The sequence below is a fragment of the Colobus angolensis genome, unplaced genomic scaffold (assembly GCF_000951035.1).
Source record: "Colobus angolensis palliatus isolate OR3802 unplaced genomic scaffold, Cang.pa_1.0 Scaffold153, whole genome shotgun sequence".
Taxonomy (NCBI): Eukaryota; Metazoa; Chordata; class Mammalia; order Primates; family Cercopithecidae; genus Colobus; species Colobus angolensis.
The window spans coordinates 3,042,875-3,094,519 of NW_012114633.1; the positions used below are offsets into that span (position 1 = coordinate 3,042,875).

A 51,645-nucleotide genomic window follows, 5' to 3' on the forward strand; every position below is an offset into this window, starting at 1 on the left:
AATAAAATAAAATAAAATAAAATAAAATAAAGTAAAATAAAATAAAATAAAATAAAAATAAAAGTATACATATTTGAATTTCACAGCTGAGAGTGGAGGCTCATGCCTGTAATCCCAGCACTTTGGGAGGCCAAGGCAGGCAGATTGCTTGAGCCAAGGAGTTCAAGACCAGCTTGGCCAACATGGTGAAACCTCATCTCTACAAAAAATATTTAAAAATTAGTCAGGTGTGGTGGCATGCACCTGTAGTCCCAGTAATTGGGATGCTGAGGTGGGAGGATTGCTTGAGGCTGCAATGATTATGTCACTGTTCTCCAGCCTGGGTGACAGAGCAAGACACTGTCTCAAAATAATTTTATACTTAAAAAATTCAATATAGGGTATCTGATTCATCATGAAAACTAGATGTCATGGCTGGAATCCCAGAGAAAAAAGGTCATCTAGATTTTACTTAAATGTATCTAATGTTTAGGATTAAGAGTAGTTAGAATGTGGCTCATCGTGTGGCTGGACAGCTCAAATCCTTCAAAAGCTTCTTGAAGTTCAAACTTCTGTTGAGTTCTATGGACTTCACTAATTACGTACAATTGGCCAACTAATCTCATCAGCATGTAATTAGTTCTAAAGAAAGCAACAGAGTATTAAAACAACCTGATCTACCTTTTTTACATATTAGATTTTAAAAGACTGATACCATCTAGTGTTGGCAAGGATATGAGCAATGAGCATTCTCGTCCTCTGTTGATGAGACGTTGCTTTGTTTTGCTGCTGTGTTGTCCACGCTGGTAACTCCTGGGTTCAAGTGATCCTCCTGACTCAGCCTCTCAAAGTGCTGAGATTACAAGTATGAGTCACCACACCCCACTGATGAAGGATTAATTGGTGTACCTTTTCTAGAGGACCCTTTGTCAATAGGTACCCACATTTAAAATGTACATTTTTGATCTAGCAATTTTACCTCTAAACATTTATCTTGGCCAGGCGCAGCGGTTCACACCTGTAATCCCAGCACTTTGGGAGGCCAAAACGGGCAGATCACCTGAGGTCAAGCGTTTGAGACCAGACTAGCCAACATAGTGAAACCCCACTTCTACTAAAAATACAAAAATTAGCCGGGTGTGGTGGCAGTCATCTGTAATCGTAGCTGCTCGGGAGGCTGAGGTAGGAGAATTGCTTGAACCCTGGAGGTGGAGCTTGCGGTGAGCCAAGATTACGCCACTGCACTCCAGCCTGCGCAACAGAGCAAGACGCCGTCTCAAAAAACAAAAATAAAAACATTTATCTTAATGAAATAGAGAATTGTTCAAATACGCACATTATCAAGCATATTCATTGGCTCTTTATTTCTTGTAAACTTTTGAATTGATTTAATTATTCTTCTAGACACAAGTCCTTCGTCAGATATGTATTACAAATATCTTCTGCTACTCTGTGGTTTGAATCTTTATTCTTTTATTCATAGAAAAACAATTCTAGGAAAATTGACTAAAATGTTAACAGTAGTTATGTTTGAACGTTGGATTTTTCTCCTTCTTTTTACTTCTCCATATTTTTCCAGTTTTTTAAGGATTATTTAGTGACAATTTAAAACACAATAAAAGGAATGAGTTATTTAAGGAAGATAGTTTATTTAAAACAATGCAAGCTGGGCGCCGTGGCTGGTCAACATGGTGAAACCCCATCTCTACTAAAAATACAAAAATTAACCGGGTGTGATGGTGGATGCTTGTAATTCCAGCTACTTGGGAGGCTGAAGCAGGAGAGTCTCTTGAACCTGGGAGGCGGAGGTTGCAGTGAGCCAAGAGAGATCACACCACTGCACTCTAGCCTGGGCAACACAGCGAGACTTTGTCTTAAAAAAAAAAAAAAAAGGGCCAGACGTGGTGGCTCACACCTGTAATCCCAGCATTTTGAGAGGCCAAGGCAGGCAGATCATGAGGTCAAGAGATCGAGACCATCCTGGCCAACATGGTGAAACCCTGTCTCTACTAAAAATACAAAAAAAATTAGCCGGGCGTGGTGGCACGTCCATGTAGTCCCAGTTACTTGGGAGACTAAGGCAGAGAATCACTCGAACCTGGGAGGCAGAGGTTGCAGTGAGCTGAGATTGTGCCACTGCACTCCAGCCTGGGTGACAGAGTGGGACTTTGTCTCAAAAAAAAAAAAAAAAAAAAAAAAAAAAAAAAGAAGAAAGAAAAAAAAAGAAGAAGAAGGAAAAAAAAGCCGGGCGCGGTCTCACGCCTGTAATCCTTGCACTTTGGGAGGCCTGGGTGGGTGGACTGCTGAACTTAGGAGTTTGGGACCAGCCTGGTCAACGTGGTGAGACCCAATCCCTACTAAAAATACAAAAAATTAGCAGGGCGTGGTAGCGCTTGGCTGTAGTCCCAGCTACTTCGGAGGCTGAGGCAAAGGAAAATCACTTGAACCCAGGAGGCAGAGGTTGCAGTGAGCGGGGATCCTACCACTGCATTCCAGCCTGGGCGACAAAGCCAGACTGTCTCAAAAACAAAAGCAAACATGATGCAGTTAAAAAGTGACCCATTGAAGAAGTTAGCCAAGACAAGATGTTTGCCACAATATTACATCTGCACTTGCACGAATCTGCTAGAGACACCTGGTGGAGAGTGTTGATAGGTTTACATCAAGTGTTAGAACGTGCTGAATGTGCTTGCTTACTTGCAATGTGAGAAATGTACTAATGCACACCCTGGTTCCCTTATTAACTCAACTTTCAAATAACTGGAAAGAGCCTTCAGATGGGGCAAGCCTAGCTTGCCAGTGGGCTGTGTTTGGGCCTCACTAGCAAATATGACAAAATTTTAGATAGAACAAAAGACAGTAAATTTAGAAGTAGAAATGGGACTGATTCGGGGCTGGCTATGTAGTTTGTGAGACCTAGTGTAAAATGAAAATGTGAGGCTCCTTGTTCAAAAAGTAGGGAGAAAAGTGTCCTTAAAGGCACATAAAGGAAAAAGAGTTTTACTGTCTTCTATGGTCTCTCTCAGCTTGACATGGTTTTTGGGTTTTAGGAGTTTTGTTGTTTTGTGTTTGTTTGTTTGTTGCTATTTGATATCATTATAGATAAAGAAAAATAAAAATTTTAATGATTAATCTGAACTTTAATATTCATCTTTATCTCATACAATGCCAGTTCCTCTTTTTTTCTCTCTCTCTTCTTGCTCTGTCGCCCAGGCTGGAGTGCAGTGGTGCCATGTTGACTCACTGCAACCTCTGCCCCCCAGGCTCAAGTAATCCTCCCACTTCAAACTCCTGAATAGCTGGGACTACAGGCATGTACCATCACAACCAGATAATTTTGCATTTTTAGTAAAGATGAGTTTTGCCATGTTGACCAGGCTGGTCTCCAACTCCTGACCACAAGTGATCCACCCGCCTCGCCCTCCCAAAGTGCTGGGGTTATAGGTATGGGACACTGTGCCCAGCCCAATGCCAGTTTTAAATGCAGATCTGAGAGTATTTAACTCATACGTGGTATCACCAAAATTACATAAATCATTTTTCACAGTTCACACATGAGTATATATTTTGTTCTTACCATAACAGTGAAAACATTGCAGGAAACTAACTCAACTCTTTTTATTTCACTTCTTGATATCCCAGCATTCTACCAGCCCTCTCTACCTTCAGCTTACTGGCAAGGAAGAACTGAAAAGAAAAGGAACTATGGGTGGCCCTGTCTTTCCCTTTCCTTTTGTGCCATCATTTCAGCCTATATGATTAGCTAATATAGGAAAATAGCACAAATAAGAAAGGACATGGGAGGTTTCCTTAGTCTTTCATGTTTCTTAGAATGCCATTGCCTTGTTTTTGCATTGGAAGCAGGTTCTGGTTCTGGGAACTGTCAGCGCCCCCACTTGCTCAGTCATCAGCAATGTAATGCACTTACCATGCACTTGCTTTGAGTCTCATTGAACCCCCATATACCACAGGTCCACAGGAATTCTGTGCTCACAGGCACTGTGAACACTATGTGACTGGAACTGCAAGGGGATAAAGCACATGCATGTTGTACATTTCTCCTCCTATTTGGTATGGCTATAATAAGGAGATGATCAAAGTATGATTTCAGGAATCACATGGTTTATTGTCATACAAAGAGATTCTTTTTATTAATGCTCAAAGAGGAGGAAAATAACAAGAACAAATCTCACAGAGATTAAACTCCGCAGATGAGGTACATTAACCACATAATTAGTTCTAAGTTCATCTCAAGTCCAGTGATTACAGTTTAGTTGCTTAGAATGGAAGTAGTCCTCTGTGGATGTGAGGGAGATCTGAGACAACTTGCAAGATCCCTGGACACTAGCAAGTGGTGCTGGTGCCGTGTGGACTGGCGAGGCTTTGAAAGCTAGCTCGAAAGCTGACAGAGATTAGCCCTGTTGCAGCCTGAGCTCTCAATCTGTCTGCCAAAGTTTTGGTTTATATGTGTTTTGGAGTCTAGTCGTTGAGGCCAATGACTCACATATGCGGTCTGATAAAGTGTGATGTAACATTCTAACAGGGAAGGGGACTATGCTCCGTGTTCTTATCACAGCAAAACATCTGTCACTTAACGCAGAAAGTGTTTGGAATCTTTTCAGAGCTACGTAACACCTCCATTCATGCACATGCTCCATTGCCCCTCCATTAACTTAGGAATTTTTAAGAACTTCAATATGGCAATAGCAGAACCAAGCATGGCACCTTTTTGAGGGTGGAGCTTTGTGAGCCAGCATAGGTCATAAGCCCATGAAGCCAGCCCCAGCACTGGTTTGCTTTTTGCAAGTGGGTAAAGGGAGAAAGCTCTTAATCCTGCATGTTCAAAACTCCTTTAAGGTGAGGAACTTTGAAAATACAGGCTAGAAAAGAAAATTTATATTTAGGATTACAGGCATTTTGTTAGAGCCATAACTTGGGCTAACCTTGAGTATCAGATAGAAATAAAAAATACATAAAACTTTTTTTGGCTGGGCGCGTTGGCTCATGCCTGTAATCCCAACACTTTGGGAAGCCGATGGGGGTGGATCACCTGCGGTCAGAAGTTCGAGACCAGCAAACTTCTTGGTACAGTAGGGGTGTTTAAAGGCTGATGAAAATAACAACATACTCCAGGCTGTGAGTACGGGGCCAGGAGTCATGCCCAGCTTCTGTGGCCTGGGCTGAGTGAACAGACTCGGTAAACGGAATGGCTCAGCAGAGTGTACACACTAGAGACGTGACACAAGCTCATCTGCATTCTGAGCACTCAACACACAGAGGCAGAAGGTGTGGTTGGAGAGGAGGAGTCAGCAGGCCTCCAGGCGAGTTGCCAGGGTCAAGATTCTCAGCAATTTCTCATAGGTCTCAGGAGAGGAATAAATGTACTTGCATTTCTCTTTTATTTCCATATGCTTTTGTTGCTAGGAAGTTCCTTTTCCTTATCATCTTGATGAATGCACGTATTTAGGGCACTTTTAATTCTTTGAGGGATGAAGTGGATAAATGCATCATAAGTAGATAAGTAAGTGTGAGTAAGAGTTGAAATTATCTGGCTATGAATGTCATGAGGCCTCAGTGATAAGGCCAAGGGATGTAATCAGAGGATAAAAGCTGGGACAGCTCAGTTGCAGTGAGTTATAGAGATTGCTAGTTGTCCTCAAATGCCTGTTGCCTGGGTGCTAAAACTCTTAGTTTTTGGCTGCATACATGGCTTCTCAGAATGGAAGCTTCCCTTGTAGCCACGTGTACTCATGTGACAAGGTTCTCGCCAATGGAATGAAAAATCATCCACCCTTTTCTTGTTCTTTGTCTTTCCCTCTATCTTGTTGCCCAAAATGTAGATCCTGTTGTCACAGTCTGGAGATGGGAGAGCAGTGAGATAGATGGAAGGAGCGTGAGTTCCTGAGGACTTTAGGGTAGAGCTGCCTTTCAGCTCTGGACACACTTACCACTCCATTTCCCTTAAGCGAGGGGGAAATCACTTCAATCTTACTTAAGCCATTGTTATTTTTCTGCCTCTCCTAGATAAGCCTATTCGTTACTGAAACAGAGTATTACTGCACACTTATTCTTGCTGGACTTTCTCCAGACACAGGGCTCTCTTAGGGACCTTACACTGAGATTCAATAGTATGTTTTTTATACTCCCAATCATTATAACACAGCAGAAGGCCCTTTACCAAATATTCGTGCCTTGGCACTTCACAATCTCATGCAGGGAGCCTGTTACAAAGGGGTCAGAAGCCAGAGCAAAAGATTGGCAGTGCAATGATCTTCAGACTCTACTGAGTGTAGGACCCAGTCCTTAGGAACAGTTGGATTGAGTCAGAGATGATGCTCAGTAGAAGCAGATGGCTGGTGGAGTAACAGGCGAACGGAAGTTGAGAAAATGTATTACATGTATTAAAGCCCGGGTGCGTTGGCTCACGCCTGTAATCCCAACACTTTGGGAGGCCGAGGCCGGCGGATCGCAAGGTCAGGAGATCGAGACCATCCTGGCTAACAGGTGAAACCCTATCTCTACTAAAAATACAAAAAAATTAGCTGGGGGCGGTGGTGGGTGCCTGTAGTCCCAGCTACTGCAGAGGCTGAGACAGGAGAATGGCGTTAACCCAGGAGGCGGAGCTTGCAGTGAGCCGAGATTGCGCCACTGCATTCCAGCCTGGGTGACAGAGGGACATCTCATCTCAAAAAAAAAAAAAAAAACCTACACATGTATGATTCCATTTATCTGAGGTACCTAGAGTAGTCAAATTCATAGAGACAGCAAGTAGAATGGTGGTTGCCAGTGCCTGGTGGGGGGATGGGGAAAATGGGGAGTTATGTAATCAGTATGGAGTTAGCAGATGAAGAAGTTCTGGAGACGAATGATGTCACTGGTTGTGCAAGAATGTGAATGCACTTAAGTCTTCTAAACTGTACACTTAGAAAGGGTTAAAATGGTACCTTTTAGGTTATGTATATGTCACCACAATTTTTTTTAAGTGAAAAAACTGGCTGGCTGGGAGTGGTAGTTTATGCCTGTAATCCCAGCATTTTGGGAGGCCAAGATGGGAGAATCACTCCAGCCCGAGAATTCCAGAACAACCTGGGCTGCATAGTAAGACCCTGTCTCTACAAAATATGTTTTTAAGTTAAAAAAAAATTTATCAAAGATGGTTAGAGATGAGCAAATCTGAATGTTTTGGGTTTTATACTTTTCTTCAGCTGGGTGGTTTATTGAAAGAACCAAAAAAAAAAGTAAAATGGACATGAGTCAGGCACTAACAGACAAAAATTGAGGGTTCAAATCAATGCTGTATAGAAATATAATTCAAGCCACACATGCAGTTTTAAATTTTCTTGTAGCTATGTTCACAAAAGCACAAAGAAACAAGTAGAACTAATTGTGGTAATATATTTGATTTAACCCTACATACCCAAATACCATGTCACATTAGAACCAATATAAAGAATTATGATGCTCTAATTTTTAAATAAAATTTAAACATTATTTTTAAATAAAATCCAATGTGCATGTTCACAGCACATCTCAATTCAGACTAACCACATTTCAAGTGCACAATAACCACCTGAGGCTGGCGGCTACCATTTGGGTAGTGTTAAGTCTAGATTACCTCTAGATTAGATCATGATTCTCAGGATAATCTGCATAATCAGATCATAATCATTAGAATTTAAAGAGCCATAGAACTAAACTGCCACATGCATGGCCTACCTCATGGTATATTAGTATGATAAATTGATTTTTAAAAATCTGTCCTGGTGGAAAAAGAAAAAGCTACAAATTTCCCAGTTTAATGACACTCCTGCCTATATCCTAAGGGAAATAATATATTAACTGTCTTTCCCTTATTTTGCCTACCTTGATATGGCTATTTAACCACATGATGAGTTTGTCCCAACACCTGTCCTACTAATTTACATCACTATGGTCATAGTTTAAGCTTGTTTGAAAGATTGAGAATGATAAGCCATCTTGACACAGAGCTTCCTGCTTTTAGAAATACTTGACCCAAGGTGGGTGAATTTAAACATTGCATCTCTGGCAACCCATTCTCAAATCCAGCTGGAAGGGCTGAGCTTTTGCTCTAGGGAAAAATGGCCAGTTTCCTTGTATTCTAGCTATTGTAAGCTCTCATTCTTGCTCTGTTCCATGAGAGTGGAAAAAGTGACTTAACCATTACTTTCCCCTCTTAACTCTTTATAGGGCTGATAGCCAGGACTTGAATATTAGCTTTGGTAATATGCCAATGCTTGTTCTGTCACAAAAGTCCACAGCTTACTTTTAACATTAAAGTGGTTGTTTGACATTGAGAATTTAACTGACCAACTGTGGGACTAATCTTCAGCATGATAGCAAAGGTTTCTGAAGTGTTTTGGAAATAATGGGTAGAAGTAAAGATGTAGTTGATACTGCATATTACTTCTTGTTCAGCTTCTGAGCCTAATTCCTTCCATCCTCACTTATTTAACACTGACAATGTGCCTAGGCAATGGAGATACATGATATATGAAAATCCCTGCCTTTGTGAAGCCAACATTCTAGAGGGGGAGACTGACAAAACAAATTGTAATTTCTATGAGGAGGCTATGGGTACTATGGAGGGCAAAACATGGAAGGAGATAGGATGTGCAGAATGGGGTGGGGAAATGTGGGTTGCAATAAGTTAAGATTATACTGATACAGTGACATTTGAGCAAAGTTTTGATGGAGATGAGGGAGGGAACTGTGTTGACATCTGGAGAAAGCTTTCCAGCTAGAACAGCAAGTGCAAAGGTCCTGAGGCAGAGGGAGCATGCTTGGCAAGTTCAGGGCACAGCAAGAAAGGCAGTGTGACTGGAACAATGTGATCAATCTTACCCTATTGGGTTGCTGTAACAAAATGTCATGAACTGAGTGGCTTTTAAACAACCGAAATTTATTTCTCACAGTTCTGAAGGGTGGGAAGTCCCAGATCTAAGCAGATTCAGTGTCTGGTAAGGGCCTGCTTTCTGGATTACAGACTGCACCTTCTTGCTGGCCCTGACATGGTGAAAGGGTCAAGGGGTCTCTCCCAGGCCCCTTTTATAAGGGTGCTAATCCCAGTCATGAAGGTTTCCACCTTCATGACTGGATCACCTCCCAAAGGCCCTGTCTCCTAATACCATCAACCTAGGGGTTAGGATTTCAACATATGAATTTGGTAAGGAAGGGATACAAATATTTAGACCACAGCAGAGAGTAAGAGCAGATGAGAAGAGAAAGAAGGGTGGAAGGTGGGCCTTATAGGCTGTATGAGAACTTTGGCTTTTTCCCTACGACAGTTGAGGAAACATTTGGAAGCATTTTTTGCCTTTCCTTTTAAAATTTATTTCTTTTTTATTTTTATAGGTTTAGAGGCATAAGTGCAGTTGTGTTATTTAGATACATTGTGCAATGAAGTCTGGGCTTTTAATGTACCCATTACCCAAACAGTTTACATTGTACTCCATCGGTAGCATCTCATCCCTTACCTCCTTCCACACTCCTGTCTTTTGAAGTCTCCAAGGTTGATTATTCCACTGTGTGTCCATGCGTAACCATTATTTAGCTCCCACCTGTATGTGAGAACCTGCAGTTCTGACTTTCTGTTTCTAAGTCATTTCATTTAGGATAATGGCCTCCAGGTCTATCCATGTTGCTATAAGAAACATGATTTCACTTTTTTATGGCTGAGTAGTATTCTATATATACCGCATTTTAAAGAAATCTTTTCATCCATCAATGGACATTTATGTTGATTCTTATTATGAATAATGCTGTGATAAACATGCGTGCAAATGTCTTTTTGAAGTGATTATTTCTTTTCCTTTGGGTAACCTAATAGTGGGATTGCTGGATCAAATGGTAGTTCTACTTTTAGTTTTTTGAGAAATCTCCATACTCTTTCCCATGGAGGTTGTACTAATTACCATTCCCACCATCAGTGTATAGGCATCCCTTTTTCTCCACATCCTCACCAACATCAGTTTTTGTTTTTTTGCTTTTCAATAATGGCCATTCTGACTGGCATAAGATGGTATTTTATTGTGCTTTAGAGAATTTTGAACAGAAGAGGGATGTGGTCTGATCTGTGTTTGAAAAAGAAAACTCTGGCTTCTGTCCTGAGAATGAACAGTATGGAGGCAAGTTAGAAGTTTATTGCAATAATCTAGGTGAGGCATTAAGAGGCCCTGGAACAGGGTGGTGTATAGGAGAGTGATGGGGAATGGCTGAATTCTGGATATATTTTTGAAAGTGGAGACCAGAGAGTTTCCTGAGTGATTGCATATAGGTTGTGAGAGCAAGAAAGGAAGGGATGTTGACTTGGATTCCCAAAGACTGCTCTTCTTGATGTGTAGTTGAGGCTCTCTTTGTACTACTCTGTGTTTAAGTGACCTGGGAGACTAATCTCTCTATCCCTTCTCCTGTAAAACACAGACTGATGCAAAAGACACTTGACTTTCATGGCCAAGAGGCTCCTCTGTAGAACACCCCTCTATCACTACCTCCAACTCCTGTTCCCATCAAATAAGTACAATTCATGTACCAAAAATTGTTGACTGGGTACAGTGGCAGCACTTTGGGAGGCCAAGGCGGGCAAATCATGAGGTCAGGAGTTCGAGACCAGCCTGGCCAACATGATGAAACCCCGTCTCTACTAAAAATACAAAAAATTAGCTGGGCATAGTGGCAGGCGCCTATAATCCCCGCTACTCGGGAGGCTGAGGCAGGAGATTTGCTTGAACCTGGGAGGTGCAGGTTGCAGTGAGCCAAAATCGCATCACTGCACTCCAGCCCGGGCGACAGAGTGAGACTCTGTCTCAAAAAAAAAAAAAAAAAAAAAAAAAATTGTTTACTTCTTTCCACAACTCTATATTCCAATTTTATTTCTAATAATTAAATTAATATAATGTAAAGTAATTTTTTATAATGTAAAGTAATATAATGTAAAGTAAATTATTTGGTAAGTGTGGGTGAAGGTGAACCAAAAAATTAGTTGATAAGAAAACTGTGGCCGGGTGCGGTGGCTCATGCCTGTAATCCCAGCAATTTGAGAGGCCAAGGTGGATGGATCACCTGAGGTCAGGAGTTCAAGACCAGACTGGCCAACATGGCGAAACCCTGTCACTACAAAAAATACAAAAATTAGCCGGGCATGATGGTAGCTGCCTGTAATCTCAGCTACTCAGGAGGCTGAGGCAGGAGAATCACTTGAACCTGGGAGGTGGAGGTGGCAGTGAGCCAAGATCATGCCATTGCATTCAAGCCTGGGTGACACAGCAAGACTCCATCTCAAAAACAAACACACACCACTGTGATATTTTTAAGTTCTTCCTCTACAGAAATTAAAACTAGAAATTATACTTACCTGGTTGTGGCTTCCACAAGACAAACAATGCAGACCCATCAGAGGCACATGCTTAAAGTAAGGGTTTTGGCTTTTCTGCAAAGATTGACAGTGAATATACATTATAGATGTTCACGGAATATAATGATTCCCTCTTCCATCCAGCTTTTTCCCCCTCCAATTGAGAAATTTGAGCCCCAGGAGTTTGAGACCAGCCTGGGAAGTATGGCAAAACCCCATCTCTACTAAAATACAAAAATTAATCAGGCATGGTGGCATGCACCTATAGTCCCAGCTACTTGGGAGGCTGAGGTGGGAGGATTGCTTGAGCCCAGGAGGTTGCAGCTGCAGTGAGCCATGATCATTCCACTGCACTCCAGCCTGGGTGACAGTGTGAGACCCTATCTCAAAAAAAAAAAGAAAAAAAAAGGGAAAAGAAATCAGTACATTAAAGAGATACCTCCTCTCCCATGTTCATTTTGACATTATTGACAATAGCCAAGATATGAAAGCAACCAAGATATGAATGAATGAAGAAAATGTGGTATTAATGTGTACACACAATGGATACTATTCTGCCATAAAAAAGGAAATCCTGTCATTTGGATGATGCTGAAGGACATTGATAAGTAAAATAAGCCAGGAACAGAAAGACAAATACCACTTACACATGCCTCACTTACACATGGAAACTGAAAAAGTCAAACTCACAGAAGCAGGGAGTAGAATGGTGGTTATCAGGGGCTGGAGTGTTTGGGAGATGTTGGTCAAAGGGTAGAAAATTTCAGTTACACAGGAAGAATAAGTTCAAACGATCTATCCTATAACGTGGTGACTATAGTTAATAACAACGTATTGTTTAACCGAAAATTGCTAACAGATTTTAAGTGTTCTCACTACACACATACACACACAAATGTGAGGTAATGTTAGTTTGATTTAGCCATTCTGCAATGTATGCATATTTCAAAGCATCATATCATATGACATAGACATAATTTGTCAAAAAATTTTAAGTGTAAGGACATTAGAAAAAAAGATTGTTATTTTCATGCATTTGTAAATAGAGGCTCTGTAGAAACATCCTTTGGCCCTCAGGGGGCGCAGGGCAGAATGAAGTCAGAGCTGAGGATTTGATCCCTGAAGTTGGCACTCTCTGGTTACCAGGGCTGCCACAGAGAATACAGAAAAAGTAGTTTATGTCCACTTCAGAGAACATTCACTGTGGGATGCTGTTAGACAAGGGTTGTATATATCTAAAGTCCACTTCTGGTTTTTGGTAAAGTGTCGTAAATATGCAAAAATTGCAGAAACCTCTACTCATCGTACCCTTCTGCTTGTGTGTGTGTCTATGTGTCTCTCTGTTTATCTTTCAGAGTGTGTGTGTGTGTGTGTGTGTGTGTCCCTGTCTCTCCCTCCCTGTCTCTGCAAAGGGGGAGCCCACAGTGTTCCAGGCTTTACTTCCTATAAGAAACACAAGAATACTGTTGAAAGTATATAAACTTGGCTAACTTATGCAAATTCACAGTTCTAAATGTTCTGCCAACAGGCTAAAATTGCAGATTTTTCCCTTCTAGTGGAAACAAAACTCAGGCAAACCCCTCCTGTATTCTCCTTTATATTTCAGAGAAATTTCTATTGCTTAGATGCTTAGCATAGTTTTACTAATTGAACAGGATTTTTTTCCTCGGGTTTTTTTTTTTTTTTTTTTTTTTTTTTGAGACAGTCTTGCTTTGTCACCAGGCTGGAGTGCAGTGGCACAATCTCGGCTCACTGCAACCTCTGCCTCCCGGGTTCAAGTGATTCTTCTGCCTCAGCCTCCCGAGTACCTGGGACTACAGGCACATGCCACCAAGCCCAGCTAATTTTTGTATTTTTAGTAGAGATGGGGTTTCACCATGTTGGCCAGGATGGTCTTGATTTCTTGACCTCGTGATCCACCCGCCTTGGCCTCCCCAAGTCCTGGGTTTACAAATGTGAGCCACTGTGCCTGGCCAATATTTTACTGAAGTGTTTCAAGCAGCACTAACAGCACAATATTCACTGTAAGAATTTCATACACCAATATAATTGATGCATGAATGTCATTTATTGAAATTAACATTATTATGAATACATAATGGAAAAATGCTCCTCAAAAGAGGAAAGTGAATGTTAACCAGCAACAGGACAAAGCCATCTTCAAAAGACAGAGATAATCGGAAACAGTTTCACAGTTCAGTTTATATATGTACACCGGGGTTAGAGTTCCTCTATGTCTGCGTCTCTGCAGATTCCAGGTTTTGGACCAGGAGGCTCAGGAATGTCTCCAGCTGCTTCCTGGATCTGTATGCAATGAGTCCTCCCTTGTTGGCCCACCGATCCACCCCAGCAGCACCCTCATTTTCCACGTGGTACACCAACTGTGGCAAATCAAGCCCTGTTCCTGGATTTCTTTCTAAGCATTCTTTCAAGTCTACTATTCCCCCACCCATGGCCCGCAGTATGGCATGAGCAGCACAAGAGTCCCACTTGAACGTGGTATCTTCTGAAAAGATGTAAATGTCAACGAGGCCTTGGACAACACAAAGGCTCTTATAACCAGCCCCAGCTGCCCCGAATATGCGATCTCCACATACACGTGACAATGCAGCTTTGATAGTCTCCTTTTCACTTGTACTAATGACAGCTGAAAAACTAGGGGAGAATGCTGCCTCGGAGCCTGTGTTTCCAGTGTGTGTTTCACTGCCGCTCCTTCTAGAGATGGTGAGCTGAAGTGAATGCATGTTCGTCCCCATGTAAGAAAGGCCCCAATAGCACTGTCCTTTCCACCTGTGGAAGAAAAATTTCAATTGGTGATGATTATCACATTTGTTTTTCATTACTAATGTCACCTGCAAACTTAATGATATGAAGAAATACACAATTCATCATAACATGGTGAACCTTAACACCTTTAAGCCTAGGAATAGAGATCAGGTAGCTAGTTTATTTCCGAAAGGTTACTTATATGCGTGCAGCTGCCTGAGTTGTTGCAATTAGAAATGCTTTCAATTTTATGGCATTATCAGATCAATCTAGGACAACACTAAACATTTATGGGGTTTCCAGCTTCCAGAACCATTGCAAAATTTCATTACAACTTTTAGTATTTAAAGTTTAATAGGGAAAAAGGAATAGATAAGTGATATCTCTTTTCGATCGGCAAACATTGTACGATCCTTATAACAAGGTTTTCTTTGTTTGGTAACTCCTTTTCATTCTCTTATTCACTAGTTTCACTTTGGCTTCCAACACAAAGAAAGATGGACTCAATGTTATTAGTTTTTACAACCACAATAATTATAGCACCTTCCCTTTATCAATGCTTAACTTACTGTCTATGTTGTTACATATTTACAGATAAGGAAACAGGCTTAGAGAAAGTAAGTAACTTGCTGAGGCCCACTCAGCTAGAACGTGGTAGAATCTGCATTCAAACCCACAAAGTCTCACTCTGAATCTGTGCCATAAACTATTTTGTTGACCACCTCCATTACTAGGCCATGATTATGTCTGCATATTATTCCAATTCTTTTCAATTTCTTATTAACCTTTTAAAGATAGCAGAAACCCATTTTTAGTTTGGAAGATGGCGGGGGCAGGGGGAAAATATTAAAACTTAAGAGGTATAAACTTATGACTATTAAAGAGCAAATGAGTGTTACTTGAAGCAACTCAAGGTTCAATAAAAACATGTAATCCTATATAAGTGAAAAAATATGACCTATTTCAATAAAAATCTGAAGCTGCTTGTTCCACCTAGACTTTGCCATGCCCTGGAGTCAACCCCAAAGCACAGGCCATGGATCAGAGGCAGCTGGGTCCTGGCTGCTTTCTACACTCTGTTTAAGAGTACATGGAAGGGTGGGAGGAGGCAGAAAGGGAGTGTGAGTTAGGTTCTGATCCTGGCCATGCCTACTGATCTTTTCACAGGATAATTTTCACATTTTGTTTTGAACTTCTAAAATTATACCAAAGTTCAACTGGCTATACAGAGATGGCAGTTATCTTATTCCCAATGTATTGGAAGGCAGTGTTACCACCACTTTACTAATCTGATTTTGAGTGGATTCTAGAAACAGGGAACAGGATTACTATATTCCAAATGTAAAACTATGATTTCTCCAAGATAGTATTAATTTTAAAATTTCTACCAGCATGTACTTGGCCTCAAAGAAAATTATGCAAATCTAAGATTGAAAATAGAACTTTAATTCAAATATGCAGACTTTCAATGTGAACACTCCTATGTGTTAAGTCATGGGAATGTCATATAGTGATAATCCTAACAATAAGCAAAGCTGAGGTCATAAGTTCTAACAACCATAATATACCAAAAATATTTGCCTTTTACCTGAGGGTGTTTGGGTCTCGTGACACAAAAGGTTGATTGATGACTCCCATCAGGGGAACCCCTGTCTGTATGTCATAGACACCAATTAAAATGGTAACACACTGAAGTCCACAGGGGAAGATTCCCTGGTTGGATTTAATGTCAGCAGAACCTTTTATATACTGATAAGTTGAATCTGAAAAAGGAAGCAAATGTGTTTGGATTCAGGTAAAGATTATTTAGAAGACTCTGTTCCATATCATTTCTCTCTTCTACTGATTTGGTAAGCAATAATTTTTTACCTTTGGATGTCACTGTATTGAATTTTTATTTGGCCTCTTGTACTTTACTTCTAAATTGCTTGTGTTTCATTTTTCCTATGTGAGAACTCTTGAAGGGAGAGGATGTGTCTATAGTTCCTGTGGCACAGCGACTTGCATATAACAGGCATTCAAATATTTGTTACTTATCAAAAGCATTTAAAAAGTAATAACCAGAATAACTGGTGGGATTATTTTAGAAATACTACTAATCAGAGGACTAGTACAATGTGAGATGGAAAAGCCTCCTTCCAATGGGTGAAAAAAAGAAGACCTACTATTTGATAGCACAATAGAGTAACTATAATCAATAAGAACTTAATTGTACGTTTTAAAATAAAGAGGGTAACTAGATTGTTTATTACTCAAAGGATAAATGCTCAAAGGGATGGATACCCTATTCTCTGCGATGTGCTTATCTCACACTGCGCGTCTGTGTCAAAACATCTCGTGTACCCCAGAAATACATACACTATTATGTACCCACAAAAATGTTATAAAGAAAAAGAGAAAAAGAAAAGCCCCCTTCCTGTAATCGGTTACAGGTAAAATTATCTTTTACTATTATTATTTGGTCCCTCAAGTTAGAAGGAAGAAAAAGACAATGGTGGTGGCACCAAAAAAAGAAATTAATGGTGCTCCTATGAAACAGAGGCAGAGAAACTAGGTTTCCTCTTAAGAGATGTGCATGCCAGCAGCTGACTGCCGATGTCTAGGGAGTTAACACACGGCTAAGGATGTGCCTGGCAAAAGATTCCAAGAGCTTGAAAACAGCATCAATTCAGGGCAGAACCAACAAACAGGAGATCTCTGTCCCTCAGAAACTATAACTGATGCCAATTTACCCTTAAATGATCAAAGACTTGGGGAAAGGTTTTTAGTTTCCATATATCATCCACTGGCTGAATGTGATATAATTATCTGAAGATTAAACCTATTTCAATATCATCCTGTGAATAAACTTGTAGGATAGGAAAGGCCCAGGGAGGAGTTTGCCTGCTCCTCGAATGGTCCTATTGTGTTGGGTGGGGAAGAAAAAAAAGGAAGGGGGAGCTTATTAAAATTATTACCTAGAACTTTGTATTAATAGCATCATTGAAAATAAAGGCTGGCTGGGCGTGGTGAGTCATGGCTGTAATCCTAGCACTTTAGGAGGCCAAGGCGGGCAGATCGCTTGAACCCAGGAGTTTGAGACCAGCCTGGGCAACATGGTAAAAACCCCTTCTCTAAAAACAATATAAAAAATTAGCCTAGTGAGGTGGCATGCACCTGTGCTGCCTACTTGGGTCCCAGCTGGAGGATCGCTTGAGCTCAGGAGGACAAGGCTGCAATGAGTTCTGACTGTGCCACTGCACTCCAGCCTGTGTGCAACATGAGACTCTGTCTCAAAAAAAAAAAAAAAAGAAGGGTTACACTTTGGAAACAATGGATTATATATTATGGTTCTATCACAATCATGATCAAAAAAATGTAGAGCTTATACAGGGCTCACAAACTGCTCATGCGTCACATTAAGCTTTTTGCTTGACCTGTACAGTGCTTTTTTGATTGTTTGCTTGTTTAACTGAATTAGTAGCTAATGGTTAGAAATTGGGATGTATCACTGAAAACTTTGGATTTTGGTTTCTCTTTAAAAATCTGAAGAGCTGGCCTGGACTCCCATATGGCAACAATCTGCTAAAGCTAAGTGCTCTTTAAATGGCATGCGTGCTCAATTGGTCATAACTGCTCTCACTTCATCTTCTCATGTACTTACCAGTCTTTTGAAGATAAGTTAGTTCATCTTTGCATGTGTGCCTGTATGTGTGTACCTGTTATAGATATGTGTATATATACACACAGCTATAACATATATGTATTTATACAGAACACATAATGCATACACCTCAACTCTCATTGTTTTAAAACTTTAAAATTTTAAAAACTTCTAGGAGAGTTAAACTACACTCAATAATTTTTATTTTTCCAACTGCCCCCCCTGCCACCACCAAAAAAGATTATAAATAACAAACATACTCTCCTATACTTACCTATGGGGTCTACCCAAATTCCCAAAATGTCCTGTGGAACATTGATCTCCGTGGAATCCAGAGTTGGGTCAGTAAAGGCAACATCCTGATGAACAACCCTGGCTAATGCTTCAGATGCCACCTTGTTACCACTGAGGACTTTGCTAAGAAGCTCTGCTGTTTCTTCCTCTGTTGAACACAACCTCAAGGTAATCTTTTCCCCTAAGGTAAAGCCACACGATAAACCATTACATTTCAAGAGTTTCAGTGCAGAAAGAACAGAGAGAGAAAGAGCGAAAGAGTGAGAGAGACAGAGCGAAAGAGACACAGAGAGTGAGAGACAGAGCGAGAGAGTGAGACAGTGAAAGAGCGAGAGACAGAGACAGCAAGAGAGACAGAGCGAGACAGAAAGCAAAAGAGACAGAGAGCAAGAGAGACAGCAAGAGAGACAGACAGCAAGAGAGACAGAGCGAGAGAGACAGAGAGAGCGAAAGAGACAGCGAGCAAGAGAGAGACAGAACAAGAGAGAGCGAGAGTGAAACAGACACAGAGAGAGTGAGAGACAGAGAGAGAGAGCAAGAGAGAACGAGACAGAAAGCAAGAGAGACAGAGAGCAAGGGAGACAGACAGCAAGAGAGACAGAGCAAGAGAGTGAGAGACACACAGAGAGAGAAAAAGAGACAGAGAGATAGTGAGAGACACACAGAGAAAAAGACAGAGAGCGGGAGAGACAGTGAAAGAGTGAGAGAGAGCGAGACAGGGAGAGTGAGAAAGTAAGCAAGAGAGACAGAGTGAGCCAGCGAGAGAGTGAATCAAAAGCTGTACACTTAGATTAAGTGAGGGCAATATATCCATCCCAGCAGTTCCTAAGCCTGGCTGACTGCCAGAATCACCTGGCGGGGCTTCATCAAGGCAGATGCCCAGTGGCTACCCACACACTTAACCTGAATAGTAAGGGATGGGTTTCAGGAAATCAAAAGACCTCCCTAAAAAATGCCCATGTGGGCACAATTTTGTATCCCAGTTAAGGGACACATTGTCAGTTAATAATTCCTGAATTCCTGATCAGTAATCTTTTTAAAATTTCTTTTGATTTTTTATATACTTAAGTCACCCTATGTCTGAATATGTTATTGAAATATTTCAGCACACCGAAGTGCTTCTACCTCTTTATAGATACTGCTTTTAACTTAAAATTGTTTAAGCTAAGTAACACAAAAATGGTATATACTAATCTTTAAATGTAGTAAAACTTTATGCCTCTAAATGGTATACATATAAATAGCTCTCCTCTGTGGAGCCCATCGAGAACCAGAACATAAGCAAAGCTGCTTCTTCCAATGAAACGATAAGTTACCGAGGACAGGTGTTTTACCATCGCTTTAAACATGCTTCTTAGACCCTTGATTAATCTAGTTTCAGCCCTTGACAGAAGTGAGGGAAGAGGCTGGTAAAAAAAATAGGCAAGTTAATAGCAACAAGAGGTGACAGCAGTGGAGGAAAAAAAAATCTTAAAAACTAAGAAAACATGGCACTTTGGAACATTTTAGATACTCCTGCTATCTAGTAGCTATCTAGGTAGCTACTTCTACCCTTCTTATTCCAAGGGCCAGCAGTGTTTATATCAGCTGGGAGCTTATTAGAAAGTCAGAACTTGAGGTTGAGTGTGGTGGTTCATGCCTATAATCCCAGCACTTTAGGAGGCCGAGGTAAGCAGATCACTTGAGGTCAGGAATTCCAGACCACCCTGGTCAACATAGTGAAACCCCTGTCTCCAATAAAAGTTTTAAAAAATTAGCTAGGCATGGTGGCACACGTCTGTAATCCCAGCTACTTGGGAGGCTGAGGCAGGAGAATCGCTTGAATTTGGGAGGCGGAGGTTGCAGTGAGCGGAGCCACTGCGCTCCAGCCTGGGTAACAGAGGGAGATTCCATCTACAAAAAAAAAAAAAAAAAAAAATCAGAACCTCAGACGCCACCCCAGACCTATTGATTTTTTTTTTGAGACGGAGTCTCGCTCTGTCGCCCAGGCTGGAGTGCAGTGGCTGGCTGGATCTCAGCTCACTGCAAGCTCCGCCTCCCGGGTTTACGCCATTCTCCTGCCTCAGCCTCCCGAGTAGCTGGGACTACAGGCGCCAGCCACCTCGCCCGGCTAGCTTTTTGTATTTTTTTGGAGAGACGGGGTTTCACCGTGTTAGCCAGGATGGTCTCGAACTCCTGACCTCGTGATCCGCCCGTCTCGGCCTCCCAAAGTGCTGGGATTACAGGCTTGAGCCACCGCGCCCAGCGAAATCTCATCTCTAACTAAAAATACAAAAATTAGCCGGGTGTGGTGGCACACACCTGTAATCCCAGTCACTCGGGAGGACGAGGCAGGAGAATCACTTGAACCCGGGAAGTGGAGGTTGCAGTGAGCTGAGATTGTGTCACTGCACTCCAGCCTGGGCAACAGAGCAACTCTGTCTCAAAAACAAACAAAAAAACTTACTACTAAAAGGAAGCTTTTAGTTAGTCCACGTACTTCACAGAGGTTCTGAGACAGAAATGATGAGATGACTTGCTCAAGATCACACAGTATTTCAGAGCCATGGCCTCCTCTGAACTTTTAGCCGAGGTCCATGGACTTCCCCAAGAGTGCACAGATGGGTTTAAACCTAGGATCTGAAATTGTCTGCACAATTGTGTAGATGGGCATGTTTGGGGCTTTGATAACTTACATTAGATTCCCAAAGGGCCATGCAATTTTCCCAAAGCTTGAATTATAACTTACTTAAATGCCACAGATTTATATCTAAAATGATACATGGACTTGCTACATTATTCTAAGATACCATAGCTCTCTACTTAAGTTAAATGGCATGACATTCTGAGGTAGAAATTTAATGAACCTTAACATTTAAATATATTATGTTGTTTACAGTAAGTTGCTTCCAAACATTTAGTTCATGGTATAAATTAGAGATTAGAATACCATGTGATAATTAAATTACAAAGACACATTAAGATTCTTATACTTACCCAAGTCATTAGTAAACTCATTGGATTCTTCTCCAAAAATATTTTTTTCCAAGCCTGGAAACTGAATGATTCAGAATGTGATGAAAAATAAAACAAAAACCCATACACATGTTCAATTCTGAACAGATTTCAATGTTATATTTCAAATTAAATAGCACAATAAGAACTGAAATTCCAAAATTTCCAATTCTAGAAACCAATCCAAGTATAAAAAAACGAAGTCAGCTTGGCTCAGTGCTTAATTTTCTAATATTTTTCTGCCCTTTTGCCCCTCTAGAAAGTCAAAATCATGGTAGATGCCTGGTTCCCTTATGTCCTGTTTAGTTTGCAAAAGTACTTCTAGAAACTTCATCCTTCTACTTAAGGGCCATAGAATTCGAATATTTACAAAGGACGTTTTAACTATTGCTCTTAAACAGCATCCTAGTAGCTTATACAAGGTAATTTTGTTGATCAAGTATCTAAAAGCATGACTTGAGACTGGATAGAAGGAGTTAGAGGATAATATTCAATTTTGTTTTCATTTCCAGGCGTTTGTTTCCCTACTCTCAGATGTATCATCATTCAGGCTAGGAAGGGGATATGAAAAAAAAGAAAGATTTTGTTGACCAATAATTTAAGCATCAACATATAGAGTGAATAAATGGAGTCAAGTAAGGATCTTTCGTCATCTCTGTACGATCACGAAGCTTTCTGATACATTTTGCTTCTGATCCTTTCTGTAGTAAAGATAATTTTTCTCAAAATATGTGCTAAACTTTGATACACATGATGTTCTCAGGGAACAAAAGCAAGGACATGCTTCAAATATTTGAACTCGGTCATTTGTAGATGACAAATAGCTTTAATAATGCCCACAACCACTTAGTATTCATATTACTTTGTGGAACAGTACAAATCAACAAGGGCTGGCAACCAGCCCATTCATCAAGGGCTGACACTCAGTCTCCCAAGCCTGCTTAAAGACCGGTTCTGAGACTACAAGACAAAAGGCTCATGAAATAAAGATATTTTATACAGCTAAAATGGAATATCATTTATTTTAGCTCATGAATAAACAACTGCCTGAACTTTTTATAATGCTTTGAGGCAAATATTAGCCCATAAAAATTAATGTTGATACATTTTTAATCCAGTTGCTCAACCATCCCTTGCACCCAACTCTATTGATAAGTAAAAAACAAAAATAAATTTGCTTCATTTAGTTTATTGGAGTCAGATTTCATATGACATGAAAAAGTATAGTTTGTAGAGATTTCATGATGGCATTTAGTCTCTTCACTTGTGGTCAAGATTTCACTTAAATGATTCTAAATGGTTCTCAATATTTTGAAAATTTCATAGAAATTATTCCAATATTTTATAATGCTTTCTGCCATAAAGTTCTATTCTCCCAAATGTAATAGTTAGATTATCATATAAAAGGCAATATAATATTGCAAAGAACGCAGACTCTGGAGTCAGTCTTCCTGTGTTCAAAAACTGGCCCTATCATTTACTTGCTGTGTAACCTTAGGCAAGTTACTTAACCTCTGTGCCTCCCTTCTTTCACCCATTACATTGTAACAGTAGTTCTTACTTCATTAAATTGTTATAAGAGCTAAATAAGTTAATATATTTAAAGACTTTAGAATAGTGGCTGGCACATAGCATTTATAGGTGCTGCTAGTATTATTTCTATTTATTAACACAGTTTCTTTCTCTAGTCAGCTCCAGAAAGTTAGAATTGCAATCATTGTTATATTAACGTATTAACATGTTTATATGTTTATAACAAAGAACAATATTTTTCTACTAGAATAAAGGAGAGTTTAAGTCTCCAGGTACAATCTCATAACTGAAGCAACCATTATATAAATGATGAGATCCACAAGGTAGAACTTAATATATCAAGTTAAAAAAAAACAAAAAAAAAAAAAACAGGTTACAAAGCAGTGCACTCTCATTTCTGTTGCAATACATCGTATGGGTCATGTACACACATACACACAGAAGGAAAATGTTATAATATTTAGCAAAGCATAGCTGTGGTTTTCGCCAGTGGTGGGACTAAGAGGGTTCTTATTTTTGTTTATTTTCCAGAAAATATGTATTATTTATTAAAAAGAAATTCATTAGTAAATGAAAGGTTCTATACTGAAGTGTATATTTCTAGGTATTAGAATTGTGAGTGATTTTTATTTTCTTATTTGATTTTCTGTATTTTAAAGATTTCCTGCAATGAACATTTTATCAATATTGTAATCATGACAAGGAGGGAAAAAATCCAAGATGTTTACCTGAATTCAAGGTGCTAGTACAATGATAGAGGTGAGGCGTAAAAGGCATGCTCTTCTATGACCGGGAAAGCCACAGATGCAACTATTTTGCAATTATCTTGGCTGTGACCTTTCTTACCTTGTTCTCCATATTCTGTTTTATAACTTCCTGTACTAGTACATCAGCCAGCGTCTTGAAGTCAACTGCAAACTTCTTGTTCTTTTCTTCCTCTTTCTTTTCTTCGATCAACAGCTGGAAGAGGGCTTCCTGCTGCCTGCATGCCCGGGCAATGTTAGCAGCCTTCTCAGAGACACAGAGCAGTTCCCGGAGGATATCTGACATTTCTGAACCTTGCTTTTCAGTTGCAGCTGCTGGTGGAATTGGCACCCACCCTCTGGGCCGTCAGCTGGAAAAATACAAGAATGTGAAAGAGAAGACAGTTCAGAGAGTGATGTCAGGGTGCCTCTGGCACTACCAACAACCCATCTGGCAGTCAACCTGGTCAGCCTGGTGAACAGCTAGTCTATATCATCTTCACATCCTCAGTGTGGAAGACTCTAGATATAATCTAAAATTTGAAGCTTATTGTTTTTAATCTTGAAAAGAAATTTACACTCTCAAAAATATACCAAAAATTAAATTCTCAGTGACAGAAAAATCTTTGAATGAAAATCTAAATTCCTAGAGAGACAGGCAGATGGACACACAAGCCCAATGCTAAAGGCAAGCCAAATTCTTGTAATGACCTTAGAATGATCACATAGGCTTAGCAGCAGTGTTGAAGTAGTGCTTTCTTTCACCCTGTGGGAAGAAGGGAGAAGAAATGGATGAGGACTTAACGCTGTCAGTTCCAGGGCAACTTTCTTTCTTTCTTTTCTTTTTTTTTTTTCTGAGATGGAGTCTTGCTCTGTCGCCCAGGCTGGAGTGCAGTGGCGCGACCTCGGCTCACTTCAAGCTCCACCTCCGGGGTGCACACCATTCTCCTGCCTCAGCCTCCCCAGCAGCTGAGACCACAGGTGCCTGCCACCACACCAGGCTAATTCTTTGTATTTTTAGTAGAGATGGGGTTTCACCTTGTTATCCAGGGCAACTTTCTTTTTCTTTTCTTTTTTTTTTTTTGAGATGGAGTCTGGCTCTGTCGCCCAGGCTGGAGTGCAGCGGTGCGATCTCGGCTCAGTCCAAGCTCCACCTCTCGGGTTCACACCATTCTCATCCTCAGCCTCCCGAGTAGCTGAGAATACAGGTGCTCACCACCACACCCAGCTAATTTTTTGTATTTTTAGTAGAGATGGGGTTTCACCGTGTTAGTCAGGATGCTCTCGATCTCCTGACCTCATGATCCGCCTGCCTCAGCTTCCCAAAGTGCTGGGATTACAGGCATAAGCCACCATGCCTGGCCTGTCCAGGGCAACTTTCTAAAGTAGTAAGTACCAGACCAGCTAGCACCTTTTTTGTTGTTTTTGAGACAGGGTCTCACTCTGTCACCCAGGCTGGAGTGCAATGGTGTGAACACAGCTCATTGCAGCCTTGACCTCCCGGGCTCAAGTCATTTTCCCACCTCAGCCTCCTGAGTAGCTAGGACTACAGGTACATACCACCACGCCAGGCTAATTTTTGTATTTTTTGTGGAGATGGAGTTTTACCATGCTGGCCAGGCTAATCTCAAACTCTTGGGCTCAGGTGATCCTCCTACCTCAGCCTCCCAAAGTGCCGGGACTACAGGTATAAGCCACTGTGCCCAGCCTCAGATCAGCAAGCACTGTGTGTCCTGCAAGACCCTGAGGTCATTCTTCGGCTAGTAGCACAAGCCATCTCATTGCCAACTCCCTTACATCTCGTTAAAAAAAAGGCCCACTATCTATGCTGCTCCTTTACCCAGTAAAAGGTTGAATAATGAGGTGAAACATGCAACTTGTTGACACTTGAAAAGTTCTGGCTTCTAGGAGTGTTGTGCTATCAGACCTTGATTATATCTGTTAGGGATTTCTTGCAATTAGGAGAGAAACAGTTCTCATTTTTAATAGCAGCTACCTCTTACTGAAAAAGCTTGAAAAATTCCTATCTCATGAGAATTACCGTATTATCAACGCTGTTTTACAGTTAAACTGAAGCATAGCAAGGTTAAGTAACTTCAGGGTTACGGAACGCTAAACTGCAAGGCTTGGCATTGCTCCTACACACAAGCCCAGGCTCTTTATTATCATGATACAGTTTCCTTCATTAAAAGAAATTCCCTTAATAGGCCAGGTATGGTGGCTTACGCCTGTAATCCCAGCATTTTGGAAGGCCGAGGCAGGTGGATCACTTGAGGTCAGGAGTTCAAGACCAGCCTGGCTAACATGGTGAAACCCCGTCTCTACTAAAAATATAAAAATTAGCCGGGACTGGGCACAGTGGCTCACGCCTATAATCCCAGCACTTTGGGAGGCTGAGGCGGGTGGATCACCTGAGGTCAGGAATTCAAAACCAGCCTGGCCAACATGGTGAATCTCTACTAAAAAAAATACAAAAATTAGCCAGACGTGGTGGCCCACACCACGTCTCAGCTACTCGGGAGGCTGAGGAAGAGAATCACTTGAACCTGGGAGGCGGAGGTTGCATTGAGCCGAGGTTGCACCACTGCACTCCAGCCTGGGTGACTGAGCAAGACTCTGTCTCAAAAGAAAAAAATTCCCTTAATGGACTCTGGGAGGCTGAGAATTAGTACAACTCTGAAGATGTGGATGCAGTGGGAGTAAGATGTAATTTGTAATAGTCTTAAACAATTTTGCTAAAAAATATGTTCTCTCCTTAAGATTATAGGTCAACCACTATGAGAAAATATGTCCAGTCTCAGTAGTAATAAAAATAAAAGGGCACAAAAGCAATGAGATATCCTCTTTCACTATTGCATATGTTTTAAAGTTCACATTCCCTCTTGGAGATGTGGTGAAACAGGTGCTGATGCTCTGCTAACAGGCATGCAAACAAGTTAGGTTTCCAGAGGGCAATCTGACAAAAATGTGTCAAGATCCCTATAGATGTCACTGCCTTTAGTCAGTAGCTCCAGTTTTTCCTCAATTTGTGTTAAGGCAATCAGGGTTGAGTTAAAATATTTCTGCACAAGGAGGATTAATATTACAACAAAGTTGAAAATAATCTTAAATATTGGTAAAACAAAATAATATACAGTCGGTAAAATCATGTTTTTGAAGAATATTTAATAATGTGGAAATATGCCAATGCACTAATGTTAAGTGGAAAAACTACCTATGACCATATATAATTTGAGAGTATGTTATCCATTTGTATTTATACACATACACAGAGAGAAGGAGCTTGATAGAAAGATTAGTAGGTGATGTTTTAATGGTAGTTATAACTGAGTAATGGAATTATGGATGATTTTTAAATTATGCTTTTCTATAATTTTCAAATACTCGACAGTAAATACACAGTGCTTTTAAAACAATAATTACATTTTTTAAGTGTTTTGGGGCAATTAAGTATGAAGGTATAAGAATGTCTCAGCTCCTCGAGGCAAATGTCTAAATAAAACGAGACTGTGGTAATAATGCAAAAAGCTTTCAGGTGATAGAAAGGATCTAGTGAAAACTCAAACAAAAGCACCTGCCCACTTAAATGCCTTTTATTTCAGGAAGGAATGCTTTGTAGGAAGATTTACTTTAGTTGACTTGAATCTAAACATTAGGAAAAACAGCTGCATTAATAAAGCTGAGGCACGTTGCCTTAGAAATAATTGATGGTATATATGACATATATATGCCACAAATTATAAGTTACATATAATATACAATCACAAATATACATACATATCTCAGTATAATACATGGCCACAAAAGCATACATTCAGTAACCTTAATTTTTATTTCTTAGTAAATGTTCTGTGGTTACAAGGCAGAAGAATCAATGAATCAACAGTATCAATACAGCTTTTTATCAGCAGCATGAAGATCTCAAGGAGTCCAATTTGAAAGCTTTCAAGATATACAATATCAGCAGTGTTTATTTTATTCAAGTGTTAAAATCAATTTTTTTTCTTAAAAGAAACTGTATTAACTACACTGTTGAATAACCAAGAAACACTCCTTATAACATCCTAAGAACACTCAGGCAAGCTACTCACCCTGACTACAAGCTCCAGAAATCACCACCACTCCCTTCTCTCACGCAGAAAGCTTGTCAATTTAACCCTGGTGAGTTTCAGCACAAGTGCTGCAGTAATCTGGAGTTTGCCCTCTTTGGGCCCAACCTTTATTTCCTCAATAATGACCACTCTCACCTGACCTGAGCAGCTGCTGCTTAGCCAGCACAGCAACTTGACTAATGGGAAAGAACTACTGGCTATTCACTGCAGCCCTGTAATGAACAGGTCTACAGATTTTAGGAATTCCTTATAACACAATAATCAGGTTTTTCAGTTCCAAGGTTATCCCAGAGTTCACTCTTCATTTTGGCCCTAGGCAACACTGTCATATTTTGTCAAGTTCCAGGTTGAACTGCCCAGTTTCAGATTGAAACCACTTTCTCCAGCTAAGCTAATGAACCCAGCATTTGTTCAGGGCCTTTCTCCAAGGCCCTGGCTCTCCATATATCCTCAACTCAGTTCACATAGGCAGGCCACAAGCCTGAGGGGAGCATTGCACAATTCATCCTCACCTTGAATGGCTCAACTTGAAATAGTTTGTCTATGGAGAAACTGAAGGCTACATCTAATGCAGAATTTCTTCTTCCATTTTATCAATACATTTTATTAAAACTCGTGGAAATTATCTTTCAGATGATTTTTTAAATTTTTTATTTATTTTTTCAACTTTTATTCTAAGTTCAGGGGTACATGTGCAGGTCTGTCATATAGCTAAACCCATGTCACGGGGTTTGTTGTACAGATTATTTCATCACTAATGGGTACTAGGCTTGATACCTGAGTGATGAAGTAGATGATTTTTTTAAAAGTAAGTTTACATACTCATTATTCACCTAAGACCGTTTTATTTCAACATTATACTTTAAATAAAAATTATTGTAGACATGATTAGTAAGTTATGGCATTTACCATAATTTAATAGCCTTGACTATAGAAGAATTCCTCTTGATTAGTATTTCTCAATGGATGTTCTGATAATTACTTGTATCAGAAATACCCAAGGCGGCCTTCTAAAAAAACAGATTGCTGGACTCTACCCCAGCTTAGTGAATCAGAATCTCTGGAGACAAGGCCTAGGAATCTGTATTTTTGTCAGCATCCTGTATAACTCTAAACACTGAGATTTAATAGCTCCAGTTCTCCAGGTTGCTTATTTTTCTTTACCTCTACACTGGCAATTTTGGTGGCAGCTGGCACCTGCTGGCAGGTATCTTGGTGAAACAGTATAGGTACAGTGGTTTTGCTATTTGTTATTCTTGTGCAAAGATAGGTTAAAATTGAAATAGCTAACATTTACTAGGTGCTTACTATATGCCAGGCATCCTTCTAGGCACCTTACATGTATTAACTCATTTAATTCTTATATAACCTTAGGAAGTAGGTACTATTATCGCCATTTTACAGATGAAGAAACTGAGGCACAAGGAGATTGTTTCCTGAAAATCACAGAGCTAGGAAATTGTGGGACAAGATTCAAACCTAGGCAAGCTGGCAAAAGCCCACACTGTTGACCAGTATCTAGCCAATGAAATCTTTTCATCAATTGTTAGCTATTAAAATAAGGGAAAATCAGTAATTGTTGGATAATAATCATAAATACATTAGTATTATAAGGTACATTATATAACAACAACAACAAAAAATACACACACACACACCCCTAGTTGATATCTGTCACTAGGTTTGATCATTATATGTCACTATTTGACTTCCCTTTTACTCCCAGAAAAACCTTTTCTCCAGCTGATCTTCAGCCTCTGTTAAGGACCCTTCTGGGTAGTAAAAGCTCATCTATTACATTCCACTGATGTCTCCCTTAACTGTCATGGCATTGATGGCAGGGGAGATGCCCAATATCTAATTCTTCTGGTGTTAGTTTGTTAAGACTGGGTAGCTTAACAATAAAATCATACTTTTTCACAGTTCTAGGGGCTGGAAGTCCAAGAGCAAGGTGTCAGCAGGAATGGTTTCTCCTGAGGCTTTGCTCCTTGGCTCGCAGATGGCCCCTCTCACTGTGGCCTCACCTGGCCTTTCCACTATAGGTGTTAATCTCTGGCATGTCTCCCTTTTCTTACAAAGACGCCAGTCAGACTGGATTAGGGTCCGCCTGTATGACCTCACATAAACTTTAAAAGTCCTATCTGCAAGTACAGTCCCATTCTGAGGTACTAGGGGTTAGAGCTTCAACACGTGAATTTTGAAGGAACATAATTTAGCCCCTAACACCTCTCCTGAAAGAGAGGCCTTGGTTACCTTAGCAACCCAATCTATTAGCTGACACAATCTATTCCTTTGTCTTTTGTTTTCTGGCCAAAAGTGAAAATGGGATAGTGTTTTCTTCCCCATTTATGTGGTCAATAAGAAACATCTGTGAGGCAGTCGTTCCCACTAAGAGCTACTCACTTTAACAGCCAAGTAATTAATATTGCAGTGAGCACTGAATCTCTCATAAGCCTTGTTTTGTAACAATCCATTTCAAGTCACATTTCAGCAAAATAGGCTTAAAGAAGTTTCATTACTCCCATCTCAAACCAAATGTTTATATCTATATGTTTAACATAAAATTGTGTCACAATGTCAGAGAGAATTAGGGTCTCTTTTGCTTTTGTAGGATTGTCTAGTCCAGTTGGAGAACTACTGAAGGAATTGAAGTATGTCAGAAGGAAAAAAGGTTGTTAAGACTTTTCTTGGAAACCCAAACCTCTCTACAAAGATAAATCTCGAATTTCTAGCCATTATCAGAACATCAGAGGTTTAAAAATCCTATCTGAATAATTTAGACATATTTCAGATGGGATAAACTATATAGTGGAAAACACACAGGCTTTGGAATCAGAAACACCTGGGTTCAAAACCTAACTCTGCCACTAACTAGCTGTGTGGCATCAGGTATTTTCTTACCCTCTCTGAGACACTCTCTTCATCTTTAATATAAAGATTAATAGTTACCGTGCAGTGATGTTGTGAAGATCAAATGAGATATTTCTGGAAGAATATCACAGAGCACAGAGCTTTACACATGGCAGATAATAAATGATAGCTATGACTATGAAATACAACCTCACAGAAACCACAATCACATGTCTTAACTTGAGAAAGTAAGAGGTTGGCAAGTTTATGTGGGTCACTGAAACCTTTTCTTGAAACTTACTACTCCATTAAATCCAAAGCCTGGGAACTACTTGTAATTCTCTGAGTAACCCAAATAAAGTTCCTTTATGTCGGTCAGATCTGATTGCTTCAGTTTCTGGGCATCTGGGTGGAAACTCAGGCTCCTAGAGGCTGAGACTACTCTGGCTTTATGGTAGACAATCTGTGACTGGCTTGGGAGAGCCGTTTTTCTGTCAAGGGAGATATTTTGTGAGGATTGTGGGGCCCAGAGTGCTCCTTCTCATGTGAAGAGCCTGGTTGTAGCAGAAGCTGGCTATGCCCTTTTGTTGTCCACAGTGACAGAAGAGTGACGACATAGATAAGGGCCTGCCACAAAACAGAACTGCTCTCTAATCAATAGGCAAGGGAGTCAAAGCACTTCTGTTGACATTTCCCTCTTCCAGCAGATAATTCAACACTTTACAGAGTCCACGTTTTTGCCCATTGCATATTGACTCCACCCCACCCCCACGGTTCACATCCTGAATTCTGCCTCTCACTCATCTTCTGAGGAATGGCAATTTGAAGCTATTGTGTGGTGGCCCTGCCTGACAGCTATTGCTGCTAGGGGAAAGGGCCAAGCTTCCATGGGTGTTTTACAAGAAGGTGTTTCTCATGACCTTTTCCAAGGGGGTACAGCTTTCCAGAAGTCTGTGTAGGTGGCCACATGATGGCAATGGCCAAGGCTCTATACAGATCACACTGCTGTTGTAGGGGAAACATAGACTTCATCCCACCTCTCCTTTGCTCCATACTTAAGGGCTGCCTTGGGGAGTAGATTTAAGGATTGGAGGCTGTTTGTGCAGAAGGGACAGGGGAATGGAAGTGGGCCCACACTAAATATGGAGTGGGGCTCGCTGTGTTGTGCCACTTGCTAATGGTAGCCTCCCCTGAGATTCCTGTGAGGCCAGAGGGAAACTGTACTACAAACTACAAGCCTTACTAGAGATTTGCAATACTGCCTTTTAGCTCATTGGAAACTAAATTGTTTTCCCAGTGTATAAGCCTTGTTCAACTTTCAGATATTTGACTGTCAAACATTTCTCAGGAATATTACAGTTTGGGACTACCTGTACTTTCTGGGTCTTATTTCATGTTGATCTGGGTGATGTTGCTATCATTACCTCATGGGCTCTGATTAAGTTTAGCCTTTTAGTAGCTGATTTTGCACTATCCATTTGCTCTCCTGCTCTGGGAAGATTGTAAATTTGCACATACTGCTCCCTCTGGTTGACTTGCTCTTCTTCCTGCTTTCTCTACCTAATGCTCACTCACCTTCTCAAAATCAGTTCAAGGGCAAGAGGTTTGAATAGGCACTTCATAAAAGAGGATATCCAAATGGCCAATAAACATACAGAAACACAGTCTACCATATTAGTCATCAGGAAGATGCAACTTAAAATCTCAACAGGGTGCCACTATGTATCCAATGGAATAGCTAAAATAAAAAAGACTGAAAATTTCAAGTTTTGCTAAGGGTATGGAGCAACAGAAACTCTTATGAACTGCGGGCATGAATGAAATTGGTATAATCATTTTGGAAAACTATTTGTAATTTGTTATATAATGTATGATCCAGCAATTTAATTTCCCTTGTAGATATTTACCCAACAAAATTCATGCAGGTATGGATTAAAAGACACGTACTTATGAGCAGCATTATTTGTAATAATCTAACATCGGTAATAACCCAAAGAACCATCAATAGTAAAATGGAATAAACTGCAGCATATTCATGTAGTGAAATGCTATACAGCAGTGAAAATGAATGAACTGTGACAATAGGCAACATGGACGCATCTCACAAAAACATGCTGTCAAGTGAAAGAAGTCAGGCACAAAAGATATATGGTTGTGCCATTTAATTTATTTAAAGTTCAAAAACAGGCAAAATGAACCTATAGTGTTGGAAGTCACAATGGTGGTGATCTTGGAGAAGAAGGCGGGGTTACTGATGGCGGCACTGGTAATGTTCTGGATATGAGTGATGGTTACATGGGTGGGTTGACTTGTGTTAATTCATTAGGCTATCTGCTGAGATTCCTAATGTTTATGTGTATATTTCTAATTCAATAAAAAGGTTTGTTTTTAAAAAATGTATGTGTAAAAGGAGGAGAATCATTTCAACTGTTGGCTCCTTCAGGAGACATTCTGACTCCTCTTCCATCTTAGGCACCTAGGCCATGGGGCAGTGGAGATGGGCCAAATCTATATCCCATCTTTCTAGCACTCAATTCATTGGTTTACTTGTCTATGCTCTGTCTGACAAGAGATTTAAATGCATGTGGTGTCTTGGGACTCGTAGTGCATAACTGAGAGGTGTTCAATAAATGTTGGCTGATGAATTTTCCCTTAACCTTGTAAATACAGAATTCATCCTTGTCACACTGTTTATTGTACTTGTATTTTATCAGCATTAGGCACACAGGCCCATATTTGTATAAAAGTCTACATATATTCCATATTCATTTACAAGAACAAACCAAGGCTGTATTTGAGTAACTAGCAACTGAACTGCATTTTTGGAGCACCAAATCAGAATCTAAAATTACGCCCTTTCATCTAGAGGTGACCTATCTTTAACAAGATTAATTTAATTAAATCACTCAAAATAGTAAGTTTAATTTGCTTTTGTAAGAAAAGATATTAAATATGGAATATGTGAATCTTTTATTTAACCCTAACATTTCTCTCTCTTTCCTCCCTAACCTTCAAACTTCAATTCCACCTCAAATGATGATGACATACACATCACTCCAAGCTGGTCAGTCTACGCTTGCTCTATTGTGAAGCTACCAATGGACCACATTAGCCTACATTTTTGCTCACTGAAGCTGCTTAAAGCAATAGACTACAAAGATGTCCCTTGTTCTCAAATGTTGTTCTAATAGCTTGTATATGGAAGCCTGTGCTAAAGCCGTGTTTTCCAAATCAGTTAAGATTAAGAATTAATTAAGACACATTAAAAATAAAGACTTTTAGAAAGGGGAATGTCAGCTGATTTTTATCCAACAATTTAAGGAAAGAGCAGGTGCAACAGTCAGCTCTACCCTCACTGGTTACTTAAGAACAGAACAGGGAGCCTTGTTCCACTAAGAGTCAACTTATATTGCCTTTTGGTAAAGTAAATTAAATGCTCGGAAAAAAATAGTTGATTTACATAATAAGTATTCTATAGTAACCTAACAGTTGTATAAAAGATGAATTTCGGATACTTCTCAGAACTCATCTGAAAATTGTGAAAAAGTATTCCATTTAGAAATACTTTAAAATTTGTTCGGGCATGGTGGCTCATGCCTGTAATCCCAGCACTTTGGGAGGCTGAGGCGAGTGGATCACCTGAGGTCAGGAGTTCAAGGCTAGCCTGGACAACATGGCAAAATCCCATCTCTGCTAAAAGTAGAAAAACTAGCCAGGCATGGTGGTGCATGCCTATAATCCCAACTACTCAGGAGGCTAAGGCAGGAGAATCGTGTGAGCCTGGGAGGCGAAGGTTGCAGTGAACCAAGATCACACCACTGCACTCCAGCCTGGGTGACAAAGTGAACTCTGTCTCAAAAAAAGAAAAAGTTTGATAGTCACCTTATTTTTTAGACTCCCTTTTCCATAGTTGGAAGTATTTTCACCAAGGAGAAATTTTGTTCAGTTAGATATTTTTCTATCTGCTGTGTTCCAACTACAGTACATGCTTAAGCTTTTGTACGCTAAGAGATGTTTCTAGAACCTTGGTGTCACAAATGAAACCTGAAATCAGATAGTATATAAATAGAAGCAGATTCAGTGTAACTATCTTAACTATCAGAAATAATAATTTTTTTTTTTTGAGACGGGGTCTTGCTCTGTCCCCAGGCTGGAGTGCTGTGGCACAATCTTGGCTCATTGCAAGCTCTGGTTCCTGGGTTCACACCATTCTCCTGCCTCAGCCTCCCAAGAAGCTGGGACTACAGGCACCTGCCACCATGCCCGGCTAATTTTTTGTATTTTTTAGTGAGACGGGGTTTCACCATGTTAGCCAGGATGGTCTCGATCTCCTAACCTCGTGATCCACCTGCCTCGGCCTCCCAAAGTGCTGGGATTACAGGCGTGAGCCACCGTGCCTGGCCTGAAAGAATACATTTTTTAAAAATACAAATTTGATGCATTAATTCAAGGCAGAAAAAAAGATCAGATGTATGGTTTGTAGCGAGAATATTTTCCAATGGAATATTATTTATAGTTTTGATCATTGCTAATCAGAATCTAGAATCTTATTAATTTATTTTTATTTTTCAGACAAGGTTTCACTTCCATCACCCAGGCTAGAGTGCAATGGTACAATCTCGGCTCACTGCAACCTCTGCCTCCCAAGCTCAAGTGATTCTCCTGCCTCAACCTCCCAAGTAGCTGGGACTGCAGGTGCATGCCACCACACCTGGCTAATTTTTGTATTTGTAGTAGAGATGGGTTTCACCATGTTAGCAAGGCTGGTCTCGAACTCCTGACCTCAGGTGATTTGCCCACCTTGGCCTCCCAAGGTGCTGGGATTATAGGCGTGAACCACCACAGCTAGCCTTAATCTTCAATCTATTTTGAATGTAACATTTTTCATTAATTAAAGAAGATTCCCAGTTCAATTTATCTTTCCTTTAGAACTCATGCCATACTAATTGGAGGCACCAGCTCCTTTAACACTTACTATTTATTGTCTGGATGGGCCTGGATGGGCCTGCAGGGTATGCGGTAGAAAGAGCCTTGCTTAGGACACAGGAGAGCTGGTTCTTAGGCTCTGTTTTGCCAATCAGGTATATAAACTCAGCCACATGAAATAAGCTCTGAAGGACTTGTTTTTCCCATTTTGTAAACATAAAAAAGGAAAAGAAAAGCGGGGGCAGAGAGGTTGGATTGGATGATTTCTATGGTCTGTTCCTGTTCAAAACTTCTCTGTTTTTTATATCTACTTTCCATATAAACAAGATTGGGGAATATTATTCAGCCATAAAAAGAAAGGAAATTCTGATACATGCTACAACATGGATGAACCTTGAAGACATTATGGTACGTGAATAAGCCAGACTGAAAAGGACAAATACTCTATGATTCCACTTATATGAAGTACTCAGAATGTCAAATTCGTAGAGACAGAAAGTAGGATGGTGGTTACCAGGGCTGGGAAGAGAGGGTAGAGTCATTGTTTAATGGGTATAGAGTTTTTGTTTGGGATGATGAAAAAGTTCTGGATGTGAACAGTGCTGATAGTTGCATAACAATGTGAATGTACTTAATGCCACTGAGTTGTAATTTGAAAATGGTTAAAATGGTAAATTTGATATTAGATATCTTTTACCACAATTTTTTTAAAGAAAAATTATAAGTTCAAAGAAATGCACATTTCAAAAGCTTTTAATGTTTATCATCTACACAATAAGGGCATAATAAATATTCGTTGACATATTTTTAAAAAACAAGTTGGGGTAGTGGTAGGAAAATTAGGTTTAAAGAAGGGCACTAGGCTATGTGTCTTTGATTTTATACAGCAACCACACCAGCGTTTTGTTTTGTTTTGTTTTTGAGATGGAGTCTTACTCTGTTGCCCAGGCTGGAGTGCAGTGGCATGATCTTGACTCACTGCAACCTGCGCCTCCCAGGTTCAGTGATTCTCCTGCCTTAGCCCCCCTACTAGCTGGGATTACAGGCACGCGCTACCATGCCTGGCTAATTTTTGTATTTTTAGTAGAGACCAGGATTCACCATGTTGGCCAGGCTGGTCTTGTACTCCTGACCTCAGGTGATCCACCTGCCTCGGCCTCCCAAAAGTGCTGGGATTACAGGCATGAGCCACTGCGCCTGGCCTCCATCCTCATTTTAAAAGTTGCTGATAATGAAAAATGATGGCATCAACTTATTATGCTTTCCTTAAGCAATATTAAAAGAACAATTTTCTTTGGTCACTTGAATTTAATCCCTTTGATATGAATTAACACTTTCATTTGCATTGAGCAAAGCCTACCATTGTCATTTTAGAGGAAAAGGGCAAGCTGAAACATCTATTGGTAAAGTTGGCAAATACTTAAATTAATTTAAACATGGATAATTAATTTAGTATATTTTAAATATTTAGTTGGTTAAAAGTAAAAACAAATGAGCAAATAACACACACTCTCCATCCCCCCCAAAAAAAGGAGAAAAAAAAAGTAATGTAAAAAGGAAGAAAGAAAAGGAAAATAAATTCTGACATTTTGCACTGTGGTAACTCATCTTGTCAAATTATTTTATAGGTATTTAATATTCCATTTCGTTAATTTTTTATATATAATTGACCAAGTTTTATGGCCAAGTAAATTTTTTTTCTTTTTTGAATGGGGTTGGGAGTCATTTTTTAAAAAGCTACAAATAAGGAGCCAGGTGTGGTGGCTCACGCCTGTAATCCCAGCACTTTGGGAGGCCAAGGTGGGTGGATCAAGAGGTCAGGAGACCGAGACCATCCTGGCTAACACGGAGAAACCCCATCTCTACTAAAAATACAAAAAATTAGCCTGGCGCGGTGGCGGGCATCTGTAGTCCCAGCTACTTGGGAGGCTGAGGCAGGAGAATGGCTTGAACCCGGGAGGCAGAGGTTGCAGTGAGCCGAGATCGAACCACTGCACTCTAGCCTGGGCGACAGAGTGAGGCTCCGTCTAAAAAAAAAAAAAAAAGAAAGAAAGCTACAAATAAGGTATTCAAATTTGCATGCCTGCCTTACCTGTATTTAATCAGGTACATGGAAAAGGTAACAAATAAATCTATAATATGAAAGAAATTAGGCTGGGTGCAGCAGCTCACACCTGTAATCCCAGCACTTTGGGAGGCTGAGGCAGAAGGATGTCACGAGCCCCCAGGAGTTTGAGACCAGCCTGGACAACATAGTGGGACCCCATTTTTACAAAATTTTAAAAATTAGCTGGGATGGTGGCACGTGCCTGTAGTCCCAGATACTCGGGAGGCTGGAGTGGGAGGATTGCTTGAGCCTGAGAGGTGAAGGCTGCATGAGCCATGATCATACCACTGTACTCCAGCCTGGATGACAGAGTGTGACCTTTTCTCAAGAAAAAAGGAAAAAAAAGAAAGAGAAATTATTAGGTACAATATTTTGCTGTGGATACTAGTTACAGTAATCTGCATTAGTCATCCATTAATAAAATGCTCTTATCACATTCCAGAACTTGAATTAACATTACATACCACATAAAAAAGACAAAAATATGTTTGCTAAATTTGATCAGCAGAAAGTTGACCAGAAAAAAATATAAAAGTTTCAGATTTCCTAAATGAGTGGCATCATCATATTAATAAAATCATAGTTTCCATATTTGAACATTTTATGTACAGGAGTCCTAATAAGTTATAGCAACTATTCATTCCAACAATAGTCATTTCCCACCTGCATTTCCCAAACTCACCTTTTTTTGTTGTTGTTGACTATTTTAAAATTTTATCATTTTTGTCTATTTGAAATATCTCCTTTCTCTTAGAAATTCTAATCCAGGAAGTCTCAAGTTGCAATCTGGGAATCTTTTAAACCGCTTTTATACTCTACCTACTCCCCCACTTGCCTACTACCCTGAGGAATTTTACAATCAGACAAGTTTGAGAAACAGTACACAACATCAATCACAGGAGATGGGAAACAGAACTTTTATTTTTTAAATTTTAACTTAATTTTTATTTTTTGAGATGAAGTCTCACTTTGTCGCCCAGGCTGGAGTGCAGTGGCACAATCAGGGCTCACCGCAACCTCTGATTCCTGGGTTCCAGGGATCCTCCTGCCTCAGCCTCCTAAGTAGCTGGGACTACAGGTGCTTGCTACCACGCCTGGTTAATTTTTGTATTTTTACTACAGACGGGGCTTCACCATGTCAGCTTGGCTGGTCTCGAACTCCTAACCTCAAGTGATCCACCCTCCTTGGCCTCCCAAAGTGCAGGGATAACAGGCGTGAGCCACCATGCCAGCCAGAGCCTTTATGTCTAAGCTCTCAGCCAAACAAACACATTAACGTAGTTTTATTAACTTCATTACAAGATTCAAAGTATCTTAACAAGAACATTCATAAGGACTCACATCTGGAAAAAGTGCTTATATATACCATCCTCACCTTTAAAAAATGAAGATGACATTTGTTTTCATTGATCACTTTATATAACATAATTACCTTTTAAGCAATTTCTGTATAACATGAAATAGAATGAGACATTTTCTAATTGTTATTAGAGACAGAATTAAAAAGTAAAATAAATATATAATAACCTTTATAACTTTTGTCTCACAGGCCTTCTAAGTCAAACAAGAAATTATCTTTTCATTTTTTTCAGGACTATAACAAGTAATGCTATAATTTAAATCTATAATAAAGTATATCATTTTAAAGGGCATTAGTGAAAGCTGCAATTTCCAAGCAAGTGGTGGTTTAGTTCAAAAGCTTGAAAAGTGGTAGCTTACTCTACACAAAAAGTACAGTGTAACTCTATGTATTTGACATAATTCTCTTCATGACTAAGAGCTAACTTCAAAAGTAGTATAAAAATCCATAAAAACTTAAAAATAAAGTAGGCTCTACATAAGAATGGAAACAAATACCTGTATTGAAAAAATGAATTATTCCATTGCCTTTATTTTTTCCCTTATGTTCTCTATTTTAAAAGGTAAGAATGAGCCGGGCGCGGTGGTTCACGCCTGTAATCCCAGCACTTTGGAAGGCCGAGGCGGGCGGATCACGAGATCAGGAAATCGAGACCATCCTGGCTAACACGATGAAACCCCGTCTTTAATAAAAAAACAAAAAAAAAAAAAAAAAAAAAGCAGCCGGGCGTGGTGGTAGACGCCTGTAGTCCCAGCTACTCAGAGGCTGAGGCAGGAGAATGGCGTGAACCTGGGAGGCAGAGCTTGCAGTGAGCCAAGATCGCGACACTGCACTCCAGCCTGGGCGACAGAGCGAGACTCCGTCTCAAAAAAAAAAAAAAGGTAAGAATGAGATCACTTAGCTAATACACCAGTCAAGAGTAGTTCAGTGGATTACTTTCATCCTTATACTATTATCAAGTTGAGCAGGGCTGATCCTTATCAACTTTTCTGGCTTCAAAGCTAGGAATCAGAGTAAAAGGGCTAAAAAATCTTTTACTCAACAGATGGGATCCACTTAAGTGGTCTGTCCATACTTTGAACCCACTGTTCTTCTGAAGTGAACACCATCATACAGTGGGCAAATTTCTGCTTATTCAACACTTTAAAAATAGCTTTAAAACGAGAAATCTCCAAAAAACACGCCGTGGTTTCTTATAAGGGTTTTTCATAGATGCACTAAAGTAAGCGTTTCCTTTCACACTCTGCGCCTAACCGTCTACATGATAGGGCCAAACCCAGGTTAAATATTTTTTTCCAGCTACCACTCTGGACACACCAACTAATTATGCACGCCTCACAAAACCACCTTTCAAAATGCAGAGAGAATTAACAGCAAGGAAGTAAAGATTTTTCTAAATATAGTCCCATCATGTTTATTTTACACTCATCAAGTAGGTCACTGGAGGTAGCAGGCAGCTAGGGACGGTCAGAAGCATCTCTCAAAGCCAAGGGTGAGACCAAGAGGCCACTGACAGCTGCGCCATCTACCTGTTGCAGCTGGGCCACTGCTCTGCTTCCTCCTACAAATGCTAATGATTAGATTTTTTTAAATCGTTGTTTACCACCCTTTCTTCCCGCCCCCCATCCCCTTCGGGCCGCTCTGGCAGGGCCAAGGGCGCCGCGGGACTCGCGAGCTCCTCTCTGCGCTGGCTGCAGCGGCGATGCCGGGCATGCCTGGCCCGGCCGGGCTGGGTCCGGGGCGGCCTCGCTGCCGGGGCAGGGACCTCGCAGGCCGGCGCGCAGAGGCGAGGAGCCCTCCCGGCGCCATCGACTCACCTACCCGCGGAGAGGCGACGGCGCGCGCCGCTCACCAGCCCGGGGCCCAGATCCGAGAAGGAGGGGCAGCGGCGCGGGGACCCGGTGGCGGGTGGCGTAAGGAGGAAAACGTATTACCTAAGCAGGGGATGCGGACAGAGCAGGAGGCAGCAGCCTTTCCCTCGAGAAACGGAAGCGGCGGGGGAGGAGAGCAGGAGGAGTGGGAGGAGGAGGCGCGGCCCGGGCGCGAGGTTAGGCTAGGGACGCTGGGCGTGCGGTCGCACGCGCGGTCAGAGAACGAGGGCTGGAGAGGACGGCGGAGGTCAAGCGAGCGAAGGCAAAGCCTGGGCGACGCGCGGTCCCGCTCGGCTCGGCACCGGATCCGAGCTCTGCCTGAGCCAGGCCTCCGCCCCCGGCTTTCCCGCGGCACCGCGGCGTGGAAACGCGCGCTGCCGCCTCGGGGCTCCCGGGACGCGCGGGCCCCCCACGCCTGCCCGAGCCGGGCGTCCGCGACGTCACAAGTGGAGCGCGATGATTCAGAGGGAGGGCCAAGAAGGGAAGGGCTCTGGGGTCCGCTCGGCCACGGCTGCTGTTTCCTTGTCGCCGCCCACGAATTCACTTTTAAATCTTCCTCCTCCATTCATCTGTACTCTCATAGGGGACTGCGGGTTTGACAGATGGGTTGGCAGCTGTGAAGATGGACTTCCTGCCAGTGGTATCCGGGTCCCACTGTTCTAATGGAAATGCCAGGTGTACTGGATGTTCCTCAAGCCACGGCAGTGTCTCTGGGCCTTACCGCTTAAGGAGTGGGCCTCGGGTCACCTGGACAGGAAGCGCATCAAGGGTGGGGAACTCATCTCTCTCCAGCCTTTGATGCTGTGATACTCAGTGTGCCTTAAGGATGGTTTGGGTTTTGAACCGTAGATGGAGGTAGGAATGGGTGTTGGTGGGCGGGGTGGGGTGGGGGAACAGAAACCTTAAAAAGGCAACACAGAGCTTTTAAGTAGAAGAGGCCAAGCAGTCTCGCCCAGAAGCTGATGTTTGTGAATGCACTGGGCCTTCTAAAGCGGCGCTTCGCACACCTTTTCACTTCTTGGCACAGGTACGAAAGGATGATATTACAAGGCTCAAAATGGGGGTAAACAGAAGAGGCTGCTCCTGCAGAAGGCGAATGGGCCCTTGCACCTGGAGGACTGAGAAGACCCATGCTGTGTCTGCATCCCTGTCATTCGTTTCATGGCATCCAGTTGGGAAGCTCTGCTTAAAGCTCTATCTGGCACTTTTTCTTAGCTACATTTTTCCACACTAGCTGAGACTGCCTCACTGAGTTGTCAACATTTGGTCCTCTTCAGCAGTGAGGAACCACCAAGAAACGAGGCTGAGGCAGTACTCAACTTGGCAAACTCCAGGAAATGGTGCTTAAAACGTTTAGCTTCTTGAATGGAACTCATGGTACTGCTCCTAGCCTGCCCCTGGGGTCTCCAACTTGACACAGTTTCTCCCCGCATCCTCCCACCCTTCTCTGGCTTTCACTCCCTAGCAAGTGGGCTGCTTCTACTTTCTTTCTCACATTCATTTCTTTGGTCCATTCTCAGAGCTGGTTAGCGTTACTGTTTAATTAGCCTCATAATCATATCTATGATGGCAAAATCAAGAAACAATTTAAACATGATGCTTAAAAGTAAGGAGATAAATACCAGAGACATAGAAGGTGAAAGAATTTGCCTCTAGGAAGCAGGAATTTAAATTTGGGAAAGGCAGGGTGGAGCAAGGGATATGAATCTAGTACATTTTCTTTTTCTTTTTCTTTTTTTGAGTTAGAGTCTCTGTCGCCCAGGCTAGAGTGCAGTGGGCTCACTGCAACCTCTGCCTCCTTTGTTCAAGAGATTCTCCCACCTCAGCCTCCCTAGTAATTGGGATTACAGGCGCCTGCCATGCCCAGCTAATTTTGTATTTTTCGTAGAGATGAAGTTTCACCATGTTGGCCAGGCTGGTCTCGAACTCCTGACCTCGGGGGATCCGCCCACCTCAGTCTTCCAAAGTGCTAGCATTACAGGCATGAGCCACTGCACCTGGCAGAATCTAGTCCATTTTCCACTTTGCTACCACACATCTGGAGGGTTTCTTGCTTGCCTAAAAGCTTTCGTTGGCTCCCAATCTCTGATAATATCAAGAGCAAGTTCCTAAGCAACTCATTCAAGACCAATCACCCCTCAATATTACACCTCATTTTACTACACCACATCTAGTTTCCTGAATATGCAAACAGATTTCATACATTTGCACCTTTATACATGTTACTGCTTTTGCCTGGGAGAGCATTCTCTTGTTGCTATAATAATAGCTAATGACACTGTGCTAAGTGCTTTCTGCGATTTATAAACTGTTGATTCTTACATCAACCCTATGGTAAATGTTACTGTTATCTCCATTTTATAAACAAGAAAACTAATACTTAAAGAGTTTAAGAGATTTGCACAAATATGTAGTATGTGGTGAGGCTAAATTTGAACCCAGCAATCTGACTCCAAGACTAACGTAATGTTACCTATTCATCCTTCTAAAACGTTTCCCAGACACTAAATTTGAACAGGATTAAAAGATTTAAATGTTTTTAAGTCTTAAAAGGGCAAGGAGAAAATACATGTGAATTGCTTTTAATCTCAAACTAAGCTTGAAACAAAGGCTGAAATTACAAAGGAAAAGTGACAGATCTGACTGTTGAACTTTTAACTTCTTTTATCTAAAAAACAAAAACAAAACCCATAGAATAAAATTTAAAAACAAGTAAAAATTATAAAAAATCTGCAGTATACATGAAAGATAAACGTAACATTCTTATTAAAGAGGACTTAGAAAAAGTAACCTCTTAAAAATGAGCAAAATGCCAATTCGTTATCAGGAGAGAAAAATGTAAATGACCAAACATTTTTAAGAGAAGTGAAAACTTAAAACGATAACGCACCATCAAATTGAGAATAAAATAATACTCAGAGCTAGTAATTTTGGCCAGTGACCCTTGGGGTAGGATGTGTAGCAACTGAAAAAACTCATACATTACTGAGAAGGGTATAAATTGGCTCAACAATTCTGGAGAGCAATTTGACAGAATGTAGTGAAAGCCTCAAAAATGTTCACACACTTTGACTCAAAAATTACATTCCTGGAAATTTATAATACAAACATTTTCTATAAAAGGTTGGATGGCAAATACTTTGTGCTTTGAAGGCCACATCTGTCTCTGTTGCTTTTCTTCTGTGTGTGTGTTTAAAAACTGCCTTCTCGGCCGGGCGCGGTGGCTCGCGCCTGTAATCCCAGCACTTTGGGAGGCCGAGGCGGGCGGATCAGAAGGTCAGGAGATCGAGACCATCCTGGCTAAGACGGTGAAACCCCATCTCTGCTAAAAATACAAAAAATTAGCCGGGCGCCTTGGCAGGCGCCTGTAGTCCTGGCTACTCGGGAGGCTGAGACAGGAGAATGGCGTGAACCCGGGAGGCGGAGCTTGCAGTGAGCCGAGATGGCGCCACTGCACTCCAGCCTGGGTGATGAGCAAGACTCCATCTCAAAATAAATAAGTAAAGAAATAAAATAAAATAAAAACTGCCTTCCCTCCCCCCACCCTTGTTAGGCCGTTCTTGCATTCCTATAAAGAAGTACCTGAGGCTGGTTAATTTAAATGAAAAGAGGTTTAACTGGCTCATGGTTCTGCAGGCTGTACAGGAAGCATAATGGCATCTGCTTCTGGGGAGGCCTCAGGAAGCTTCCAATCATGCTGGAAGGTGATGGGGAGCAGGTGTCTCACATGGTGGGAGCAGGAACAAGAAGGAGTTGGAGGGAGGGGGGAGGAGCCACATAAACAATAGATGCCTGTGAGCTCAGAGTGAGAGCACACTTATCACCAAGGAGATGGCCCAAGCCATTCATGAGTGATCCGCCCCTATGATCCAAACACCTCCCACCAGGCTCCACCTCCAAAAGTGGGGAGTCTATCTCAACATGAAATTTGAATGGGACATCCAAACTATATCACCCCTAAAATGTAAAATCTCATCACAGTACATTTGGTAATGGCCAAAAGAGAAACCAAACTAAATGAGAATAAAAATTAGTTACAACTAGATACACGGAGGCAAGTTTTTAAAAAGTGTTAAAATTTTAAAATGTTGGAGGGTGGTATCTATTGCATAAAATAGTATTTATGATTTATTAAGTGGAAAATACAGTTTACAGAATAATATGGTGTGATCCCCAAAACAACATAATCAAGTGTATGTAAGTGCATAGAAAAAAAAATCTGGAAAGATACAAACAGATATTTATAGTGGCCTAGGGCAGGGTATGGAACTGTAGATATTTGTTTTTTGTTTTATGTATGTGTTTCCCATAATGAAATGTATAGTTTATATAATTAGCAAAAATATAAGAAACTTTGCTTGGGGGACAACAAAGCACCTCATTTGTTAATTTGGGGAAATCTTTTATTACAATCTGTGTAAGTAGTTGGTTGCTCTCTCTTCTGTATTCCCTGATTACATAATGGTCTTCTGAGCACTTTTATTGAATTGCAGAATGGTCAATATCATTATTTAGTTAAGGTTTCCTCTATTATCGAACATCTGAGTTCCCAGTACAGTAGTTTCCCCTTATCTGTGGTTTTGCTTCCAAAGTTTCAGTTAGGATCGACCAAGATTTGAAAATGTTAAATGAAAAATTCCAGAAAGTCATAAAGTACTTCTTTTAAGTGAAAGGGCGAAAGTTTTTGAATTAGTAAGGAAAGAAAAAAATCCTTATGCTGAGGTCGCTAAGATCTATGATAAGAATGAATCTTCTACCTGTGAAATTGTGAAGGAAAAATAAATTCATGTTAGTTTTGCTGTTGTACCTCAAACTGCAAAAGTTATGGCCACAGTGTATAACTTTCATTAAAATATATTTGTATAACTGTTCTATCTTATTTTACTTTTCTGTTTTATTTTTAGAGACAGGGCTTCATTCTGTCACCCAGGCTGGAGTGCAATGGTGCAATCATAGCTCACCACACCTCAAACTCTTTGGCTCAAATGATCTTCCTGCCTCAACCTCCCAAGTAGCTGGGACTGCAGGTGTGCATCACCACGCCCAGCTAATTTTTTAATTTTTTGTACAGATGGAGTCTTACTCTGTTGCCCAGGAACTCCTGGCCTCAAGTTTTCCCAGCTCTTCGGTTTTCCAAAGAGCTGGGATTACAGGCATGAGCCACTGTGCCTGGCTATTCTATTTTATTAGCAGTAATTGTTGTTAATCTCTCATTGTGCCTTATTTATATTAATAACTTAAACTTTATGATAGATAGGTATGTATAGGGAAAAAACATCGTATATATAGGGTTCAGTACTATTGGCAGTTTCAGATATCCATGAGGGGTCTTGGAACATATCCCCCACAGATGAGGGGGAACTTGTATTTCACTGTTATAAGTATGCTGGTTATTCTCCACTTGTTGTCTTCTAGTGCCATCTTCTGCTCTTCTCTGCTAGACTCTGTGCCTCAGAAGGTGGAATTTTTCATAAACGATTCCAGCTGGGGTCTCATGCCAGTTGGTTTTGACGAATGGGTAACACCATCAGTAGCCTGGAGGATGGAAAAGGAAAAAAGGTTAGGATATGTCTCACCACCTCTTTTCCTGCTTCTGGCTGGGTTCTGGTGGTGGCTTTGTCCCTCGAAGGCTCCTCCTGCAAGGCAGCCCTGCTCCACTGTGCCAGCCTTCACTGGGCTCTACTGACATGATTCCCTCCCCTTATTTCTTCAGGCCTAGCTGTGCTAACTCCTGGGTACCTCCATGTTTCTTGTTGTTTCCCTTCATCCAACCCTAACCCTAACTTCTATAAATAGTTCCCTCAGTAAAATCTCTTAAGCTGAAACATCTGAGTGGAAATTTCTCCTGTTATGACAGACTAAATATATCAAAGGACACAGCTGATCATCATGGAACACAAATCTTTTATCCTTATTGCAGCAGGCCCTGGATATTTTCAGATTTCATATCCGAGCTTTTGACTATTTACAAGGTAATTATAGAGTGAATTACACATTTCCTGAAACAGGGATTTAAATTAATGCTGTGAGGCCAGTGTTTGGGATTATAACACTCTGACTACTCTCCACTTCTCCGGTAGTTTTTGAGAAGTAACGCTCCATTGCATTTTATTGAAGAACTTATATATACCGTACAGTGGTGTCCACATTTTGATGTTTTCAGTGGAATCTTTAAGAAAAAATTCTTATATGTAATCTAACATAAAAATTAGATAAATGCCAAATTGCTCTGGTTGAGGCAGCATTGGAGAAACCTTCTTCCTGTCTTTGAAGCTGACTTTGGGATGCCTCTGCAGAACCCCAGGGCTCCTTGGAACACAGTGTGAAAACAGACATTTGGAAAATCCAAGAGTCTGGAAGATATACCCTTCCTAAATATCAAGTGCCTGTTATATCTCTTTAGGTTAGATTCCTAGAATTTCAGTTGACAATATGATTTTACCTATTCAAGACACTCCTCACTGTGAAGGATGTGGTCCATCTCATTACTGCATCTGTCACCACATGCACGATGCCAAAAAAACCTCTCCTGACTTCTCATCATACCTTCAATTGCATTTTCATTACTGAAAGAATGTTTTCCCATGTCTCTTGGCCATTAATATTTTCCCTTCTCCTCCACCACCTTCTGCATTTTTTTAGTCACATTTTCATGTTTGACTGTTTCTCAATTTGTCAATACACAATAATTCCTTGTATTATGTTCTGATCATTATGCTAACAGTCTAAATAATGAACAATACATTATGTCTGTGCTTTCATGATGTCCACAGAGTAGCAATATTGTAGTCTTATTATTTATCTTGTTTAATCCAATTAACAATTGAATTAATCATGTCACATTTATTCACATTTGTTGCAAATACTTTTTCTTAGTTTGCCTTCTAATTTTACGTGTTTTTATTATTTACAAAATTTTAAAAGTTTTTATTTAGTCAAATCTCTGGATTTTTTTATTGTTTATATGCCTAAGATTTTTTTAAACCAAAGATCAAATCAATATTCATCTATATTTCCTCAAATTTTTTTTACTATTTACTATTTATGTTTTATTGAGCAAACATTTTTTTCCCACGATTCTGTGGTGATTGATGTATCATAAATTAACTTCTTTTATGCGCTAGGCCATATTTCTGGATCCTCTATTTTTTCATTCATCCTTCTTTGGATTACTGTATCCATGGCATAGCATTTTAATAACAATAGGGTAATTTCCTGCTCAAATTCACTTTTTCAAAATATTTTTAATATTTATACCTTGAGGTGAAATGTATTTACTCTTTTCAAGTGACTTGTGTGTGTTTATAAAAGTAATGCATTGCACTATTCACAATAGCAAAGACATGGAACCAACCCAAGTGTTCATCAATGATAGACTGGATACGGAAAATGTGGTACATATGCATTATGGAATACTATGCAGCTGTAAAAAGGAATGAGATCATGTCCTTTGCAGGGACATGGATGAAGCTGGAAGCCATCATCCTCAGAAAACTAACACAGGAACAGAAAACCAAACACCTTATGTTCTCACTCGTAAGTGGGAGTTGAACAATGAGAACACATGGACACAGGGAGGGGAACAACATACACCAGGACCTGTGGGAGGGGGGTTTGAGAGGAGGGAGAGCATCAGGACAAATAGTTAATGCATGTGGGGCTTAAAACCCAGGTGACGGGTTGATAGGTGCAGCAAACCACCATGGCACACATATACCTATTTAGCAAACCTGTGTGTTCTGCACATATATCCCAGAACTTAAAGTAAAAATAAATAAATAAGTAAATAAGTAATGCATTATGAATAAAAATTTGTGGAAACTGAAAAATGTGAAAAAGTATAAAGAAGGAAATAAAACCTACTTTATCTACTATAATTGTAACATTTTGGGGTATAACTTTCCAGTCTTCTGTCTGTGTGTTTGTATTGGTTTTACCAAATATTACTAAACATATTGTTTTGTAAACTGTTGTCTAATCACTACATATGAGCACTTCATTGTCATGAAGTATTCCTTCAAAATACATTTTTTAATGACACACTAGCCAAGGCCTCTAGAATAAGGAAGGGTGAATGGTAGCAATGTCAGTAGGCAACTCTCAACCTTTCTGGACTCAGTCATATCCTTTCCTCAATCATGTCAATCACATCAAACTAGAATTGAAGTTACCAACTGTCACGCAGATCAGCACTGTGGGCTTGCCATTGCTCCACCTCATAACTTGAAATCAGCTACTGGAAACTTGAAATGGGTATTGACTGTAGCTCACTGGACTATAATAAGTTTTGCAGGCCGGGCATGATGGCTCACACCTGTAATCCCAACACTTTGGGAGGCCAAGGCAGGTGGATCCCTTGAGGTTAGGAGTTCGAGACCAGCCTGGCCAACGTGGTGAAATCCAATCTCTACAAAAAATACAAAAATTAGCCGGGCGTGGTGTTGTGTGCCTGTAGTCCCAGCTATTTGGGAGGCTGAAGTGGGAGAATCGCTTGAACCCAGGAGGCAGAGGTTGCAGTGAGCCGAAATTGTGCCACTGCACTCCAGCCTGGGCAACAGAGTAAGACCCTGTCTCAAAGAAAATAAAATAGTTTTACAGCACTTGTCACCTATATCTCTTTTGTTAAGAATATGTAAAAATGACTTGACCATAGGCTATTAGGTAGTTTAAAAATGTGGTTGACTCACAACAAGGGCCAGACTTGAACTGATATAGTTGTAAGAGATTCCTAATTCCATATTGCACAATCTTATTTTTGTGTTCCTTTTAAATCATTAACTAATATAAATCATTGAAACCTGCCTTAGAAAAGATTGAATAACTGTAATGAAAGCAAAGCATATTTATGATTCAGGGAAGGAATCCTTAACATTTGTGGTAGAACATTTAAAACTCTGAGTGCTTTTAAGGTACAGTGCCAGGTTACTAACCCATATTAAACTAGTGGGAGTAGAATGTGGCCCTGAGGGATACAAGTAGCTGAGATATCAAAAGCAAAGGATAAATTTCTAGTATAAGTCATAGCGGATATATTTACAGTCATGAAGGCATGGGAATATAGGCATCTCTCTAAAAGCTTTCATTGGGCCTTGAGTTTTTATCTTTATTTTATCACACTCTATCCACACACACATATGCACACACACACACGCTGCATGTATGTTAAACTTCATAAAATAGAAATTATCTTTTTTTTTCACTTACCTTTTCACAGAAGTGATGTTTACTAAATTCCCAGATGTTAAATACAGTAAATGCAAAAGCCTTGGAGTTTATGGATCCTTAGGATTTGAATACCCCCATCTCAAGGGAATTAAAGGCTGACATCGAAGAGTAAAAAATTCAGGGAAGGATCACTGGACTGCCTTTCCCTGTGCTCCCTCTGGACATTCCTTTGTAAACTGCCAAGGCCAACCTCTGCTGATTAGATGTCAGTTCTCTGCTGTTTGGTACAAAGGTTATCCTCTGGAGCAAGCATATTATCAATGACTCATTTCCTCCCATTCTTAAACTTCCCTAGATATTTTCTTGTTTACTTTAGTTTTCCACAGACCACTCTAAAATCAACTTATTCTTGGATCCTCTCTGATACATTTTAGTTTGTAAAATAATTTTATTGCATACTTTGCTGTGTTGAATATTTACATCCTGATTGCTTACCCTGTTTTGTGTATTTTGCTTTCGAATAAGTTTGCCTAGCTTTATTTTTGGAACATTTTGGCAGTCTATCTTTCGATATTTTGTGGCAAGTATGAGTATGTATTTAATTTCATAGGGAATTGTGCATTTAAAAGTCATTTAATTTCTTAAGCATTAAAAGTTGAGCTTTAAGAGCCTTCTTTAAAATGTCCAATACACAGAATCAAATTATTTTCCTAAACCGCACCCATTCTATCTCCTCCACACTTCATATTACCAAATCATTCTGGCAAAAACTTAAGCCAACAAGAGACTGGAAAGGCAAGAGGAGACAAGAAGTAGATTTCTCATATGCTGATTATACTGTCTTATTAATTTGTTAAGTAATTTCCTTCTGTGATATAAGATGTGTCATTTAGGTAACACTGTAGAGACATTTTAAATATATTTGGGAAAATGGGATTGTACTGTTACCTCTAACATGTCACAACTTAAAAACAATTTTAACTTTCAAATCCCTTCATATGTATTGAGTATTTGATCCTAAATGCTTTTCACAAGTCTTGTAATAGAATGTGCCAACAGTGAAATGTTTACTTATTGTGATTAATCTAGTTTCCACAAATGAGCTCTTATAAATGGAAAGAAAACACTGGAAAGTCAGAAAGAACACACACAGTTATTTTTGAACTTAGTTCACATAGTTCCTTTCTCCATAACATTCCCCCTCCCCCCTACTCCCTCATACACATTTTTTCCTTCTTTTACTCTTTCCACGAGGTCATGAAGAAAGGTTAAATACAGTTACCCCTTGATATCCACAGGGTACTTGGTTCCAGGATCTCGAATATGGACACCAAAATCCTCCCACTATGGATACCAAAATCCGAGCATCCTCAAGTCCAGCAGCTGGCTCAGCAGAACCCGTGTGTACAAAAATTCAATCCTCCTTATAGGCAGGTTTCACATCCCACAAATATTGTAATTTTGATCTGTGTTTGGGTGCAAAAACTCCACTTGTAAGTAGACTCATGCAGTTCAAATCCGTGTTGTTCAAGGGTCAACCACATATTACTTGACATATGTGGTTAAATTTTATCTTGGAAATAGCAACAAATGCAGTTATTAGTTACTTCTGTGAGGATCAAGGAGTTAAATGAAAGTTAGAGACCCACTGCTTGATACCAAGATGAGGAAAAGGAAGCTAATTCCCTGTCACCACTTACTTCACTGCGTCTCTGATCTCCCATTCTCCATTTATTTAGATAATCTTATCTACGGGTGAGTACAGAGGTTTTGACTTCAAAATACTCCGGAGTCTGGGAGATGGTGTACAGCAGCAGCTGTGTAATTTGTTTTCAAACTTGGGGGGAAAAAAGCTTTGATATTACCATTTATCATAAATCTTTCATCAGATGAAAATTATTTGACTTTGAATTTTTTTTTTTTTTTTTTTT

At 40.4% G+C, this 51,645-nt stretch overlaps 1 protein-coding gene across 3 annotated transcripts; it reads right to left on the reverse strand.

Annotated features, from left to right (window-relative positions):
• Positions 1-13,318: 13,318 nt before the first annotated feature.
• Positions 13,319-41,116, reverse strand: INPP1 (inositol polyphosphate-1-phosphatase). Of its 3 annotated transcripts, XM_011936456.1 has the most exons (8): positions 40,613-41,110; positions 37,455-37,636; positions 35,261-35,404; positions 23,427-23,694; positions 21,030-21,090; positions 18,034-18,234; positions 15,705-15,879; positions 13,319-14,140 (listed from the first exon to the last, which is right to left on the reverse strand). In XM_011936456.1, exons 4-8 carry the CDS (start codon positions 23,628-23,630, stop codon positions 13,582-13,584), a joined length of 1,200 nt encoding a protein of 399 aa, XP_011791846.1. In that variant the 5' UTR covers positions 23,631-23,694; positions 35,261-35,404; positions 37,455-37,636; positions 40,613-41,110; the 3' UTR covers positions 13,319-13,581. The 3 variants fall into 3 exon arrangements, with proteins under 3 accessions (XP_011791846.1, XP_011791845.1, XP_011791844.1); XM_011936455.1 differs by lacking the exon at positions 37,455-37,636 and having other exon boundaries at positions 40,613-41,116; XM_011936454.1 differs by lacking the exons at positions 35,261-35,404; positions 37,455-37,636 and having other exon boundaries at positions 40,613-41,116.
• Positions 41,117-51,645: the final 10,529 nt, after the last annotated feature.

Excerpts from the sequence above, each read along its gene's own strand:
- INPP1 (XM_011936454.1), bottom strand. The coding sequence starts at position 23,630 with ATGTCAGATATCCTCCGGGAACTGCTCTGTGTCTCTGAGAAGGCTGCT. Across the intron at positions 21,091-23,426 it reads AACAGAATATGGAGAACAAG|TTTCCAGGCTTGGAAAAAAA; the intron begins GTAAGAAAGGTC and ends TGAATCATTCAG. Across the intron at positions 14,141-15,704 it reads CGAGACCCAAACACCCTCAG|GTGGAAAGGACAGTGCTATT; the intron begins GTAAAAGGCAAA and ends TTTCTTCCACAG.